General features: G+C 40.2%; 1 protein-coding gene and 1 pseudogene across 1 annotated transcript in view; both read left to right on the top strand.

The window, feature by feature from the left end:
• The window catches only part of LOC122056602 (pentatricopeptide repeat-containing protein At1g80270, mitochondrial-like), a 6150-nt gene extending 5384 nt beyond the window's left edge, over window positions 1–766 (top strand). The window contains exon 4 of the mRNA XM_042618619.1: window positions 1–766. This exon is cut by the window's left edge and continues 681 nt beyond it. Coding sequence (XP_042474553.1) covers window positions 1–564 — 564 coding nt within the window. The 3' untranslated portion in view covers window positions 565–766.
• Window positions 767–20608: 19842 nt separating this feature from the next.
• On the top strand, window positions 20609–69319 carry LOC122054953 (annotated as a pseudogene).
• The last annotated feature ends 2770 nt before the right edge of the window (window positions 69320–72089 follow it).

The raw sequence follows: 72089 nt of genomic DNA, 5'->3' as shown, positions 1-72089 counted from the left end.
GCATGGGGTAAGCTTGGGCAAATTGAGAAGGCGGAGGAAGTCTTTGAGCAGGTGGTCAAGACTTGGAATGTTTCTTCGAAGGCCTATGGCGCCATGTTACAGGTTTATGTGAACAACAAGCTAGTGGCCAAAGGAAAGGAATTGATAAATCGGATGTCTGAGAGCGGATGCCAAATCAGTCCTGTGACTTGGGATGCGCTAGTGAAACTCTACGCTGAATCAGGGGAGGTGGAGAAAGCAGACTCAATATTGCACAAGGCTTTTCAACAAAAGAGGCTTAGACCTCTCTACAGCTCTTTTATAACTGTGATGGATCAATATGCTAAAAGGGGTGATATCCATAATACCGAAAAGATTTTTCACCGGCTGGAGCAGATGGGATATGTCAGTGGACCCAAGCAATACCAGTCTCTGCTCCAGGCCTATGTGAATGCCAAGACACCTGCCTATGGCTTCGTGGCACGGATGAAAGCCGACAACCTATTTCCTAACAAGATTATGATCGCACAACTGAAGGGTATCGATGCATTCAGGAAGAGTCCGATCTCGGAGTTGCTTGATTGAAGGTAGATCACAATTGAATTTGTATCTGGTATTCTTGTGCAATGGCATTGAATATCGAATTGATCTCGGCAGTACATGTAGTCCATGCATATCGAATTGCATAATAACAAGACCTGTTTTGCCGTCTTAAGAGAATTCTGATTGGACAGTGTAGTAGTTATTTAAATGCATGAAAAATAGAAGAATATTTTGTTTGTTCTCATTTTTTGGATGCCTTTGTTCTATTGAATTAGGTATATGACATAATTGATATATTGTATTGATATTAAAAATTAAAGTTCATACTAAATTTATTAAAGTATGCAACAACAAAAAGATAGCAATTGAACAGGCGTTCCTAACTATTTATATCGTTGATAGATGATGTTGCTCGTAACTCATGACGCGGCACTAATGCATATTTGAAATTCAATCGCCGTAAGTGAACTTACTGGAATCGAACCCTTCCCACCCGTGAGAATTGTCCAGTCGCTTGCTATTTTTTTCTAAAAGGCGCGAGTAACTTCAACCAAGCAACACTATCAAAAACTGGAGCGGAGCTGCGATATATAAATAAAAGGCATCATTTTGATTTTTTATGTCAAATATAAATATTATTTATTAAATTTAGTATTAGATTTATGTGAATGGGGAAGAGGTGGAAAATGAAAGAAATTTTTTTATTATGAATGAGATTTTAGTCTCGTATTAGCTGATTTATATTGATTCATTTTAACAATGCATGGGGAGAGACTCTTCCTCATATATGGGTGCACAGATAGTGCAAATCCAGGATCCAGATTGTACTGAACCATGCGCGCGCCGAATGCCAGATCGATCGGGGTAAAATTTGTCCAAATTGAACAACTAACATTTTGCCACATCGTGAATTCTTTTTGTTGCTCAAGAAGATAACAGAAGTATTAACCATTATTTTCATAACCTCCTGGATAGTAATGGTCGTTGGCTCGTTAATCCTTAGATATTAAATGACCATTACTCACCATTTAATGTTGATAAGAGATGGTGCTCATACATAAAGGGAGATCATAGTCTTGAGCAAGACACACAGAAAAGAAGTAGTAGTTCTCCACCTCCGTTCCCCTCCTCTATCATGCAATTCTTGCTTGGTGGAGTGTCCGTGGTAGCAATCGGGTACCACTCAGTTCACCATGACCATTAGTGCTTTGTAAGGATAAAATTTGTCCAAGTGAAATAATCAATATTTTATTACGTCGTGAGTTCTTTTTGCTGCTCAAGAAGGTAACGGAAACATTAACCATTATTTTCGTAGCCTCCCGAATAGTAATGGTCGTTGGTTCATTAATCCTTGGGTATTAAATGACCATTACTTATCATTTAATGCTGATAAGAGATGGTGCTCCTACATAAAGGGAGACCATGGTCTTGAGCAAGACACATAAAAACGAAGCAGTAGTTTTCCACCTCTGTTCCTCTCCTCCTCTATCGTGCAACTCTTGTTCAACGGAGTGTCAGTGATAGCAGTCAGGTACCACTCAGTTCGTCGTGACCATTAGTACTTGGTGGGAATCACGGTTAACCGTTGTATCCTGAGAAACAGACGATCCGAGTAAACCTCAAAGTACAGTTGGAGGTGGGGCGAATATATTTCAAGGAAACTATGACTATCGTTGGCCTCGGTCGACTGCACCACCCAGTCGGCTTCTCTACTGAACCCGATCGGTCGCTTTGCCTGGTGGGATTCTCTATTTGATCTGCAAACCATTCACATTAACCACTTGGTCGCTCTGTCATTTGGCTGCTCAGCCTCATGACCCGCTCTGCCTCACTCGCCTGATCTACCACTTGATCGGCTTTGCCTGATCTGCTACATAGCTCGATCGGCTATACTGCTCGTTCGACCGATCTTCCCACTCGGCCTCTCTGTTTACTCAACCAGTTTGCATGTAACACTTGGTAGAAATCAACCTTCGCTGGCAGCTTGAGATTATCAGCTTATGTCATCTCGACAGATAAATTAAATTTAATTCAATGTAGTTTAAATTTGACTAATTCCTAAATATCTCCGACAGATTGTCTAACATGTATTTGTCATGGTCTATTATTTCTAAGTATTTGGTCGTCTGTGTAGTCAATTATCACTTAATGCATTTCTACATTTCTCGACTAAGTAGTTGAATACGTTATGATGGCAATGTAAAGCATTTCTATAGTTAATCAAGCATCGTGGATTAATTCTGGGGACAGATTGATCACTTTTAGAATTAGTCAGTTTAGACATATCATCTGCATGATTAGTCGGATCGGAACGGATAGATTATCTTTAAGATTAGTCAGTTCGGGTCGGATAGGTCACCTTCCGGATTCTAGTGGAATTAGTCAGATAGATTATTTTCAAGGTTAGTCGGATTATTTTCAAGATTAGTCGGCTCAAGTTAAATAGATCACCTTCCGGATTCTAGTGGGGCTAGATGGTCACTTTTAAAATTAGTTGATTCTGATCGGATAAATTACTTTCAAAATTAGTCAGGTCATTTTTAAAATTAGTCGGATCAAATCGGATAAGTCACCTTCTGAATTCCAGTAACACCGACAAGCCAGAAAACCCACCTTCTAGAACGTTTTCCTTATCACCTGAATTTGCTCTAGCCTGAGATGATAAATATTGAATTCTTATATAACACGTTTCAGAGAAATAGCAGCGGATTGATATTTTATTATAAAATCCTTTTTTTCAATTCGATTCATCGAATTAACATCCATCCCTGTCTAAATCCTTACTCGAGATGGCTCGTAAGCCACTATTTTCATATATAAATTATTATTAATAATATAAATAGTTTTAATAAAATTAAATAAAAAATAACTTTCAATATAATTCTTTTTTTTCTCTTATTTTTTTAATCAAACTGAGCTTGTAGGCTTATGGGCACGAGCAATACAGGCCCATGCTCGTGTTGGTCTGGATGCCGTATAATTATGTGATTTAACTGATAGTCTAAAGTCATGATCGTCTATTGGTGGCTTGTTTTAAGGGTCTTGCTGAGGAGATGAGATTCTCTGTCCCGAAAATATCGTGTCTCTGTGTCCCAGTGCCGATCGGACGGCTATAACATTTTCATGATGTATGCTGCATCCTTGAGATATGATTTAGTTCGTCCGATCGGCGTTGAGACACGGGGACACGGTATTTTCGGGACAGAGGATCTCATCTGCTTGTGAGATGAGATTCTCTATCCCGAAAATACCGTGTCCCCGTGCCGATCGGACGGTTATGACATTTTCATGATGTACACTGTATCCTTGAGATGTGATTTAGTTCGTCCGATCGACGTTGAGACACGAGGACACGGTATTTTCGAGACAGAGGATCTCATCTGCTTGCGAGATGAGATTTTCTGTCCCGAAAATACCATGTCCCCGTATCCCAGTGCCGATCGGACGACTATGACATTTTCATGATGTACACTGTATCCTTGAGATGTGATTTAGTTCGTCTGGATGTCGTATAGGCGATCAATAGGCTATCATGGGCCTGTACTGCTCGTGCCGATCGAGCGGGGCCTCAATCGCTTCGACAAACCCCTTTTGAGCCCCTGGCTTGTTGGTTTGTTCCCCCATTTCCAGCTCGAGCTGCCCCCAAAAAAGTGGTCTTTTGGCGTCGTACCAAGTCATCGCCGCTTCCAGGGGCGGATCCAGAGGGGGGGTGGCATCGGCGGCCATCCCCCCTTGCCGGTAATAGAACCCCTAGTAGTATGGGGTTCCATCAATGGAGATAGGAGATACCGTCCTTTCGCTGCATGTTATTAGGGAAGATACCATATGATCGCATTGGTATTGAGGGCTTGTTTAATTTATACATCCAAGGTCGAAATGAGTTATCTTGAGCAGGTCTTGATAAAGTACTTTTATTTGACTTGGATAATTTTGCCTTGAACTGTCATGCCCATAAGAAAGAATTTCTCTCCATGCATTTGTTCATATTCTCAATATAAACCAACCAACATACCATGAAACTGTCAATGTAGGACTAAAGTCTCATTCACAATGGATCCTCTTTCTTTTTTCACCTTTCTCCATTCACATCATTTATATCCAACAAATTATTCTAAGTGTGGTAGTATAATCTTCGGATATTGAAATTGATATATTTTTTTCCTGGTACTGCTGAATGTCATATCAGAGATTGTAAAATGGATGTTCACTTGATCTTTTGATGGTGGATTTGATTATTTTCTGATTGGGATCCTACCGACCATGCCATGATCTTCACAATCACAGCACTACATCTGAGGAATCTGGAAGGGATATAGAACAATATTAATTCATGATTTTCTTGTGACAGTGGATTTTATAACATTTTCTTCTACTTAAACATAATTACCTGATTAGTGACGTTTTGACAGTATGTTATCCAGTAATTAATGCCTGCACATTTGATATCCATTAGGCTGATGATTATTTTTTAACTCTGTTTTCCTCTGAGGAAACAAAAAGGAACAAGGTAACATGAAACTCGATTGTAAATTGCTTTTCTCTCCTCTCCTGACACGCGCACCTCCCTTCCCCCCCCTCTCTCCCCTTTAAATGTCTGTTCTGCCCCTCTATCTTTTTTGATTTTTTTTAGTTTTATTTTTAAATTTAATTTAATTTATTAATTTTTTCATTCCTACTTATATATTTTTAAATTTCTATTTAATTTTAATTTTTTAATCAATTTTATTTATTATTTTTCATTAATACTTATATATATTTATTAATTTATTTAGTTTTATTTTTTAATTAATTTTGTTTATTATTTTTCATTAATACTTATATTTTTTAAATTTTATTTAAGTTTTATTTATTATTTTTTAATATTTATTTAGTTTTATTTCTTTAATTAATTTTGTTTATTATTATTATTATCAAATTTTTTAAATTTTTTTTATTTTATATAATTTTTAAATTACTCTCTTCCGGTAAATTATCTTTCTAATTTGATACTTAAATTACCCCTCATCCAACTATTGACACATGTCATAATCTTCTCTCCCTTTAAATTATCCCTCCCTCCAACCATTGACACATAACACATGTCAGAATCTCTCATCCTCTTTAAATTACTCATCCTCCAACCATGTCAATGGTTGGAGGGAGGGATGATTTAAAGGGAGAGAAGATTATGACATGTATCAATAGTTGGATGAGGATAATTTAAGTGTCAAATTAGGAAGGTAATTTACAGGAAAGGAGTAATTTAAAAATTATATAAAATTAAAAAAATTAAAAAAATTTGATAACAATAATAATAAATAAAATTGATTAAAGAAATAAATATTAAAAAAATAATAAATAAAATTAATTAAAAATAAAACTTAAATAAAATTTAAAAAATATAAATATTAATGAAAAATAATAAACAAAATTAATTAAAAAATAAAACTAAATTAATTAATAAATTAAATTAATTAAAAAATAAAAACTAAATAAAATTTATATAAAACTGAAAAAATAAGTATTGATAAAAAATAATAAATTAAATTAATTAAAAAAGAAAATTTAAAATATACTGAGAGTTATTTTTAAACAAAATTAATTAAAAAATTAAAACTAAATAAAAATTAAATGAAATTAAAAAAAAGGAAAAAAACAAAAAAGAGGAGGGGGCTACATGCGTCATTTGGTAGGGAGAGAGGGAGAAGAAGAGGGGTATGTGTCAGATCGGGAGGGGGGAAAAGCAGCTCTCAACTCAATTTTGTTTTGAAGAGGCATCTATTATAGCTATCATATATGAAAGAGACATCAGCTAATTCAAATTAAAAATACAATGTCTGTCGGGTCAAAGCAGAAAAAAACTCCATTGGATTTTCATTGATGATAATCATAGTTTCAGTTTATTAATGTTTTTTTTGAAAAAAAAAAAATTACATCAAACCGTAATCATATGACTATGATTGAGTGGTACAATTTAGTCCACAAGTAATGAGACACTGGTAGGAATCATTTAAGTGATATCTAGTAAGCCTTCCTGGGAGTTTTGTGGATTACATTGTTGCATTCCTAGTGTTATGTTGAAATATTACAACTCAATAGTTGTGTCTTTTCTTTCGGTAATTTGTCTAAATTTCTGAGTGTTGTATATTTTACATTGTTCTGATGCTCTTTGTGCTGTGTTGAAATATTACAACTGCATAACTTTAACTTATTTTCAATCATTTTTTTTTGGGAATATGTCTGGGTTCCATGCACTTGAAAGCTAATCCGTCTAATTGAATTAAGATCTTTGCATGCAACTTGTGCATCTAAATTACTGCATTTGTTTTTATTTATTCGACCACTTGTCAATTAAGTGGCATCATGTTGATTCTCCATTGGCCACTTGAAGAACTTATCTCATCCTCATTTCATAAGAATTTGTTTCATGTTTTTTTCTTAACTATTAATTTACTCTGTGCTTGTTGCAAAAAAGTGAATAAAAACACGACCTGTGGGTTAATAGTCCCACATCAAACGAGTATAAATCTAAATCTAAGGTCTGGATTATATGAACCTAAAAATTCTTATGTGAAACTGTTGCACACATTGGACCGGTTAGGGTATGATATGCCCATGTACATCAGCCAATATTGGTCACACTTCTCTCATACGGGCATGCATAAGTGCCACAGAAAGTGCACACCGCATATCATGCCTTTGATTGCGCATGCACAATAACAGGCTTTTGATGCATGGGCTTTGTGTTATATGGGTTGTCTTTGTTGGGCTTGCATGTATATACAAGTGTTACATGCATGCACACTACATGGGTTGCTTTGCATGCACTCCGCGTGTGTTTGCTTACTAAGCATGCGTGGACATGCATGGTGCCACTTGCTTGCTAAAGGTTGATAGATGATCCTTATAAGAGGAGTCGTATCTTAAGCTTTTGAAGAAGCATAAGTAATTCGGTGAGCCACGTAACAAAGAGAGCAAGCTTTTGCAAGTGAGAGAGAAATTATTGAAGGAGAGATATCATAATCTTTTTTATTTTTTCTCCTTCATTTGGCCTGGCATTTTTTTCATTCAATAGATGCTCAGTTTGTTATGTCAATCTGTGTTAGGTTATTATGATTTCACCATTTTATCTTGGAAAATAGATGTCTAAATGTGACCTCTTAGCACCGTTGGTGGGGACAATTCTATTTTAAGAAAATTATCTCGCTATAGGACTCGACATTTTTGTTCCTCGACTTCCTCACACAACTTGGACTTAGATTCCGGGTTTATTCAACATCCGTCACGAGCCGTCGTCCAACTTCATCGTCTTGACACTGGAGCACTCGTCAATTGGACAACTTGATGAATCGATGTCTCCACAAAGTACTTCTCCGGAATGGACTTGTGCAGCTCTAGACGACATTGGCGATCAGCCTACTCAGCCAGGCCAATAACTTGAGATTATCAACTCAAGCCATCTTGATAGATAAGTAAATACTGTCCCTCCGGCAAATTATGGATAGTGATGAAACAATCTTAAAATAGATTTGTTCTGTTAAGATGGTGGCAAAAGATGTTGAGATGCAGCAGTCTCAACACGTGTCGACCTCCTCTGTCTCAATTGGAAATGATCCAATTACAAATGGAGAAAAGTTAGAGAAGTTCATTGGGTTAAACTTCAAGTGGCAGAGGAAGATGTTCTTCTATCTAACCATGTTGAACCTGACACCGATTTTGACTGAGGAACCTTCCAAGTTTGCTGAGGGTATAAATGATGTGAAAATCATCATTACAGTGGACAAATGAAACGAGTTTAAGTTTCTATGTCGAAACTACATCCTCAACAGTCTGGCAGACTCACTGTATGTTGTATATTATGAGAAGAAAATGACAAAGAAGTTGTGGGAGTTCCTGGACAAGAAATATAAATCGAAGGATGCTGGTCAAAAAGTTTATTGTTGGCTGCTTCCTAAACTACAAGATGGTTGACTTCAAGTTAGTGATCAACAAATCCAAGAGCTCTAGCTGATCTTGCAAGAGATTCACTCAAAAGGCATGACGCTGAGTGAAACCTTTTAGGTGGCAGCGATCATTGAGAAGTTGTCTTTTGAAGCATAAGCGGAAGGAGATGAATATCGAAGAACTCATTGTACGATTCTCTGCGGCTACTATAAAAGCCAACTTGGTCGAGCATGGTCAAAGCTCAAAACGAAAGAATCTCAAATCTTCCAAGATGACACTCAGAGGAGACTGTTTCAAGAAAAAAATCTTTGAAAAATGCTACAATTGTAATCGAGTTGGTCACAAAGCTTCGAGATGTAAAAAACCAAAGAAGAAATAGGAGGTCAACCTGAATGAGGAACCAAACATGGACCTCTGTGCCATGATCTTTAAAGTGGACCTAATAGAGTCCAACCCACAACAATGGTGGATCTATATAGGTGCCACATGTGTTATTAAAGGTGCGCCCAAGTCGTGAGACGCACAAGGCGCTAGAAAAGCGCCTTTTCCCACACGAGGCGGGCGTTGCTTGACAGGCGCACGCTTGGGCGTGCTTAGGGCACCTTTGCACCTCAACTGAGGTGCTATCGAGGCGCGCCTTGTGAACAATTTCTGAATTTTTAATCAAAAAAATATTTCATTTGGTTTGGAATTAGGTCACGGAGAAGAAAAAGATAGAAGGGAAGAAGAATATAACACAAGAAAAAGAAACCTAAACTCGAGCCTACTCGGAGCATGTCCTTTCACCGCCGTCGTTGCTTGAGCCGCGCTGCCGTACCTAGATATGTATTTTTTTTTCGTTTTTCCTGTTCTTCTTTTTCTCTTCTTTTTCTTCTGTTATCTTCTTCTTCTCTTCTTCTACTATCTTCCTTTCTTCTCTTTGTTATGGTATCTTCTTTTCTTCTTCTTCATTTTCTTCTTCTTCTTTTCTTCTTGTTGAGTTGCTAGTTTGTGTTCTTGTTGTTGTCCGATTTTGCTTTTTTGTCATGTTTTTCTAATTTTTTTGGTTCTATTTTTGTCCTGTTTTTCTATTGTACAGTGTTGATTTTATTTTATTTTTGATTTTTTAGGCTATTTTCTTGTTCAATTATCATGGAAGGTAGTAGTGAAGCTCCAACATATGCATTAAAAGATCCGGCATGAAATTATTTTCAAAGAGTTAATCCGGATAACAAAAATGATTTGATTTGTAACTTTTGTCAAAAAGTTACAAAAAGGGTATCTATCGTACAAAACATCTTGTCGGGGGGTTTCAAAATACTAAGACTTGCAAAAGATGTTCACTACGTAAAGAAATTACAAATTTTATCGAGAAAAAGATGGAGAAAAGTAATCTTTCTAAACTTGTGACATTGGACTTTGAGGATGTAGACCCTCTTGGTAATGATATTGATAAGGATGATATTTTGAAACTTCGTTAGTTTAGATTAGAAAGTTGAAATTTGAAAGTTTGAAACTTTTATTAATTTTATCATGGTGTTGTTTTGCTTGTCATATTATGTGTCTAATGGCTAGTGGTTTAATATTTTTGTGTGTGGAATATTAATAGTTATCATATTTGACATTATATGAGTGTGTTAGTAGTTTAGTAATCATCCTCACGCTCAAGAGGCGTGCGCCTCTAGCATGCCTCGCACCTCAGGCTCTAGGAGCCCTTTGTACCTCAGTGTGCTTCGTGTCTCTAACAACACTGAGTGCCACCAGACATATCTGCTGCAACAAGGAATTGTTCCACAACTTTGAAGAAGTCAAAGATGGGGACAAGCTGTTCATGGGCAATTCAGCAACTTCGGACATTAAGGGTCAAAGGAAAGTAGTGCTTAAGATGACCTCTGGTAAGGAGCTGACTCTGAACAAGGTGTTATATGTTTCAGAGATTCGAAATAATCTAGTTTTCGGATCGCTTCTCTACAAACATGGGTTCCGGATTGTGTTTGAGTCAGATAGGGTTGTGTTGTCTAAATATGTAATGTTTATAGGAAGAGGCTATGTAAATGATGGACTCTTTAATCTCAATGTAATGACCATTCGACCTAAGATAAATAAAGTCGAAAGCTCTTCTGTGCATATGTTTGAGTCTTCCAGTTTGTGACATGGTAGACTAGGACATGTGAGCTACGATGTGTTACGTAGATTAAGTAACTTACAAGTGTGAGATTTGTGTTGAAATAAAAATGACAAGGTTATCTTTTCAACACGTTAAAAGAAGTACTGAACCGCTTGACCTAATTCACATCGACATGTGCGATCTTAAAGGAACACCGACACGTGGTGGGAATAAGTACTTCATCACTTTTGTAAATGATCACACAAAATACGGTTATGTGTATCTTCTCCAAAGTAAGGATGAAACTATAGAGAAATTTATTCTCTATAAGAGTAAGGTTGAAAACCAACTTAATAGGAAAATTAAGATGGTTCGGAGTGACCAACGTGGTGAATATGTGTTACTATTCACTGAGTTGTGTGCTGACTACAGGATCAGACACTAAATAGCTTCCTATTCTCCTCAACAAAATGGTGTTGCTGAGCAAAAGAATCGTACTCTGAAAGAAATGATGAATGCTCTTCTATTGAGTTCTGGACTACCAAAGCAAATGTGGAGGGAAGCTGTGATCACGCCTAATTACCTTTTAAATAAAGTGTCCCGAAAGAAAATAGAAAAGAGCTCGTATGAGCTGTGGACTGGAAGACAACCATCTTACAAATACTTGCGAATATGGGGGTTTCTTGCCAAAGTGTTGGTTCCTTATCCGAAGAGGATTAAGATAGGGCCAAAGACTATTGATTGTATATTTCTTGGATATGCACATAACAACCATGCTTATAGGTTCTTTGTGTTTGAATCACAAATATTGGAGATACACAAGAAATTGATTATTAAATCGAGAAATGTTTCGTTCTTTAAACATGTGTTTCCATATAAAACCCAAGAGGAATCTAGCTCCTTAAAACGGATATATGAAACACAAAGAAAAGAAGCTGATGAACCTATTGAGGTTGAGCTCAGACGAAGCAAAAGAGTTTGGATGGAAAAATCTTTCGAAACAGATTTTATCATTTTTATGTTGGAAAGTAATCCCCAAAGTTATTCAAAAGTAGTATGGTGTTCTGAGGGACTTCAATGGAAAGAGGCAATTGCATCTGAAATTGACTCTATCTTGCAAAATCGCACTTAGGAACTTGTGGCTCTTCCTCCGGAAAATAAACCACTCGGTTGCAAGTAGATTTTCAAGAAGAAAAGGAAATCAGATGACACAATTGATAAGTATAAGGCTAGATTGGTAATTAAATGTTATCAACAATAAGAAGGTCTTGATTACTTTGATATGTATTCTCCGGTATTAAAAATAACCTCTATCAGAGTATTGTTGGCTACCATCGCTCTATGAAATTTGGAGATACATCAAATGGATATAAAGACCGTTTTTTTAAATGGAGATTTAGAAGAGGAAATCTTCATGGTGCAACTTGAAAGGTTTCTGTGTTAGGGCAAAAAACAAGGTTTGTAAATTAGTCAAGTCATTATACGACTTGAAACAAATTCCGAAGCAATGACATGAAAAGTTTGATAATGTCATGAAGGAAAGTGAATTTCAAATCAACAAATATGATAAATGCGTCTACATGAAAACTATAGGAAGGGACTATATTATGTTATGTCTATATGTATATGACATCCTTATCATTGGAAGTAATGATAAAATAATCAAATCTACTAGAATTGTGTTAAACTCAAGATTTGATATGAATGACATGAGCCAAACTGATGTGAGCCTAGGAATGAAAATTCGTAGAACAGCAGAACTCAGTCAGTCCTATTATGTGGACAAGATTCTTGAGAAATTCAATAAGAGTGATACTGCATTGCATGGACTCCGATAGATATAAGTCAATATCTATCGAAAAATCAAAATGACAGTAGCTCTCAGATAGAATACTTTAAGGTAATTGGAAGTTTGATATATTTAATGAGTTATACACGATTAGACTTAGCCTACACAATAAGTAAGCTGAGTAGATACACGAGTAATTTCGGTGTTGAGCACTGAAAAGGGATAACAAGAGTGCTGAGATACTTACGGTATACTCGTGATTATGGACTGCATAACACGAGATATCCCACCATGATCAAAAGATACAACGACGCAAATTGGATATCAGATATTAAAGACTCTAAGTTCACAAGTGGATATGCATTCATTTTGGGAAGTGGAGTCATTTCATGGAAATCTTCTAAGCAAACCATAATAACTAGATGCACAATGGAATATGAGTTTGTAACTCTAAACAAATGTGGTGAAGAGGCTAAATGATTATAACAATTCTTAAAAGATGTTCCTAGATGACCGAAACATATACTGACAATTTGTATATATTGCGATAGTTAATCGGCAATTGGCCGGACACTAAACCATCTGTATAATGGTAAGTTTCGATATATACATCAAAGATACAATATCATTAGACAACTACTCTCAACGGGAGTTATCACTATTGACTATGTACAGTCAAAGGATAACCTAGCGGATCTACAAACCAAAGGGTTAAACAGGGAGTTAATTGCTAGCTTATCGCGAGGAATGAACTTGATGGAAGTGCTGATGCCGACTGTAGGTGCAAAGGAAACCCAACCTATGTTGACTAGAGATCCCACAAACTATGTTCAAAGGGATAACTTAAAAGCAATCACCGTGGGGGAATGACCTGATGAATAAGTGAGTAGATGAAAGGTAAGCCTTCTTGCTTTTAGTGATCACAGTGGAGTAATGGAAAAATACTCTCGAAAAATTACCTATGTGAGAAAAAAGTGGGTCGTTTCTTAGAGAATTGGAGACACAATTCTTAGTACTTCTCACAGAATTAGGCATGTTTATGGCCAAGAACGAACATACTCATGAGACCTGAGCTATATCAGGAAGAGTCCTGGGTGAGATCTGTCCATGCTTACGCAACGGCAGAATAGTTCAAAGACCTCAAGCAGTGAGCAAATAGATTTTCACAAGGGAAGGTTCAAAAGGTAATACCTACCTATCATATATACAACTTAACTATCAAACGTTATCACATATCTTATTTTTATTTATGTGGAGGATTATTAAAAAAATATGAATAAAAATATGATTTATGGAATAGTAGTTTCACATCAAATGAGTGATAATACAACTGATTGATAGTATGCAAAGGGAGGGTAAATTTAAGGCCTAAATTATACTAATATGTGAATACTACTGCACATATGAGATCGATCAAGATATGATATGCCTCTACATCAGCCAATATATGTCACACTGATACAGACATGCATAAGTGTCACAGACAGACCGTCTCAAGGTTCCATGAGGCCCTAGGCCAAAAAAAAATTAGGTCTTTAATAATTTTTTTAAAAAAAATAAAATTTCCCCTCACCTTTTTCCATTCGGACTTGGGACCGACAATGACGGGTTTATTTTTTTTAAAAAAAAAATTAAATATTAATTTAAAAGTAAATTTTTATATAAAATTTAGTTTTCTAGCTTTTTGAGATGCAAAATTATTAATTAAATTTTTATAATCAAGTTTTGATAATAAATTTTTTTCAATTGATAAAATTTCTAGATTATTTAATCTTTCTTGAGACATTGTTGAACGTAAATAAAATTTTATTAATTTTAATTTTGAAAAACTTCTTTCTGTCGAAGCTACACTAACAGGTATAGTTAATAATATTCTATAAGCTATCCATGCATTAGGAAAAATAATAATTTTTTTATAAGGTTTAATACCTCAAGTGCGGTTTTTAATTCTAGATTTATTATTTTTTTTAAAACTTTTAATTCTAAAAATAAATCTAAACCATCAATATCAGATAACATGTCATGTGTTAAAAATATTTCAAGATTTAAACATTTTATTTTTAAAAACTTATCATCAAGCAATTTTAAATTTTCTACGTCATATAAAAAATTAAAATTATCTTCATATATTTTAAATTGTTCAAATCTATTTTGAAGTGAAGAAATAGCATGGTCAATAATATAATTAAAATAATTAATTTTAAAATATTCTTCAGGTGAAAGCTTCACCTCATTAATTTTATTCTCATCAAATCGTTTATTTCTTCTAATTACATGTTTTTCATGAAATTTTGGTTCTATATTTATTTCATTTGCAATATCTTTAGCAGAAATCACAGCAGATATGAATCCATTTTCTCTATAATCATTAAAAAAAGAAACAAGATCTTTTAACTGATCTAATGCAATAACAATATTCATATCTTTATACTGTAAAGATTTATTGACAGTATTAACTGCAAATAATATATCATACCAAATAACCATACCTAATAAAAATTCAAAATTTTCAAACTCATATGTTGCTAAAGAATTTACTTCACTTTTTGTTTTAGGACCATCACTAGTTTCTGCAAGTTTATATAAAGCTTCTCTTATCTGTGGAGCTTGATATTTTATTGCTTTAACATTTTCAAGATGACTTTGCCAACGTATTTGTGATAATGGTTTAAGAGTTAAATTAGAAACATGGTCTTGTAAAATTTTTCATCTTTTTGTAGAAGAAGAAAATAATGAGTAAATATGTTGTATCACACAAAAAAATGTTATAGCACTAGGACAAGAATTAGCCATATCACATAATACTAAATTAAGACTATGACAACCACATGGTGTATAAAAAGTTCTAGAATTTATATCTAACAATCTCTTTTGTACGCCTTGTTGTTTACCTTTCATATTAGCCCAATTATCATATCCTTGTCCTCTTATGTCATTTATATTTAATTCAATTTTTTTTATTATATTAATAAGCGTATCAAAAAGACCTTTTCCTGATGTATCATCTACTTTTAAAAATTTTATAAAATATTCTTCTATTTTGATTGGACTTGTTGAAATATCTACACATCTTAATATAAGAGACATTTGTTCTTGATGACTTACATTAGGAATACAATCAAGTATAACTAAAAAATATTTTGCTTCTTTTATTTTTTTAATTATAATATTGTTTACTTCTTTTCCTAATATATTTATTAACTCATTTTGTATATTATGCCCCAGATAATGATTATGAATTTTACCATTTTGAATACGTTTAAGGTTTTCTTGCATTATAGGATCAAATTATGCAATCATTTCAATTAAACCTAAAAAATTTTCATTGTTATCTTGATAAATTTTCTCATTTGTACCACGAAATGCCAAATTATTTTTTGCAAGATTTTTAACTATAGCAATAATTCTTATTAATACATTATTCCAATGTTCTTTTTCCTTATTTATTTTTTCTTGTAAATTTTGATCAATTGTTTTATTTTTAACCAATCTCATTTCAATATCAAACCAAATATTCATATTTATAATATGTTCACGGCTTGTTTCATGACTTTTAAGTTTGGCACTAAGATTTTTCCAATCTCGACACCCTTCATTTGCTAATTGAATTGTAATTGATTTTTGACTAAATAATTTACAACAAAAATAAAATACTTTATCTAATTCTCTTGAATATATTAACCATTTTCTATCATGTTTTTCTCCATTTGACAATTTTCGAATGTAATGAATTATAGAAAAATGTCTAGAATTTTCATCGTTTGGAAAAGAAATATTGATTTCTCTAATTGGACCTTTTTCAACTAATAAATCTATTAAATTGGTATTTATATTTTTCCATTGTGCTGGATCATATATATTTTGAATAATAGTTTCATCAATATTATTTTAAAAATTATCTTCATGGTCTATTAAATCATCTTTTTCTTCTCCTGAATTACAATGATTTTCTTCGTTAATATTAATATTTGATGAATTCGATTTGTGATCATTAGAAATTCTTGATAGATTTTTGTTTGTCCTAAAGTATTATCCTCCTGTGAAAATTCAATTAACTTTTCATTTAAATTTTCAATTGTATTATTTTATGAGTTTTGATTTTGATTATTAATAATAAATCTATCAAGTGCACCTTTTTGAGATGGGATAAATTCTTCTATTTTTTTTTTCATATGTTTCATATATCCAGAATCATACTTTTTACAGACATATTTATATTAAAATAATAATAATGAAAAAAATATAAGTCTCTACTATTTTATCAAAATAAAATTACATATAATTAAATTAACAATAAAACCTGATTTAAGCAGTGTAGTTTTAATTTAATAATATTCCAAACTTCAACTATTACCTGAACAAATATAATAAGAAAATAAAAAATATTAAATTTAATTTGCATTAATCAATTTAAATAGTATATAATAAACTGTACTTAACAACTAACAAGTATATAATAAATCAGATTATTACAGTTAAAAAGTATTAAAAATCTATGAATTATATTTTATGATTTTTTAATTGCATAAATCAGGTTAGTAAATAGTAATGCTAGTAATCTGCTTGCATCGAAAAATAAAATATAGAGAAAAAAATTTTATACAATTGCTAATGATCTATTTTTTCTAACGATATTTGGATTCATTCTATCTATAATTTATTATTTATACAAAACAATAAAGAATATTTCGATAAAGAAGAAAAGATCGGAAAAAATATTACCGGATGATCGAGAAAGACGAAGCCACGAAGGACGTCTTCGGAGATTGAGAGTCGAGAGAATCACTGACGAGGCGATGAGGGAGAAAAAAATTCAAAAAATGAAATTTGAGAGAATCAGTACTCAGTGAGAATATAAGATGAATGTGAAGAAAAGAAAATGAAATTTGGATGTGGAAGGCTTATAGCTTTAATAGAATTGTATATGAATATAATAATTATAATTAAGATATCATTAAAGTTTCATTGGAATTAATTAAAGTTTCATTGGAATTGATAATTGACGTGTGGAAATCGAAGGGTTATATGTGAAAAATAATGGTTTTATCATTTGATATAATTAAATTTTAATTATTAAGTATATTTTAAAAAAATTTAATATTAATAGACCCTAATTTTATTAAGGCCCTGGGCATATGCCTTTACCTATGCTGATCATAGAAAGTACACACCACATATCATGCCTCTGATTGCGCATGCACAATAACAGGCTTTTGGTGCACGAGCTTCTGTCAGGCTTGCACGCCACGTGCATTGTTGCATGTATATACAAGTGTTATATGCATGCACGCCACATGAGTTGCTTTGCATGCATGCTACGTGCGTTTACTTACTAAGAGCATCGTCAATATAAAATTTATGAGAGATTTTTAAAATAAAAAAATTGAATAAAAAAATTTAAACGTGTAAATATGAGGTTTAAGGTTTATAGTTCAAGAGCACAATAGTGAAAACTCAAACCTACTCTTTTATATTAAATTGATGTATATGTATAGAGCCATGCAACTATATGCTATGAATTATATTATAAAAAAATTTATTTAGAACTTTAACCATTAGGAATGTTTCAATGAGGTTTTATAATATTGACATGATATATTGAAATCATAAAAAAAATTCATTTAGAACTTTAACGATTAAAAATGTCTGCACATGCATGGTGCCATTTGCATGCTTAAGGTAGATAGACGATCCTTATAAGAGGTGACGTAAGCTTCCAGAAGTAGAAGTAATTCTGTGAGCCACATAACAAAGAGAGCAAGCATTTGTGAGAGAGGTGTTGAAAGAGAGAGATTATAATCTCTTTGTTTTTTTCTTCTTCCTTTTGTAGATTATTTTTTCGTTCGGTAGATATTCGTGATAGTATTTAAATATATGTTTAATTTGTCACGTCAATCTGTACTAGGTTGTGTTATGATTTTACCATTTTATCTTAGAAAACAGACGTATACTTACCTCTTAGCACCATCGGAGGGGACAAATCGATTTTAAGGAATCTATCTTGCTACAGGATTCAATATCTTTGTTCCTTGTGCGATGCTCTTCACACAACTTGGACTCAGGTTTCGGATTTGTTCAACGTCCATCATGCACCGTCGTCAACTTCATGGTCTCGGCACTTGGAGCACTTGCCAATTCGACAACTTACGAATCGGCGTCTCGACAAAGTACTTATCTAACATGGACTTGAACAGCTCCAGATGACATTGGCGATCGAGCTACTGAACAGTTTGAGATTATTAGCTCAAGTCATCTTAACAAATAAGTGAGTACTGTCCCTTCGACAGATTGTGGATAGAGATCTAATAGTGCTTTCGTCTGCGGTGTGATTTTGGAGTAGTGGTAAGTTTTGAGGTATGTGATAAAAATGGAAATCCTAATCCCGTGAAGAATGAATATGCTCTTCTTTTGTCAAAAGGGTCATGGGATTGAGCTAGGAGAAAAAAGGCATGGCAACCTTGTCATTTAATTTCCCAAGTAAAGTAAAACAAATGTAATGGTCTCTAAAAGTTGGTAAAGTAGTTTTTGTTTTTTAGTCGCTTTATGCATGATCAAACCTGCATCTCAAATGAGGTAGAGTTTAGGTAGCGTTGATGAGAGTCTTAGTAGTTATTTTCGAACAATTAAATGCCTTAATTCACCTAAGGCTTTGAACTAGCTTTTACAGAATAATTATATCATTGGAGCATCTACATCACTAGTGAAAAAAATAATGTACTATAAAATCTCGACTACTTTAAGGATTGGTGCATTGCTTTTTTGCTCCCTCCAGCAATGTAGCTTTCCTAGGGGCAATACATACTAAGAATGAAACTAAAACTAATGATAGAAGGAAGTATGACAATAACATTATAACTAATTTGATTCAAGTTGGTTTATTTTCATTTCCCCGTGGAAATTAAACATGCTGAAGGGAAATGTTATAGTATACTTGTAGCAGTACCTTGTAAATCACTAATAGTCATTGCTCATATACGAAATCAATATCAAGAATAAGGATTATAAATAAAATAAATCTAATGAGATCATTATAAGAATCATAGAGGCCATCTCAGAAAACAGTCAAAATAATAGTTTATTTTGATTCTCCATTAAATATTACTTCGACTATCCCCAACATAATCGCGAGAGCATTATATAGCTTATATCAAATTTTTTTGTTTTGTTTTCTATGTTATAGTGGTAGATGTAGGGGAGCCTTAATTGGTGCAATAATAAAGTTATCACCGTGTGACTTTATGGTCATGAATTTGAGTTGCGGAAACAACCTCTTATAATGCATGGTAAAACTGTGTACAATAAATCTAATATTGTCCGACCTTTCTCCAGGACCTGCATTACTAGGAGGAATTTCGTGCACCGGGCTCCTCGTATGTTATACTAGTAGATGACCCAATTGCTACTAATTTCTTTATACACAAAATATATCTTTTCACATAAGTTTCCATTGATGTGAGCAATATTAATCACTAGCCTGACTACCCTTTAATGGCTTCTACATGTACGGCCATTGAGCAACTTTGAAACATATTGGGTGAGCTAAATATTGTCGAAGAGTGACCTATTCACCTAGGCCAGAGTGTGGCTATCTTGGGAGAAAATCAATTCCCAATCCACTTTGAGCGAGTTATGTTCGCCTAATGCAAACTGAATCAAGCTTCAATTGGCATCAACCAAACTCAACACTTCTTGTACTCATTTGGTTATAATTCCCAAATTAAGGTCCTCGCCAACATAATATAATTGTCAGACTTTAATTTGTTTGAACTTAAAAGGAGTGCTTTTGTTGATGGATGACTTATATTTGGATGGAGGTCAATGCGATGGATGATATGAAAGAAAAATCTGTTAAGATTTTTCGTAATAAAATTCTGTTACGATTTTACCAGGTCTGGGGTTTATGTACTATTTATAGGGATCATTGTAAATTTATTGTACAACAACAATCACAAGAATCATTGAATGTGATTCTCTTGTGTAGAGAGAATTCTAATAAAGCTTCGGTCGTTTTTGTGGAGTAGACACATCGCCGAACCATAGTAACTCTTCTTCTTCCTCTTCTTTTTCTCCTTCCTCGTGTTTACTCTCCATTTGTGCATCTTTGTCTTGTTGCTCTGTGCGTTCTCTTGATCTGTTGCTCTTCTTTAAGAGGTTAAGAGGTATTGCCCTATTTTTTGTGCAACAATTGGTATTAGAGCTACAAGTTTTGGTGGATTTCTTTAACATATCGGGAATGACTTCTGCGAAGTTTGATATAGTGAAGTTGATAGAACCAGGAACTTCGGATTATGGTAGAAAAGGGTCAAGGACTTGTTGGTACAATAAGGCATGACGAAGACGCTAGGAGAGTGGAAATCGGAAAGCATAGAGAGATCGGATTGGGAAGAATTTTAGGCAAGCCAGTGGCAACAATTAGACTTTGCCTTACTGGTGATGTGATGTACCATGTCATCGACGAGGAGTCACCGATGGCAGTTTGGCAAAAGCTGGAAAGCTGGTACATGTCAAAGTCATTGACAAACAAACTGTATCCTAAACAGAAATTATTTGAGCTGAAGATGATAAAGGGAACCGATCTGAGCCAGCACATCAACGTATTCAATCAGATTGTGAGCAATCTGAAACGGGTTGATGTGAAGATCGAAGACGAAGACAAGACGCTAATGTAGAGCCGTTAATTTGGGTTGGGTCCGTCGGATTGGCCCGCCCCGCCAAACAATTTAAGCGGGTTGGGTTGGAATTTTATCAACCCAAGCTTGTCACGGGCCGACCCACCTAAGCCCGCAACCCGCACGAGTCGACCCGCGACGGGCTTGGGTTGGCCCGCGGGTTGAGCAACACATGTAAACTAAGTTATATGTGAATTTATTATCTTTCTTTATTATAATTTTGAAATAAAAATAGTACTTTTATTCCACATAAGTACTAGTTTGTGTTCATTTATATTTAAAATACATGTTTATGGATATATTTGATTAATAAAACTTTTTCGAAGTAAAATGTTGAAGATATGAAACATTTTTTTATTTTTATTTTTAAAATTTGATGGGCCCACGAGTTGGCCCGCCAAACCCGCAACTTGCCTTGAATTAGTTTGGGTTGGAAATTTTCCAATCCGTCAAGTTGACGGGTCGGCCTGCCACAGGCCGACCGGCCCCGCCATGGGTTGGCCCGTCTGACAGTTCTACACTAATGTTGTTGAATTCTCTACCTTTATCTCCTACGTACGAGAATTTGGTTACTACTTTGATGTGGGATAAGAAAACTCTTAAATTGGAGATCACAGGTGCATTATTAGGTTTTCACCAAAGGAAGAAAACAAGTGATGAAGTTTCTCAAGGAAAAGGACTTGTGATAAATAGTAACCAAGAGCGTGGTAGGAGCAAATCTCGACATGGATCTGATAACGACAACAAGTCTCATTTTAAGTCGAGAAGGAAGAAGGTGATCACGCGCTACAAGTGTGGAGGTAAAGGTCATATCAAGAGAGATTGTCTAGAGATAAAGAAACATGTTGCAGAGAACAAAGGTAGTTCGGCAAAGTCTGCAAAGAAGAAAATTCAGAGAGCAGCGATAGAGATATGCTATCAGTTATGTTGAGTTCGGAGCAGTTGACAAATGCATGGATCTTAGACTTTGCATGTTCATATCACATGACTCCAAACAAGGAGTGGTTAGACACCTATAGGGCAGTGAATAATTCTAGTTCAGTGTTGATGGGAAATGATATGTCATGCAGAGTTATCAGCATAGGGAATGCCAAAATCAAGATATTTGATGGTGCGTTCAGAAATCTTATGTGATGTCAGGTATATACCAGAGTTAAAGAAAAACTTGATCTCACTTGACACACTGGATGATATTGGTTGTAATTACAAATCAGTAAGCGGGGTGATGAAGGTCAACAAGGGAGCTCTGACGGTAATCAAAGGACAAAAGGTAGCAGGAAACATCTACAAGTTAATAGGGACTATAGTTGTAGGTGGAGTCGCCTCAATAGAGTCTAAATTGTGATATATGCAGCTAGGGCATATGAGTGAACGTGGGATGCTAAAATTTCACAAGAGAGATTTGTTGAAGGGTGTCAAGACGTGCAAGCTTGAATTCCGCAAATTCTGTGTTCTTTGGAAATAAAGCAAAGTGCAATTCAAGATGACAATAAACAAGACGGAGGGGATTCTGGACTACGTACATATGGATCTTTGGGACCAGCCAGTGTTGCATCACATGAAGGGCACTTGTATTTTGTGAGTTTTACTGATAATTTCTCACGAAAGGCCAGGTATACTTTATGTCACAAGTCAAAAACTTTTGCAAAGTTTAAACTGTGAAAAACTGAAGTGGAGAACCAGATCAAAAGGAAGATCAAATACCTTAGGTCAGACAATGAGACTGAGTACATAGATTCAAATTTTTAGGAATTTTGTGAGCAGCATGAGATAATGAGGCATTTCTCGGTGCACAGGACATCTCAGCAGAATGGAGTGACGGAAAGGTTGAATAGGACAATCATTGAGAAGGCAAGATGTCTCAGGCTGAATGCAAGGCTTGTAAAGAATTTCTGGGCGAAAGCGGTTAACATGACATGTTATCTTATTAATAGATCACCAAGGGTAACACTAGAAGGTAAAAGTATCAGAGGAAGTATGGATAGGGAATCAAGTAGATTACTCTCATCTTTGAGTTTTTAGATGTCCAACCTATATACACATATCTAGTCAGGAAAGATCAAAGCTGGATGCAAAGTCAAAACAGTGCATTTTTCTGGAGTATCAGAAAGGAATTAAAGGCTTCAAGCTTTGGGATCCTAAGACAAACAAGATGGTGATCAGAGATATGGTGTTTTACGTGAAAACTATGCTACAACGAACTCAGGAAGAAGGAAAGGAAATGCCATAGAGCAACATGGAGAAAGATGTTATGCAGGTGGAGCTAGAGACTCGTGACACTGATGATTCTAGCTCAGAGCACACGGAGCATCATACTATAGCTGGTGGTAGAACGAGACGAGTCGTAATACCACCCAACAGATACGAATTCGAAGACTTGGTATCTTATACGCTTATCACTAGTAGCGGAGATCCTATATCTTTTCAGGAGACTATACATAACTCTGAGAAGGACAGGTGGACGGGTGCTATGAACCAAATGTAAGATCTAGTGAAATTTCCTGAAGAAGAGAAAGCTATAGGGTGCAAGTGGATATTCAAGAAGAAAGAAGCAATGCTAGAGGGAGAAGAAGTGAAGTTCAAAGATCGGTTTGTAGCAAAGGGGTATTTACAGAGAAAGGGGATTGATTATGAAGAAATTCTCTCCGGTGGTAAGACATACATCAATTAGAGCGGTGTTGGCTTTGGTGGCATATCACGATTTGCAGTTGGAGCAAATGGATGTGAAGACGACATTTCTTCATGGAAATTTAGAGGAGTAGATTTTTATGTCATAACCTAAGGGATTTAGTCAGCCCAGACAAGAGTAGTTGGTTTACAAGTTGAAGAAAACACTTTATGAATTGAAACAATCTTCAAGGCAATGGTACAAACGTTTTGATTTATATATGATTCAAAACGGATATAGGAGATGTAAGTATGACTATTGCATATATGTGAAGAGCCTTGAAAGATGAATCACTAGTTTTCTTACTACTATACGTAGATGACATACTCATTGTTGCAAAGAAGATGAAAGAAGTTGATAAATTGAAAAGGCTACTGAGCAAGGAATTTGACATAAAAGATTTGGGAGAGGCCAAGAAGATTCTTGGGATAGAGATTCACAGGAATTGAGTTGCAGGGAGATTATGGTTGTCTCAACGTAGCTATGTGGAGAAGGTATTGGATAGGTTCAACATGAAGAATGCAAAGTCGGTGAGCATACCCTTAGGGCATCACTTCAAGTTATCTGGTACACAGTGTCTAAAGACGGATGATGAGATCCAAGAGATGTCAAAGATTCCTTATGCCAGTTTTGTTGGTTGTCTAATGTATGACATGGTTTGAACGAGACCAGATTTGGCGCAAGCAGTTAGTATGGTAAGCAAGTTTCTTTCAAATCCTAGTCGACCACATTGGGATGCAATGAAATGGATTTTTAGATACTTGCAAAATACAACTGATTATGACATCATGCTTAATAGACAATCGGAAGATCCTTCAGTTGCTGGGCACGTAGATGTGGACTATGTAGGAGATTTAGATAACAGGTCTACTACAGGATATGTGTTCACTGTGGCAGGAGGACCTATTTATTGAAATCTATGATATAATCTATTGTTGTATTGTTTACTACGGAGTCGGAGTACATGACAGCAACTGAAGCAGCGAAAGAATCTTTATGGCTTACAGAGTTGGTCAGAGAATTGGACGTTCAGTAAGGTGGAGTCAAGTTGTTATGTGATAGTCAGAGTGCTATTTATTTGGCGAAGAATCAGATGTATCATGTGAGAACCAAGCACATTGATGTGAGGTTTCACAATATTAGAGAGTTGATTGCTTCTGGAAAAATTCAACTTGAGAAGGTTCATACTGCATACAATGCTGTAGACATGCTGGCAAAGCCAGTGGCTACATAGAAGTTCAAGCATTGCTTGAATTTAATCCATATCTGCTAGAGGAAGGAAGTCCAAACCCAGAAATCCAGATGGAGCTTTATTCAAATACTCGTATTCTTCTAAGGGGTGAATATTCGCCAAGGTGGAGATTGTTGACGTGTAACTCATATTTGGATGAAGGTCAATGCGATGGATGCTATAGAAGAAAAATCTATTAAGATTTTTCGTAATAAAATTCTGTTATGATTTTATATAACAAAATTCTATTATGGTTTTTCATAAAAGAATTTTGTTGTGATTTTTATAACAAAATTCTGTTACGATTTTACCGGGTCTGAGGTTTATGCATTATTTATAGGGATTATTGTAAACCTATTGTACAACAATAATCACAAGAATCATTGAATGTGATTCTTTTGTGTAGAGAGAATTCTAATAAAGTTTTAGCCACTTTTGTGGAGTAGACACGTCGTCGAACCACGGTAACTATTCTTCTTCCTCTTCTTCTTCTCCTTTGTCTGCTCTCCTTTTGTACGTCTTTGTCTTGTTACTCCTCGCAATCTCTTTCTCTCTTCCTCTTCTTCTTTAAGAGATATTGCCCCCTTCTTTACACAACAGCTTTGTTTCTATTACTAATTATTTTCACGGTAGTTCTTTTTCATTCATCTTTTTTGTCTTTGCTTGCCTAAGGGCTAAGGGCGTCAACCCTTCCTCCAAAATATGCATATTTTCGTGGACATGTTTTTTCTAATATATTTTTTTCATTAAATTTTCTGTTACTTAGCATGTGATACTGAGAGTATTCTCAATCTATGAGTTAAAAGATTTAAGGTTAGAATATAATTCTGGTTTTCGCATTCAAATTTCAGGAGCAACTGCATTGGTTTGCCTCACAGTCAGGCGATAAGGAAGATGTTCTCGAAGATGGGTTTTCTGACCTGGAGGTACCACTGGAATCTGCTGATTCTCTGGATGGTGCAGGCAAAGAAGATGAAGAGCTCATTTCCGAAGGGGAATTATCCGAAGAAGCTGCAGATAGTTCACTTGACTTGGTAGATGTTGAAGCAAGTGAAGGTGGGGCAAAAAAGGAGCAGCTAAGGCTCTCACATTCACCTATTTTGAAGCTAATAATGGAAACTCGAAGAAATTGTTTAACAAGTACACTTGATAAGCATGTTGGGGAAGGGAAACCTCTTGGAAGGGATGAGATATCTATCTATTGCTATGCTTAATCTGAGGAAGCTGCAACTCTACTCAAGGGCACTCCTGGTGATTTTGTATCTTTACCCTAGTACTTATCTGAAATTTTGACGTTTCTAAAATGGATTTTGACCTCTGTTACACTAATGGAAGATAAAACTTGGCTTTTAGGAACATTTATTGTTAACAAAGTGGACCAGGGCTTTCCCTTTCGAGTTTTCTGACTTCATGGCTAAACCATACAAACAATCTCTGAGTTAGATTTTGATTGGGGCTTGCAATTCGTTGTTTTTATGATATTTGGTTCTCTTTGTAAGTTTTATGAGAGCTGTTTTTTCTATCCCTGTTGACATCCTCCCCGGGTCCATCATAAAATATAATGATATTTACCCTTTTATTTTTTTCCTTATTCCTGCTGACACCCTTCCCGGGTCCACCATAAAATATAATGATATTTATTCTTCTACTTTTTTCCTTATTCCTCATTCATGTTGTTTTATTCACGTTTTTTTTTAAGTTTTGTTTTTCTAACTAATTTTATTTTTTATCAATTTTATTTTTTGAATAATTTTTTTATTATATATTTTAATCTTTGTTTATTTTTTATTTTAGATTTTAAGAGTTATTATTTGTAGAAATTAAAATAGTATAAAAATATAGATCAAAATAAAAATTATATATATATATATATATAAAATTAATATATATTGAGGGGGCAGTGCCACGTTTTATTTTGTTTTGTTTTATTTTATTGAATTTTATTTTTTAATCAGATTTTTTATAATTTTAATTCTTTTTAATTTTTTTATTATATATTTATAATCTTTTATTTATTTTTTAGTCGTAGATTTTCGCACACACTTCTTTCCCAGTTCCATCATATTATTTATCTTTATATCATTTTTTTGTTTTTTAAAGTATTTTCTCGACAAAAATGTCATTCTTTTTTTATATTTGTAATATGAGATTGGATCTTTTGTCCTCAATTTTCTTTGTCCTCCTATCCCACTCATCGCCTCGAGCCCACTACCGGCGGCCTCTAGTCATCATCCCGACCAGAACAACCTAAGGGAAGGTGAACCCGGGGGTCGCTATCAAGGAGATCGACGTCGAAATTCGGCCGAATTTAAGCAGGGACTCAGATCGTCGACGAAGAAAAGTTTACTCAAATCTGACCGAATTTCAGGGTTGATCGCGTCGATGGCAACTGCATTCACCTTCCTCCTAGGATATAATTTTAATCACCGCCGACAATGGGTTGGGGCAATGAGTGGGACACGTGGACAGGTGATATTGAGATAGAGAATTCGATATCTTATGATCTTTATTTTTTTTAATAGTAGATTTTAGGGGTTATTATTTATAAAAAATTTAAAAGTAAAATATGGATAAAAAAATAAAAAAAAATTGATGAAAAAATAATAAATAAAATTTATTTTAAAAAAATAAAATTAAGGAAGTAAATAAAATTGAAAAGAATAAAACTAAGAAAATAAATAAAATAGGGAAAAAAATAAAATAACGGTTATTTTAAAGAAGAGGGGTAAAAAGATAATTTAACCAGGGAGAGAGAGGGGATGGGCTGTCAAAGGGATGGGAAAAGCAATTTACAAGTTTTATTCCTTGTACCGCATCACTATCTGCAAAATTCTCTTCCTCCTCTTTATTTGTCCTACTTTTGTAGTATCCATTGCTTAACTGTAATACACCGTCAACGCATTGGGGATGCTTGAGCAAAAGAATCAATTAAATGTTAAAATCTGCATTGTGTTAGAAGACTGAATGTAATCTCTATCGTGTTAAGTGTTAATCCATCAACTTCATCTTGCACAGTCAAATGCTGCCTTTTAAATTTATGTGCTGAATAAAATGATTCTTCATTTTCCATAAGGACTCTTGGTTGATTTATGTCGATGTTTATTCCTGCTCCGTAGTGACTTTTTTTTTTAAAAAAAAAAAATCTGGAGCTTGCATAAGCAGCTGAAATCACATAAATGTGTGTTTTCTAACACTAATTTGACATTTGTAAATCTTCAGGATATGAGTTTTAATTCTTTAGAATATTGGTTTTGTGCACTAAATGAAATAAATGAAAATCTTCATGCATACTGATCCCGTCCGAAAGCTGAGTCGGATGAAGGCGAGCCTCGATGTACTGGAGGTTGACGGAAAGTCGCTGCGGCGTCTGATCTATCTGGCACTCTCCGGAAGGGTTCACACGGGCGGATGACGGAGGGTGATGACCAGGATGATGACGCTAGGGCTCTGCGCACATTCAGACGAGCCCACGAGTCGTTAGAGACCAGAAACCAGGGAAAAGTCCCCGGGTCAGGCACTCCGACACTCAAGTCAGGTACTTTTTCCCCAGAAGCACAGAAAAAGGACGAAAAGTAAAAACGAGTCAGAAATGACGAGTAAGCGTACATGCGTAAGGGACAAAGCATCCCTTTTTATACCGCAACGGATTCTTCTGAAGTCTGATGGGTCTCAGGGAACGTCAGATGTTAGGTTTTGTCTGGCGGTGGGTGACACGTGGCGTCTTCTTATAAGTCTAGGAAGGAATCAGAGTGCTGTAAATACCCGACCATTAGCATATTCTTTGACAGACAGTGATTATTCTCTGACAGGTGGTTACGATTACTTAGACTGCTTGTCGCGTAGCGCCCGACCTCCTTCTCTTGTTATCCCTGCCCTGGCTCTTGGTATTTGCTGATCTCGACTTGTACACTGTCCTGTGCCAAAGGGCTAGACGTCCGACCTGTATCCTTGGTTGGCCAATCCCGACCTGTACGCTACATCCTGTGCCACAGGGCTAGAAGCCAGACCTATATCCTTGGTTTGCACATCCCGACCTGTACGCTATGCTTGTGCCGCAGGGCTGGAAGCCAGACCTATATCCTTGGTTTGCACCTCCCGACCTGTACGCTATGCTTGTGTCGCAGGGCTGGAAGCCCGACCTGTATCCTTGTCCATGTACCTTATATGACAAGGCTAGAATCCCCGACCTGTATCCTTGATCAGCCAGTCCCGACCTATACGCTACGTCCTGTGCCACAGGGCTAGAAACCATACCTGTATCTTTAGCTGGCACATCCCGACCTGCACGTTTCATCGATCCAAATTTCCTGAGCCATAAAGTTATAAATCCTGACCTGTATGCATCGATCTACTTCCGCTTATCTTGAGTTCCAATCTGTACTCTTTGATCTTTTTATCCAATGTCGTGAAGATATAAGTCCCGACCTGCATCCTAGGTAAGCACACTCCCGACCTACACGCTCGGTCTGCATACCGACCTGCTTCTGTCTGCTGTTATCCATAGCTTGTACGTTCTGACCTGTACGTCAGGTCCACATTCCGACCTGTTTCTGTCCTCTGTTATCCACAGCTCGTATGTCCCGACCTGTACGTCAGGTCCGTATTCCGACCTGCTTCTGTCCTCTGTTATCCACGACTCATATGTCCTGACTTGTACGCCAGGTCTGTATTCCGACCTGCTTCTGTCCTCTGTTATCCACGGCTCGTACGTTCCGACCTGTACGCCAGGTCTGTATTCTGACCTGCTTCTATCTGCTATTATCCACGGCTCGTATGTCCCAACCTGTACGTCAGGTCTGTATTCCGGCTTGCTTCTGTCCTCTGTTATCCACGGCTCATACGTTCTGACCTGTAAGCCAGGTCTGTATTCCGCCCGAGACCTTTCATTTCACGCCATTACTTGGCCTGTGGGCCCTGCCCTCAATTGCCATCGAGGCTGAATCTTGTTCAACTTGTAATCTTATCTTTAGACTGCCCCGTCAGCTGAGACTTTGACCATGCTCACGCAAACTTGACTTCTGACCTCCACTGGGGCTAGACTTCTGACCATCCCATGGGCTTGACCTTTAACCACGTCATCCGCCGGACCCACTTCTCATGCACCGTATCACAAGTCTCCCCCTCAAATCTAGTCGAAGGAGACTCTAGTCCGACTGACTAGACCCAAGTCCCTTTGTTACCTGACCTAGTTCTCGCATCTTCTGCTGATCTATTTTCCGTCTATCCTCTTTAGAATTTTTCGCCGTCCTATGTGATAAACGGGATTGTTCTGTGTGTATGTTGATTCTTCAATTTCTGAACATACTCTTTCCCTATAAATGTCACACTCTATCATCTTTTCTTCAAGCTATCCTCTTGTGAATAGAGCATCAAGCATCCATGGAACCTGCAACGGAATCCAACGAACTTGCTTCTTTGCTTCAACAAATTGCCGATTTGACGGAGTTATCGGCTCAAAAAGAGGAAGCCTTGCTGGAGATGACTAAAAGCAGAGATCTTCAAGTGCCCCTTACTCATGAAATGGAAAACCTCTGACTAGCCGCCAAATCCAGAACCCGGGCTGAGATTGTTCTCAAGCTTAAAGCTCAATCGGACTTCCAGGGCCAGGTTCACTATATTATCTACTTGAAGATGAAACATGAGGACGAGGTGGCCCTCCTGAAAGAGGAAGGACAGATCAAAGATGAGACCATTGGTCAACTGAAGCGCGCCATCGATCTCATTAAGGAAGATCTAACTAGAGCTCAAACTCATCTGGCTATGAAGGATCAAGCCTCTGGATCTGGTAGTCATGTAAACCCTTAAAATATGTTCACCTTGTTAACGAAATAAAACATGTTTCTTGGATTCCGTTCAGGGTGTAGCCCCCCTGTCCTCTTGCTCTGGTATCGTTGTGTTTCTATAAAGCACCTGTGTTCTTCTAACATTTCTAGTAAAAATAATAAGAATAACCTACTTACCCCACCTTCCTATTACCTCTCACCAGAAGATCCCAAGGCTTGAGGAGCTAAGATGCTTGAGAATATGCCTGTCAATTTTCATATTTAGCATAAACAAATGGAGATATGACTTACTGACCAATTATGCACGAGAACATGGCTTGTTGTATTTTGCCCTGGCGAATGTGAAGGATACCGACCAGGAGAGTCATTATACCGACCAGTAATGTCGTTGGGCGTGAGAGTGTAGCTCACTTATAACTCGCTCTGAGGTGAGAGTCTGGGACCTGACCTAGATGGTCGTTGGGCGTGAGAGCTTAGCTCACTTATAACTCGCTCTAAGGCGAGAGTCTGGAACCCGACCTGGACGGTCGTTGGGCGTGAGAGCTTAGCTCACTTATAACTTGCACCGAGGCGAGAGTCTGGGACCCGACCTGGACGATCGTTGAGCGTGAGAGCTTAGCTCACTTATAACTCGCACCGAGGCGAGAGTCTGAGACCCGACCTGGACGATCGTTGAGCGTGAGAGCTTAGCTCACTTATAACTCGCACCGAGGCGAGAGTTTGGGACCCGACCTGGACGGTCATTGAGCGTGAGAGCTTAGCTCACTTATAACTCGCACTGAGGCGAGAGTCTGGAACCCGACCGGGACGGTCGTTGGGCGTGAGAACTTAGCTCACTTATAACTCGCACTGAGGCGAGAGTCTGGGACCCGACTTGGACGGTCGTTGGGCGTGAGAGCTTAGCTCACTTATAACTCGCACTGAGGCGAGAGTCTGGAACCCGACCGGGACGGTCGTTGGGCGTGAGAGCTTAGCTCACTTATAACTCGCACTAAGGCGAGAGTCTGGGACCCGACCTGGACGGTCGTTGGGCGTGAGAGCTTAGCTCACTTATAACTCGCACTGAGGCGAGAGTCTGGAACCCAACCTGGACGGTCGTTGTGCGTAAGAGCTTAGCTCACTTATAACTCGCACTGAGGCGAGAGTCTGAAACCCGACTTGGACGGTCGTTGAGCGTGAGTGTTGGTTAGTCCTAGAAAAATCGTACCGGTTCTACTGTAAAATTTTTTTGTACAAGTGTCGAACCTTTCCTTAAATAACCTATTGTGTTCTTTAGAAGTTAAATTAGGAATCGCAGATGGAACTTAACATCATTGATTCCAAATTTAACTTATCTGTTCTTAATGGTTTAGATTTGAATCGCAAGCGAAACTTAACACTATTTATTCAAATCCGCCTATGTTATTAATTCCATTAAATATTAATTTTCAAAATTGGCTTCCAGGACTACATGGCGAGGCACATGACCTTCTTGGATATGGGAGCAACCACCACTGCCTAGACAAAGCCTTTTAAGGAAAGCTAATATTTAATTTCCTTAAATAACTCTAGATTAACCAAAAAGAACAATCGAATCACAAATTCAAAAACAAAGAAAACACAAATTCGAAACAAATCCGAAAACTCTAGAATCATATGTCTCTTGTGTTTGGTATTTCCAAAAATAACTATACAAAGAAAACTAGTATGATGCGAAAAACAATTACTAGTTATACCTTTCTTTGTAAGCAAATAACCTCTTGATCTTCTACCGTATTCCTCTTCTTATCCTGGACGTTGTGTGGGCAACGATCTACCGAGATGAGAATCCACCAAGCCACCTTCTTCTCCAAGTAAGATTCGGCCACCACAATAACTCCATGAAAGGATGAGGTTCGGTCACCACTAAGCTCCAAGGGATGCTAGGAAACAAAGCCTCCTTCTTCTTCCTCTTCCTCAAGTAAAATCCGGCCACCAACCAAGCTCCTAGAGAAGTTGCCGCCGACCACAAGAAGAAGAGAAGAGGGAGAAGCTAGGGCCGACCACCAAGGAGGAAAAGAGAGGAAGAATAGAATAGAGTTGTTAGCCATGAAGACACCTCTACCGCCTCTTTTATAATCCTTGGTCTTGACAAATAAGGAAATTTAAATAAAAACTTCCTTAATTCTTTTGCCATGATTAAGAAAAATTAATTAATTAAACAAAAACAATTTATTTCTTAAACATCATGGCCGACCACTTTAAGGCTATAAACAAGAAGAGTTTTAATTAATTAAAACTTCCTAATTTGTCTCCGAAAATTTATAAAAAATTTCTCCAATAATTTTTCCCTTCATGGTGGATTATAAAAAGAAATTTTATAAATTAAAATAATTCTTTTAAACATGTGGATAAAAAGAAAGTTGTCTCTAAAAATTAAAATCTCTTTTAATCTACAAATAAGGAAAGATATCAAATCTTTTATTAATCTTTTGTAGAAGCTTTATAAAAGAAATATTTAATTTTTAAACTCTCTTTTAAATCATGAACATGGTTAAAAAAGGAAAGTTTTCTCAAAATTAAAATCTACCTTTCAATCTACAAATAAGGAAAGATTTCAAATCTTTTCTTAATCTTTTGTAGAAAGCTATAAAAGGACAGATTTAAATTTTAAACTCTATTTTAAAATCATGATATCCACATAAGAAATAATTTTAACAAAAATCACATTTTAATATGATGTGGCCGGCCACCTAAGCTTGGGCTCCAAGCAATTGGCCGGCCACCTTAAGGCTCAACCTTTCGGCTTGGCCGACCCTACGCTTGAGCTTCAAGCTTGGCTTGGTCGACCCCTATAGGTTGGGTAAGAAGTGGGTATGGGGTGGGTATAAATCTCTAGATACAAGAGGCTATGATAGGGACCGAGAGGAGGAATTGGTTTTGGTCTCCTGATGAAATTAAGCTTCCCGTGTTCGCCCCGAACACACAACTTAATTTCATCAATAATAATTCATTCCACTAAAGAACTATTATTGAACTACCGCACCAATCCCAAATTACATTTTGGACTCCTTCTTATTATGAGTGTGTTAGTCTCCCTGTGTTTAAGATGTCAAATAACCACTAATTAAATGAGTTACTGACAACTCACTTAATTAATATCTTAGTCCAAGAGTAGTACCACTCAACCTTATCGTCATGTCGAACTAAGTCCACTTGCAGGATTTAACATGACAATCCTTATGAGCTCCTCTTGGGGTCATTCTCAACCTAGATTACTAGGACACAGTTTCCTTCTATAATCAACAACACACACTATAAGTAATATCATTTCCCAATTTATCGGGCTTATTGATTTATCGAACTAAATCTCACCCATTGATAAATTAAAGAAATAAATATCAAATATATGTGCTTGTTATTATATTAGGATTAAGAGCACGCACTTCCATAATAACTGAGGTCTTTGTTCCTTTATAAAGTCAGTATAAAAAGAAACGACATCTAATGGTCTTACTCAATACACTCTAAGTGTATTAGTGTAATTATATAGTTAAGATAAACTAATACCTAATTACACTATGACCTTCCAATGGTTTATTCCTTTCCATCTTGGTCGTGAGCTACTGTTTATAATTTATAAGGTATTGATAACATGATCCTCTGTGTGTGACTCCACACACCGTGTTATCTACAATATAAATTAATTGAACAACTACATTTATTATAAATGTAGACATTTGACCAATGTGATTCTTATTTCTAGATAAATGTTTATACCAAAAGCTAGACTTTTAGTATACATCATAACAGTGAGAGCTTAGCTCACTTATAACTCGCACCGAGGTGAGAGTCTGGGACCCGACCTGGACGGTCGTTGAGCGTGAGAGCTTAGCTCACTTATAACTCGCACCGAGGCGAGAGTCTAGGACCCGACCTGAACGGTCGTTGAGCGTGAGAGCTTAGCTCACTTATAACTCGCACTGAGGCGAGAGTCTGGAACCCGACCGAGAAGGTCATTGGGCGTGAGAGGTTAGCTGACTTATAACTCGTACTGAGGTGAGAGTCTGGAACCCGACCGGGACGGTTGTTGGGCGTGAGATCTTAGCTCACTTATAACTCGCACTGAGACGAGAGTCTGTGACCCGACTTGGACGGTCGTTGGGCGTGAGAGCTTAGCTCACTTATAACTCGCACTGAGGTGAGAGTCTGGAACCCGATCGGACTGTCGTTGGGCGTGAGAGCTTAGCTCACTTATAACTCGCACTGAGGCGAGAGTCTGGGACCCGACCAGGACGCCATGAAAAACTCTTTTTGGCTGGTCCAGGGATCGGGCCGACAATTGCTGACTGGCCAGTGAATCTTTCTTGAAGTTCCTGCCCGGGTGATATACTCTGGATGGCCGACCAGCAATGCTATGCGTGTGATGTCTCCTGCACATATCTCGAGTAATTCCAATTAGATAGGTATTTATTTACCTCTTATCTGAGAAGCGCCCAATTCAAATTCTTGTTTTTTCGTCTTCCTTCCTCTTTCCGAGGTAGCCTCCTACTCATGACGCATGGCCTTGCTTTTCCCAAGACAACCGCATGGCTACCTTTCTTGCTGACGCACGATCTACACGCGCCACAATGATGCCATACAAAAATCCCTTTTGATGATTTCCCTGTCTCATCCATCACTAAGACCTTTTTAATGCCTTTACTAGAAAAGTGACACGTGTCCCACGACCCTATAGCATTATTGTAGATGATGAGCGCCTTTTAGCACACTACCCTAAATCCGACGACTCAAGTTATCGTGTCCTATTCCCTTCTTTCGATGCTTCCGAGGGATCTCTCTTTATAAGCCCTAAAGGTCGTCCGCCGTTACCTTCTCATCCTCCTATCGTTCCCTGGCTCTGTCGCTTATTGTTGCCTCTCTCAAGCTCGTCCCTGATCGCTGTTCAATAACACTTCCCCTCCCCGTCTTCATCTTCTTCCCTACTCTAGTTTCCAATGGCGGAAGGTAACATAGCACCTTGGTATACGTATTATATTTCCGACATAGATAATAGTGATTTGATGATGATCCGGGAAAGCCTGCATCTTTCCCACGAGTATCGATTGTGTGCTCCCAGGCCGACAGAGCATCCTTCCTCCCCTCCTCAGGGCTTTGTAACATTTTTCAAGGATCAACTCCTGGGAGGTCTTCGCTTTCCCCTTCATCCTATTTTCTCTTCTTTGAGTCAGTACTTTCGGGTTCCTCTTTCCCAGTTCGCCCCGAACGCTATTCGCGCCATCTATGGCATGGTCATCCTGTGTAGGGTATATCGAATTCCTTTGACTCCGGAGCTCTTTCATCATTTTTATTCACTTAAAAGGTCCGAGCCTGGGGTATTTATGGTGCAATCCCAGGTGGGATGCAAGTTTTTCTCCGATATGCCTTCCTCCAACAAAGGTTGGAAATCCCGCTTTTTCTTTATCAGACTACCCGAATTGGTGACTTGGCCGACCCAATGACACCCTGCTCTCCCTACTCCTTTAGAACTACCAGAGCATCGCCATCAACCGGAGTGCCATACAGCTTCCTCGCAAATAAAAGGAGTCAGCCTTCTCTTGTCTATAATATTACAGGAAGGGTTTTTGTACTTCATTGGACTCAGCCCAATCCCTGCGGCTATAGGAGCTCCTCTTGGTAAGATGTTACTTTTCCTTCCACCGGTCTTTACTAACTGAAGTATTTCTTATTCACTTTGTAGAGGTTGCTATGTTTCGGGCCTACTCCAAAGGCTCAGCTCGGATACCCAGCAATCTCCTGCGGGCTATGGGTGCTGAGATTGCAAGGAGCCTAGCTGCTCCTTCTACTACTCTTTCCCACGAACCATCGGAGGAAGAGCCTTTAGAGCATTTTGTCCCCTTACCCCCGCCCGAAGGTCTTTCTGGGGTTGAACCCATATCTCTAGCGCCCGTCGCTGAGGAACGAGCCCCTTCTCCTCCCCCGGACAAACGCCTACGACTCCAGCGCAAACGCAAGAGAGTCGCTCCCTCAGTCCAGTCCTCTCCTTTGCTTCCACCCGAGTGGGCTTCTTCTTAGCCTCCCACAGTCCAAGTGGCCACATCCAGAATCCCTGCTCAGGTGTCTCCTCAAGCGGCGGAAGTCTCGGCCTCTTCCCCAGTCCCGGTCATGGCTCCTGAGCAGGTCGGTCCTTCTGCTAGGGATCAACATGGAAGCTCTGCCACCCCCTCCTATTTTTCGACCGCCCCTTCTTCTTCATCCGCACGTACCCGGGCACGACCTCCCAGAAGTGAAGATTTCCTGGCCGCTTGGCGCCTACCTTCTGTGAGCGGGAACTTCAGCGATAGACATCCCTCCGGTTCGTGGCAAGATCCATCTGTTAGGTGACCTAGCCACCTTTTGGCGATCAACCACTGATTAATTCTGCACCAGCTCCCAATGGGAAATTCTGGATTTAGCTTCTTGTCATATTGTATCGATGAGCGTTTTCTTTTTCTCGCCTTATTTCTGACCTTATTGTTGATTTCCTTCTTTTTATGGGACAGGCCTGCTCCAGTAGTCTGTGCTTGGTCCATTTTGTTGCTGACCTGCTTCGAGAAGTCGAGTCTTTGAAGGTTCATATTCAAGAATTGGAGCTGCCCCTGACTCTCCGCGACCCGTTTGATCATCTAGATTCCTATTTGCACTCGGCGGGGGAAGCAACTCAGTCTGCTCGGGATCTGAATCAAGAATCTACCGCGAAGTTAAAAGAGTTATAAGCGGCACTGCAGTTCAGCAACTCCCAATTAAACTCCGACGGGCAGCGCCGTCGTCAATTAGACGCTGAGCTGGCAGAGAGGAAATCAAAGCTGGCCGCCCTGCTCGCAGATCTACAGGCCCTTCAGGAATTTAATAAGGGTATTCAAAAAGACCTGGAAGTCGCCCGTGCAGACCTAGTAGCCAGTGCCGACCGGGAAAAGATTTTTAAAGCTCAACAGGAGAGAGATCAGACCATCATTAAATCTCTCCAAGCAGATCTTCTGACAACACGGGCGGAAGCTTCTTCTTTAAAATAGGAAGGCGCTCTAGCTCAGGCCACCACCAATAAAGTAAAAGCAGAGCTGGAGGAGTATCGAAAAGGTGAAAAGGATCGCCTTGAAGCCCATCGACTTGCCTATGTCAAGTCGCCGACCTTCCAGAAGAAGATTGACGATTTCTCTAACCTGATGCTTTGTTACAGGGGTGTGGGAGCAATGCGCCAGCTATTTGAGCACAAACTTCTTCGCTCTGCCCCCCCCCCCCCCCCGACTGACTTTCTAGATCGGGAGCGCCTGATGAATGCAGTGCCCTACGAAGCTTTCCCGTCCTTTGTTGCAGACAGCAACTTCTTGACCCTTCCAACCTCTCTTCCGAGCGATGCCCCTCCTTCGGACCTGCAACCCTAATGTAATCATTTGTGAAAATTTATAGTTTGACGGACCTGCTCATGTGCATAAACTTGAGGCATTCTTTAACGAGCTTATGTTTTGTGAACTCTTGATTGCGTATTTCCTGGTCGGCGTTATTTGTTTTTCGTTCCAGGATATATTTCCCAGACCTGCTGGTTCTACATCCTTAGATCTGTTTGTTCTCCTCCTTCCGGGATTTGTGTGTTTCCCAACCTGGGCTTAGTGTCTCGACCTGGGAATCCTTTATTCCTCGGCCTCCTATCAACTCCTTTCCCGACCTGCGCCGTCTGGTGCTCCTGCCATAGAGCTCAGCTGACTCTATACCTCAAACTGGTCCCCGATCAGGGTTTACCCTTACACTTAGCCATGGCAATAAATACCGACCGCCTAGAGAAGCCCCCTAGCATTTTGTAATGTGGCTCGCTTTTTTCCGAGGCAACTCATGATGACCCTCGGGATTTGTGCCCTTTATTGTTTCTTGCTTCATTTTCCGTGAAGATCCAACGGCTCCTCTTGCTTTGATACACTACCCCGCTTCTACTACGAGCCGTTGGATGACAATTTGACCATTTTGTCCTTATGGATTTCAACTATAAATAGATCCGCGCCGCCACTTCGTGGAACCATCTCTTATGCGCCTCCTCTATTCTCGCCTTCTACTCCTCTGCTTTGTTCTTGGCTTTCACTTAAGTTTTCCCCATGGCTTTCCCCAACATCACTTTTCCTCCTGGAGTTTCCCACTTTGAGAGTATGGATCTAGACGATCTTCGCTTTAACTATGAGATCTCCAGACACATGCACATCATTATTCCCACCATCCTGCACAAGGCTTCTTCACCTCCCATAGGTTACGTTACCTTTTACAAGGAACAATTTGTGGCAAGCCTCAGATTCCCCATCCACCCTTTCTTTTCTGAAGTGAGCCGCTACTTCCGCATCTCTTTGGGCCAACTGACTCCCAATTCGATAAGGATTTTGTGCGACATCGTGGTTCTGTACGAAACTTGTGAACTCTCTTGGTTCGCCCGCCTATTCCACTACTTCTTCACTCCTCGGCAGCACAGTGAAGGCTTATTCCGCTTCCAGAGCCGCACTCGGACTACCTTTTTTTGTCCCATTCCCTCATCTGATCCGACCTGGAAAGAGAAGTATTTTTTCCTCAAATTCCCTTTTGCTGTAGAATGGCCCACTCACTGGCAATGGATCCTCCTGTGATACCTGACCTAGGGGACTACAGCAATGACCCCCTTTTCACAGATTCTTTGGCTCAGTTGGGATGTTGGCAATTAGACTTAATGATACTAGTATTTGAAGAGGTACTGCCTTTCTTCAGGCTGAGTCGCATCTCATCCTCCGAGTTGCCTCGCTCCCTAGGTGAATTCCACACCCTTAAGATTATTTTGTCTTATTTTTTTTGGCTTACATATCCCGACCTTGATCTCCATATGCAGCTGCCACATTGCTCCGTGCCTCTGAAGTCCAACCTCTCCCTTTGAGTGAGCAGGAAATAATGCGGCGGGCCCGGATCATCCTGGATAGGAGACTCCTTCCCCATTCGGCTCCTGCTCGGCTGGGGGGGGCCTGTTGTTGCCATGCCCCGGTCAGATCCTCGACCAGTCTCTTAGTACCCTCCCTCTACATCTCGTACAGCTACGGGACCTTCCTTCTAACCAACCTCCCGACCTTCCTCCGGTTTAGCCGATATTCCCCCCGCCAGTCCATCTTTTCGAGCAGCTTCCAGGGTCGCCTGGCAAGCACGCCTGGCCAGGAATCCTCCTAGAACCGCTACACCCCCGTCACTGGGCGAGCGCAATCTTCTCCTGGAGGCTCAGACTCAGATGACCAGCTCTTAAGATTCCGGAGAAGACGCCTTCGACGAAATCCAGATCAGGGTGCTGAGGACGCTGGCTCACCATCTACCGATCCAGTTTCATGCTCTTCCATTCCCCGTGCATCTGCCACTCATCCTATGACCGAGGAAGCTCCTCCCACGTGTGCCCAAGAACAGGTTGTCCCTTCCTCTGAGCCTATCAATACTCCTTCCCAAGTACCGGGTATTTCAGCAGTGCCCTGGCTGGATGAATCACGACCAGGCTCCTCTCACCCTTCTCAAGTACCGGATGAAGCAGCTGGTCCTTCAGTAGTACCCCGACCGGATGAATCACGACCGGGCCCCTCTCGCTCTGCTTCTCATCCCCCCTACAGCCTCAACTTCACAACAGCAGGGCTTTTCTTACTGTCGATATTATTCTACCAAACCTTCTGAATCGGGCTTGAGGGGTCAACGAGATGCTCCCACCAGCCGCCTCACGCTGCGAGGCGACATGGCCACCTGCTGGGAGCAAAGCTTTCAATTGATGGAGAATCTGTCCGTGCCTGACCGGATGGATAGGTTTTCTGAGTTGTACGTCCAGATAAGTTTTACCTATTCATGCTACTAACCTTTCTTCTTTTGTCTGATACTCCTTTTCTTGGCTCAGGCTCATGCTGAGTCCATGATGATCAATCAAACGCTCCACCTTAATTATCATCGCAATAAGGTGTTATCTGAAAAGGTAGCTGAGCTGGAGTTACAATTGAATGATCCCTCCGCAGTCGACCGCACTCAAAGGGCCGAAATAGAAAATTTAAAGAGATCCAATGCCCAGCATTGCCAAGCTCTAAGGACGGCCAACCATGAGAACAAAACCCTTCATGATGAAAGGAGTCAGGCTGAGGGTCTTCATAAGCAAAATATAGATCAGCTGACTTAAGACCTTCAAGCTAAAGAGGCCCTCCTTAAGGAGCAGAGCCAAACTATAGAATCCCAGGCCGCTGAACTGATGGCTCTGAAGGCTGAACTGGTGGCTTTGAAGGCTGAGCTATCCCAGGCCCGCTCTGGACTTTCAGGAGTTTTTCAGCTCTGGAAATATATAAGGCTGGTGAAGAAGAGCGATGTAGGCAAAGCCGGGAAGTCTATCTTTATTCTCCAGAATTCGGGATTCAGGTAGGAGATTGCTTCGTGGTTGCCGTATCTGCTGCGCGGCTGGGGCTCTAAAGCAGTTATATGAACAGGGGTACCTCAAATCTGCTCCCCCCGCAGACTTTTTGGATCATCACCGCATTCTAGACGAGATACTCGATGAAGTTTTTTCTGCTTTCAAGTGGCTCGTATGTGTACTAAATATAAACCGCACTAATTGTTGTTTAATGTTTTATCCTATCTTGTCTTTCCTGAGTGTCAGCCTTTTTAGGAATGAACTTTTGCGTGTGTCAAGAATGGCTTTGATGTACAAAAAATAACCCTGGCCAGGCACACATTCATATAGGCCGGCCGGGTCGATACTCCTGCTCTGGTTTGGCCCACCCTTACTAGCCCTGTGCTTATGTTCGATAAAGCCTAAGGTAATTAGCGCTTCAAGGCCGCTCCAAATTCCTTCCTCGGTTATCTTGCAAGTAGTAAGCACCAGATGTCAACTTTTTAACGACTTTATAGGGCTCATCCCATTGAGGAGCTAACTTAGTCACATCCCCCACGGGTTTCACTCGCTTCCAGACCAAGTCTCCTTCTCCAAAGAAGCGAGGGAATACCTTTTTGTCATAATTTTGTCGCATCCTTTGTCGATAAGCGAATAGCCGAACTGCTGTTTGTTCGCAAGTTTCGGTAATGAGATCCAGTTCTGTCAATCGTAGCTCAGCGTTTTTTTCGTCATATAGCATTCTTCTGGTTGAGGGCACTACAATCTCTACAAGTACGACTGCTTCACTGCCATAGACTAGGTGAAAAGGCGTAAGGCCTGTGCTTTCCTGAGGCGTAGTGCGATATGTCCATAGAATGCTTTGCAACTCTTCTACTCAATCTCCTTCCACATGATCCAGCTTGATCTTCAAGCCCCACACGATTTCTCGATTGATAACCTCAGTCTGCCCATTGCTTTGTGGGTAAGCCACAGAAGTGAATGCCTAAGTAATGCCGAACCCTCGACACCAGGCTTGGATCTTCCGACCTTTGAATTGTCTCCCATTATCCGATACCAATTTATGGGGTATGCCAAATCGACATAGAATGTTCTTCCACAAAAATTGAATAATCGCCTGCTCGGTAATCTTGGCCAGAGCTTCGGCTTCCACCCACTTGGAGAAATAATCTACTGTCACCAATAAAAATCACCTTTGACCAGTTGCCATAGGGAAGGGTCCGACGATATCCATACCCCACTAATCAAAGGGGCAAGAGACTATAGAGGTCTTCAATGACGAGGTGGGCAGGCGCGTCAAGTTTTGATGCTTCTAGCAGGACAAGCAAGTGTTGACCAATTGCTGAGCGTCCTTCTGTAGAGTGGGTCAGAAATACCCGGCCAGCAGCACTTTCCGACCTAGCATTCGACCACCGACATGGTTGTCACAGCATCCTAAATGCATCTCTCTCAGGACTTGGGCTGCCTCTTCTATGCCTATGCACTTGAGTAATGGCATGGAAAATGCCCGCATATATAATTGGTCTCCTATCATGGTGTATGCATAGGCCTTTCTCCTGATCAACCGGGCTTGTTCTGGATCTGTGGGTAGGATGCCCTGTTGGAAATAATTAATCATTGGAGCTCTCCAGTCGATAATCTCGTCCTGGTTATTCTGCAGATCTATTTGAGTTATGAGAAATGTCTGAGCCATTGACCTGTCCAATACCCAATTAGTTAAGGAGCTAGCCATTCTTGCTAACTCGTCAGCACGACTATTTTCTACTCGAGGAATCTTGCCGACCGTGACTTCCTTGAAATCTTCTTTCATCTTCAAATAGGCCTCCTGATACATTCGCAGCTTATCAGTGTTGGTCTCAAAGTTGCCACTTATTTGCTGAGTCACTAGCTGGGAGTCTGAATAGATGATCACTCGGGAAGCTCCCACATGCCGGGCAGCCTGCAGGCCTGCTAATAAAGCTTCATACTCTGCCTCATTGTTGGTAGCTCGGAAGTGTAGTGCACCGCTAGCTGCAAAATGTCGTCTTGAGGGGATATTAGAAGAATTCCAACCCCACTCCCTTGTCGTGTAGCTGATCCATCTACATAAACTTTCCAAGTTTCGTCCGGGCTAGCTTAGCTTGATGAACCTCAGTCAACAAATCAGCCAAAGCATGTGCTTTGATAGCAGTGCGAGACTGATAAGTGATATTGTACTCTCCCAATTCAGTTGTTCACTTGATAAGGCGACCAGCCACGTCGACATTGGTAAGAGCTTTTCCCATAGTGTTGTTTGTTAGGACCGTAATAGGATGAGCCAGGAAGTAGGGCCTTAATCGCCAAGCCATCAACACCAATCCGTAAACCAACTTTTCCAGAGCTGTGTACCTAGACTCAGCTCCCTTTAATAAATGACTGAAAAAATACATTGGCCGCTGTACATTGTCTTTCTTTTTTACCAGCACTGCCCCCACGCCCTCAGGGGTAGCCGATAGGTAGACTCAGAGTCGTTCTCCTGTGATAGGCTTGAATAGAGAAGGCAGGGTCTCCAGATATGTCTTCAATTCTTCAAAAGCTCGGGTGCACTCTATATCCCACTGGAACTTGGAGGCCTTTCTGAGCACTTTGAAGAAGGGCGCCACTTTATATGCCGATCGGGAGATGAATCGGGACAGGGCTGTTATCCTACCGACCAGCTTATGAGCTTCCTTCAAGTTTTGGGGAGCCTTCATATTGCGGAGTGCTTGGACCTTCTCTGGGTTGGCTTCAATCCCCCGCTCAGTGACGAGATAGCCCAGGAACTTTCCTCCCTTGGCTCCGAATAAACACTTCAAAGGATTTAACTTTACCCCATACTGCCGAAGAGTGCTGCAATTCTCCTCTACGTCGGCTATCAGGTTTGCAACTAAGGGAGATTTGATAAGAATGTCATCTACATAAACTTCCACATTGCGCCCGGCCTACTCCCGGAATATCTTGTCTATCATCCTTTGATAGGTGGCTCCCGCATTTCTAAGCCCAAAAGGCATGACGGTGTAACAGAATGTACCATCAGCAGTAATAAAACTGACATTCTCCTGATCTTCTGGGGCTAAAGGGATCTGATGATATCCCTGATAGGCATCCAGCATACAGATTCTCTCACATCCGGCGGTTGAGTCCACTAGCTGATCGATCAGAGGCAAAGGATAACAGTCTTTGGGGATAGCTTTATTGAGATCTCTGAAGTCTATGCAGACCCTCCACTTATTATTGGGTTTTGCTACTAAGACCACATTGGAAAGTCAGGACGGGAATTGTACCTCTCAGACATGTCCTGCTTTCCTGAGCTGGTCTACTTCAGCTCTGATAATTTTATTTTGGTCGGCTGAAAAGTTCCTCTTCTTTTGCTTAACTGGTCTGGTGTCAGGAAGGAGATGCAACTTATGCTCCGCTACTTCTGGCTTGACTCCCAGTAGTTCTTCGGAGGACTAGGCAAAGACATCCTTATTGCGGATCAAGCACTGGATCAGGTCTTCTCTCAGCTCTGGCGGCAGATCCCCAACTATGCGAGTAAGAGTCTCCGGGCGCTCGGTATATAATTGGACCTCCTCGCAGGGGATGAGCTCTTCTGCTATAGGTATAGGCTCTTCCTGGATGGCATGAACAACCCCATCCTAAGTTCTTTGTGCTTTGCGAGCCTCGACCTTTATCATATCTATGTAGCATCTTCTAAAGACTTTCTGCTCTCCTTTGACTTCCCCTACCTGTTCGCCGATCGGGAATTTTATTTTCTGATGGAAGGTGGAAACGGCAGCCCTGAACTCGTGTAAGGCTGGCTGACCGAGAATAACGTTATAGGAGGAGGGTGAGTCCACCACAATAAAGGTGCTCCTCCTGGTCCTGACCAGTGGCTCACTCCCCAAAGATATAGCCAGCTTGATCTGGCCCATGGGCTTCACTTCATTACTAGTGAAGCCATATAGAGAAGTGACCACCGACTGCAGCTCACTGGCGTCGATTTACATCTCTTCGAAGGCAGATCTGAATAACACGTTGACCGAGCTTCCCGTATCAACAAAGACTCGGGCCACCCGACTGTTAGCAATAATAGCCTTGATGATGAGGGCATCATCATGGGGTAGCTCCAATCCCTCCAGGTCTTGCGGTCCAAAGCTGATGATCGGGCCGGCAGCTTGCTGCGGACTACATCCTACAGCATGAATTTCCAAGCGACGCTCATGAGATTTGCGCGCTCGGCCCAAATCTCCGTCCGTAGGTCTCCCTGAGATCATGTCGATATCCCGGATGGTCATGTTGCCCCGATTCTCTACTTCACGAGCTTCTCCTTGTTCTCCAGTATGCCCTTGTGGTGGCCGGCTGGGTCCTTCCTAATCGGCCCGTGGTCAGCCGGCCTGTCCTGCTGGTCCTGCTGGGTTGCGCCTTTCTTCCATCATTTGCTGTACCTGAGTGCCAGCTCGGGGGTGGCAGGCCCAGCTCAGCAGCACAGCGCGAATCTCGCGTAAATTGGTAGCAGTCACTAGTGGCATGTGAGTGAGAGTGATGATATGTGCAATAACGCGCTCCCCATGGTCTAGGTCGAGGGACCTGCACAGCAGCTACCGTGGAACCGGTCGGGCATCCTGAACAGGGTGGAAAGTTGGTCGGGCGTCTCGAGCACGTGGGAGAGGTTGAGCAAGAGGTGGAGGTGCTCTTCTCTCAGGCTTATTCATGGGAAGAGGTTTGTCTGTCTTCCTTCTTGCCGCTTGAGCTTCCTCTACGTTGATGTAGCTGGCAGCCTTCTCCAGCATCTCATCAAAATTCTTCACAGGATTTCGGATGAGATCCCTAAAGAATTCTCCCTCAGTCAAACCATGGGAGAAAGCACTCATAAGAATTTCAGATGTGGCCGAAGGAATGTCCTAGGCCACTTGGTTAAAGCGCTTGATGTAGCTCCTCAGTGGTTCAGCGGATCCTTGCTTGAGGGCGAACAAGCAGTGATATGTCTTTTGATACTTCCTGCTGCTGGCGAAGTGGCGCAGGAAGGCAATCTTGAAGTCGAAGAAGCAAGTGATGGACCCATGCGCAATCAAAATTCTTCACAGGATTTCGGATGAGATCCCTAAAGAATTCTCCCTCAGTCAAACCATGGGAGAAAGCACTCATAAGAATTTCAGATGTGGCCGAAGGAACGTCCTAGGCCACTTGGTTAAAGCGCTTGATGTAGCTCCTCAGTGGTTCAGCGGATCCTTGCTTGAGGGCGAACAAGCAGTGATATGTCTTTTGATACTTCCTGCTGCTGGCGAAGTGGCGCAGGAAGGCAATCTTGAAGTCGAAGAAGCAAGTGATGGACCCATGCGCAATCCATCAAACCATTTCTAGGCAGAGTCCGACAGAGTGTTTAGAAACACTTAACACTTAACAACATCGTTGTATTGATGCAGCAGAGCTGCGTTCCTGAATTTGCGCAGATGGTCTTCAGGATCTTTACTACCATCATATTCCCCGATAGCTGGGGGTCAGTACCCTTTTGGTAGTTTTTCTTCCAGGATTTTAGAGGAGAATGACACTTTCTCTTCTGGTTCTGACCATCGTTCGTCACGCGGGACGATAGCCTTTCCCTTCTTAGAATCTTTGGGTAACGAACTTTCAGCCATAGAAACCTGAGGTTGCTCCTTGTGGCTGTAATATCCAGGCTCAGGTTGATAGTAACCCTGGCCCGACTCCCTATAGAAAGTGGGTGGAAGCTCCAAAGGTTGCTTCCGTTTGGAGCCTCGATTAGAGGCGTGAGCAAGTTCTTTAGAAACCTCAGGTACCTTTTTTAGTCGAGAGGCGGTAGTCTGTTGTTTCTAAGAGGCTGCTCGCTTTTTTGGCTTCTTTGAAGAACTCATACTCTCCAGCGGACATGGTCACGTTGATTCTGCCCGAGTCCTCCATCTTCACGCACCGGAACAGGTGAAGGATGTTCCCACAGACGGCGCCAAATTTGATCCCGTCCGGAAGCTAAGTCGGATGAAGGCGAGCCTCGATGTACTGGAGGTTGGCGGAAAGTCGTTGCGGCGTTGATCTATCCGGCACTCTCCGGAAGGGTTCACACGGGCGAATGACAAAGGGTGATGACGCTAGGGCTCTGCGCACACTCAGATGAGCCCACGAGTCGTTAGAGACCAGAAACTAGGGAAAAAGTCCCCGGGTCATGCCCTCCGACACTCAAGTTAGGTACTTTTTTCCCAAAATCACAGAAAAAAGATGAAAAGTAAAGACGAGTCAGAAATGACGAATGAGGGTACCTGCGTAAGGGACAAAACATCCCTTTTTATACCACAATGAATTCTTCTGGAGTCTGATGGGTGTCAGGGAACGTCAGATGTCAGGCTTTGTCTGGCGGTGGGTGACACGTGGCGTCTTCTTATAGGTCTAGGAAGGAATCAGAGTGCTGTAAATACCCGACCATTAGCATATTCTTTGACAGATAGTGATTATTCTCTGACAGGTGGTTACGATTCCTTAAGCTGCTTGTCGCGTAGCGCCCGACCTCCTTCTCTTGTTATCCCTACTCTGGCTCTTGGTATTTGCTGATCTCAACCTGTACACTGTCCTGTGCCAAAGGGCTAGACGCCCGACCTATATCCTTGGTTGGTCAATCCCGACCTGTAAGCTACGTCCTATGCCACAGGGTTAGAAGCTAGACGTATATCCTTGGTTTGCACATCCCAACCTGTACGCTATGCTTGTGCCGTAGGGCTGGAAGCCAGACCTATATCTTTGGTTTGCACATCCCGACCTGTACGCTATGCTTGTGCCGCAGAGCTGGAAGTCCGACATGTATCCTTGTCCATGTACCTTATACGGCAAGGCTAGAATCCCCGACCTGTATCCTTGATCAGCCAGTCCTAGCCTGTACGCTACGTCCTGTGCCACAGGGCTAGAAGCCAGACCTGTATCTTTAGCTGGCACATCCCGACCTGCACGTTTCATCGATCCAAGTATCCTGAGCCATAAAATTATAAATCCTGACCTATATGCATCGGTTTGCTTCCACTTATCTTGAGTTCCAATCTGTACTCTTTGATCCTTTTATCCAATGTCGTGAAGATATAAGTCCCAACCTGTAAGATATCGCAAAATTTAATAATAAATATTATTGGACGAAAAATCTTATTGGATTTTTCAGAAATTTTTAGAAATTTTTCGGGATTTAAACGGAGTTCGTATGACTGGTTTCAAGAGGATGGATTCGGGGTACAGTGGAGGCACTAAGTATTATTTTAAGTGGAAGTTGATTAAGGAGTGAACTTAGAGTTTGATTAAGTTAACCCTAAGTATTAAATTATCCTTAAATCCCTAATTTCTTTCCTTTCTTTCCCGATCCGCTTCATTTTCCCCTTCGCACGCGACTCCCTTCCTCCCGAGCTCTCTCCGGCGATTCCTCCGTGCCCGATCGCCGACCACCGCGAGTTCACCGTCGGCAGTAGTCCTCCCCTCGTCCTTCCCTCTACGTGTTCCACCGACGCCCTCTCCTCCTTTCTTCTCTCTTGCGCTTCTGCCCTGGATCACCGACAGAGGGGGTCTCTTCCATCGCGATCTCGCCTTCACGTGCTGTCGGAGAGAAATTGGCGCTGGATCTCGAGGGTATCGCATATCTTTGATGGAGCGATCGCTCCCCCGGTTGTGCTTACGCGCGCGGCAGCGACTCAACGGCTAAGGCACGGCGGAGCTAGGGCACGGCAGGGGGAGGGGGAGTCGGTTCGCATCTCTCTTGGCGGATTGAGCTCTCTCAGTTCCCCTCCTTGATCTGTTCACTGGAGGGTATTGCGGATTGTCTCCAGTTGTAGGTGATCAATTGAGGTAAGGTTTGGTCTGGAAATTCTGTGAATTCAAGGTTTCTTGTGTAATTGGGTTTCGCTTGTGATGATCTTTCTGTTTTGGATTAGAGGAAGCATTGGAGCAGTATATTGTGGAGTTTCCTCTATGCTGATCACTGCTCTCTGCCTTTCTTGCGGCTGTTGCGATTTTGGTTGAAGAATTGGGGTTCCGATTGAGGTAAGAATCGACTGTTGATTAGGGTTTCAACAAACCCTTTTGCTGTATGATTGGTATTCTAGACTGATCTTGGAGAATTGGTGTAGGAGCTATTGGTGGCAGTGGGCAGTGTTTGAAGAGGCTGTGAGTTTTTGGATTTGTTGCTACCTTCCAAGGTATGGGATGCTCCAATGAAGTATTTCTGTTGGTTTTATTAGAATGCTACTCTATTAGGTTTTCTAAGGGATTTGGTGGTGATAAGTTGATTTGTTATGGTTATTGGGTGAATGAATTATGTAAATGGATACATGATCATTATTGGTGTGTGTTGGATTGATTGAGGTTTGTATTGAGTTGAAATTTGTGGATATGATGATAGGTTGATGTAGATTATTATGTGATCATTCTTAGGATCATTGGATTGATTATGTGGACGAATTATACATGTTGGATTCATGATGTTTAGTGGTTGATTTAATGGGTTAAACGATTGGATGATTCTCGTATTTGGAAGTATTGTGATATGTTGATTTAGGTGAGTTTTGAAGATTAATTTCATGTCTACATTGGTTTGGATTAGTAGTGATGGATTGTAGAAATTTAAATTAAGTTGTATTGGATTGATTAGTGGATTTAGAAGGATTAATGGATGGATTTGATTAGTTGTTGATGATGATGTCAGGTTGTTGTGGACTTATGATGGAGATTTGATTTTTATGATAGGTTATTGTGGTTTGATATCATTATGTGGAGATTTGTTATTGGATTAAATGATGTGTTGATTTGGAGGATTAGTCGGAGATCAGATTTGATTGGAGTGCTCCTATTGGGTTAGAGATTTTATTTAGCTATTTAATTCATATGAATTTAGCTAAATAAAATATAAATATATTGATTTCTGCAGGACTTGGATTCGGGACAAGCGTCTCGACGTGGGATTTCCGGATCACGATCGACAGATTTAAGGCGGGTATTTCTTCCTTGGCCTCTTTATAGTTTCTTTGAAACTTAGTGCATGGTTATTATTGGATGAATTAGGCTGCTTTATCTTATATCATGATCGGTTGTTGTTTTTCCTGCACGATACTTATGCTTGACCCTTGTGATGATCTATTTAATTCATATACAGTCTCCACTCTTAATATATAATCTGTTGTGATTACACGTGTAGGGTATGTCTTGTAGGGATTGTCGGGTTGTTGGTATTACCATGCTGATTGGGTATGTGATGTGGACTGTACATAGGTGGGTATGTGTTATAGGAGTCATCTTGTTGACCGTGCATTTACATGTGGTGTGTACATACGTATTTGTCATGTACTTTTGGAAGAGTTCTGTTGATTGTATGTTTGGGGTATATACACATGTCTGTTGTGTTTTTACTGGAGGATACATGTTGATTGTACTTATATTTTGTGTACATGTGTCTGGTGGGATTATTGGAGATTTTTGGTTGATTATACATGTGTAGTGTGTACATATGTTTGGTGGGATACGTGGAGGTATCATGACGATTATACTCTTGTCGGAGGTATTTATGAGGTTTGGGGTTGTTGCATGGATGATGATTACATATATATATATCATGTTAATCATTCATTGCATCTGATGACCGTTGTCTCCCTTGTGGTGAGAGAGTCATCAGTTGGTTTGGTTTAGCACCGCACACTCGGCCACTCATGGGTAGTGGTAGTTGGAGCAGTTGCTGCTAGTCCTGTCGTGCCACCCGGTCACGAGGTTTAGTGAGATCCGGCGTTGTGAGCAGTCAGGGACCCTGATGCTATGTAGTTAGATAGCTACTAGCGGACTGTCCGCCTCGACCACTATATAGTGGGCTGGAGGGTAGTACAGTCGTCACAGACCCAAGCCTCTCGGCCATACAGGGGTCGTGGTGTCTGGAGAGGTGGCGGGGTGACCATGGAGCATGCATACGCAGTTATTATTCTTGCATTTGATGCGCGGTGCATCTGCATTTGCATACATGCCTAGTAGTTACTAGTTGCATGTGATTGTCGTTGTTGCATTTGTTTGCGATATGATTGTTGCATTTGGTTGCCATGCTGCATACATGTCATTTATTTTACATGTATATGCAGTCGTACTTATATTGCACAGGTGTCACGGGTATATCTGTTGCAGATCCGGTGAGTTTACTGATCATTGTACCATGTGTCGATTCCAGATTGGGTATGTATCTGTCATTATGTTAGTTGTGGTTTGTACAGTTTATGTCAGGTTATTATGTCAGGTATGTTCAGATGCATTGATTATGATAGTATGATCATGTTCTTATTCCCTACTGAGACTGTATACTTGTGATCTCCATGTTGTTTATGGACCATGCACTATCTTTTCTATTACCCGCTGAGTTACCTATACTCACCACCGCATGTGTACATTTATGTTTTCAGGTAGCCTGTAGATGGTTGGTGTCGCTCGGAGTATCCTGTCTGCCGGGTCCTACGTCACATCCGAAGATCGTGATTGTTTTCTTTTGTATATTCTTTTCTTATTTTTGGCATTGTATTTGTGTTTAGCCATGTGGCTATCTTATTCTTTTGGTGTTGTATTTGTGTTTAAGCCGTGCCGGCATGCATTGTATCTATTTGTCTTGTGTGGGCTTTCCGTTTTCGTTTTTCCGCTGTGTTGGTTTTTGGTACAGCCGTGTGGGCTGTTTTATATATAACTGCGTGGTTGTGATTGTTTCATTCCAGCCGTGTGGGTTGTTATTATATCTGCGTGGTTGTGTATATAAATATTCCAGCCGCATGTGGCTGATGTATTTTGCTTGTAGTGATGCTTCATATTGTCACTAGTACAGGGGAGACTCTGTCGGATTTTTGTCTGGCAGAGACTCCTTTGGGGCGTGACAATTTAGTGGTATCAGAGCGAGGTACGATGCCTGCTTTGTTTTTGTTTTAGATTTTCGAGAATTATCTGATACCAATTTAGTGGTATCAGAGCAGGTATGCGATACTTGCTATGCGTTTTGGATTTTCGAGATTTATCTGATACCAATTTTTGGTATCAGAGCAGGTTCGATGCCTATTATTCGTGTTTTGGATTTCGTGATTCGATTTTCTTGATGTGACTTTTCGGGTTTTGGGACCAGGCAGCAGCAGGACATCTCCAGGCTATAGGAGGTATGTTTGCATATTGTTATCATACATTTCTGTTGGTGTATGTATTGTTGCCCATATAGTTATGATGTGTGTTAGTGTTTTCTTGTTAGTACTTGCCTAGTTGTTTGTAGCATGCATTGCATGTGTTGGGTCAATCACTGATCACGATTGACCTAATGGAGATCAAGGATTACAGTCTCAAGGGATTTTCTATATCATACTACCAGTAGTTTTAGTGTCTGTTAGTACTAGTTGGTTGAGAGTTAGAGTCGTATACCAGTATCGGTTATCATTAGTTATGTAGTGGATGATATCTGTATACCCATGTTGACTCTGTTAGTAGAGTACCGGTTTACTCTTGTTGAGGATTGACTTAGTTGGTTTTGTCAGTGGCGTACTGTTTTACTCTTGTTGGATTAGACAATAGTTGACCGATTTATTTTGTTGGTCCGACCAGTAGGGGACTAACTTACTCTATTTTTAGAGATTCCTATCTTTGGGATGTTTCATACTTGGTTAGATATTTTGCCTCGTACCGGGGTAGAAAGGACTGAATTGGCCGTATACCATTTTCGACTTAGTCAGTCTATAGAGGATCGATTTATCCTATTCCATGGGGACTTTGACTATGAATTGTCTGTACTTGGTTGATTGACTTAGAAGGTACATTCGGATAGGATACCTCCACTGATGTGGGACAGTGTAAAGCTACTTGCTTAACACTTATGAGATATAACCGTTATTAGGGTATACGAGTTGCAGAGTACATTTGGATATATGATTTGTACTGACATGAGAGAGTTGAAGTTGGCTGCTTAACCTTTACGTGACCCGGTACCACGTGAAGGAAAAAGGAGAGAATGTTTTTGGAGATCAGGTCATCACTTAGTGATTTCCTTGAGATGTTTTGGAGAGAGAGTAGTTCTTTACCTCTTTCGGTAGCATGGTGGTTTATAAGGCGATGACTAGTAGACTCACCTATCGTTGTTCCATTGGAGATCTTGACTCATGGATTGATCGGATATGATTAGATATCCTTGATGTACTTAGTGATATGTTGCCCGCAATGGTGCGGAGGAAATGATATTAGTTGAGTAACACCTAGGAGTTCGGATCATAACTAGGTATGATTTCAGATGATGATCTTTGAGGGGTAGAGCGCCGATTGTCGGATATTTTGACCAGCTATTCAGTTGTAGTGTTCCTCTATCTTTGTGTTCATTGCTCGATACTGGAGGTTGCTGAACCTCAGGGTGGGGCAATCACAGTATGATGGGGTACAAGACGATAGTTAGATGACTCAGCTAACATTGTCTCTATTAGGTGGTTCAAGACCTTAACCACGTGATCATTTTACTAGATCTTGTAGTCTATATCTCATATTAGAGGGTTTAACCTTTTATCGGTATTTGTCGAGGGACATATATAGGATGTTGATAAGGGTGGTGGAGATACTTTCTTGATGGGTAGACTCTTAGTCAGGAGATTGTGTGACCCTTTGATGTTGGATTGACAGTCATTTACTACGGATATTTGATTATTAGAAAGGATGAGATGATGAGATTTGCCAGACTTTTTGGGATACATTTAGTTCTTGGCAGTAGGTGTTGAAGGTTGGATGCTTTCCTTTTACTTTATCATTGTTTAGGAGACTATCTAGTATGATTGAGTGATGTTGAGGATGATTGGAGTTTGGTGGATACTGTGAGATTAGGTGTGATGATATATTATTTGTTGATGATCCATTGGCGGATATTTGGTTTGGTGATCTACTACTTGGTGTTTGAGGTTGATAGTAACATGGAGTGTGGTCTGTCAGTGATATGTATGGTTTTGTTGATTTATAGTTGGTGATCAGGTCACAGATTTGTCAAGGATCTTACGGTTGAGAATGTCTGTTCTATGGATATCCAGAACCCTTGGTTTTATCAATTAGGTGTACAGTGACCTGGATGTTTTATGGACTCGAGATACGTGGTATCATTAGGGTGTTTGGATCAGTTTACATTGTCTCCATTGACGATGTTGTGATCTATTCCCGACCTGAGGTGGATCACGTACACTAACTCGTATTGTTCTAAAGATGTTTCGACGGGAACATCTATATGTGAAGTTAGTAGTACGTATTGTGATTGTCTTTTACGACTTTTTGGGATACGTTGTGTTTAGTAGAGGGATATCGGTGGGTCCACAGGAGATAGAGGTTGTTATCAGTTGGGAGTAGGCGTGGTCTATACCGGAGACTCGCTGTTCCTTTGGTCTAGCTGGATATTACGGGAGATTGGTTGAGGGTTTATTCTGCATTATGCCGTTGACGGGACTATTCAGGATGAGTATGACATTTTCATGGATAAACGCGTATGAGATCAGTTTCAGGAGTTGAAACAAGAAGTGTTAACTGCACTGTCTTAGTTGTACTTTCTAGTGTAGACGGATTTGTACTCTACACAGATGTATCGTATTTGAGGTTTGGTGCAGTTCCGGTGTAGTATGAGCGGAGTAATCTCATACCAATAGCTAGAATTCTCATGGAATTAGAATTGGATTCTTTATTTTCGTGGGAGATCATGTGTGTTCCCGAGTCACTTCTTATCCGGGAGGAGTTACTGTAGGAAACACATTGATCTGGATTTGTGATACATTCGGTTGACACCTGATGTAGGGAGACTGAGAGCATTTTTATTGGTGGAACGATATGAGGAAGGACATCACGGATTTTATAGCTTGATGTCTAGTATGTCAGCCAATGGAAGTTGAACATCAGAGATCAGTAGGATTGTTTCAGTAGACTCGTAATTTGGAGTGGAGTTGGGAGCATGTTATGACGGACTTTGTGGTGAGATTACCCAGGATATGGAGAGGATATGGTGTGTCGGGTAATCATTGATTTGTTGAGGACTATGCTCCCTAGCTAGCGATTTGTAGGACGGATTCTTTTGGATTGGGTAGCAGGATTATGCTGTACAGAGATTACCAAGTCTTATGGTATATCTCTGAGTATTGTATTGGATGGAGATCCGCGATTTCACATCATGGTTCTGAGTGCGTTTTTAGCAGACTTTGGGTTCGGAGTTTTGCTTTAATATAGATTTTCATCCTCAGACTGATAGATAGTTTGAGTGCCCTATATAGATGTTGGAGGATCTGATGATAGTGAATTTTGGATTTCGGAGGTAGTTGATTAATCCACAGTCGGTTAGGTAACACTGTGGAAGTAGCAGATGCAGTGTGTGCTCATAGCCATAGGGTCATCGCTATTCACTTGGAGGTGGATTATCTTGCTTGGAGATATGTTTATGATACTAGGGTGGAGTAGTAGATGAGGATGTTGTTTGGTTATTATACTTGGAGTGAGTGGTATATATAAGTATATGATTTGGAAGTTACCCTTGGAGGAGGATCCCTGAGTTGACCAGTAAATTTGGGGACCAAATTTTTATTAATAGGGGAGAATGTAAGATATCGCAAAATTTAATAATAAATATTATTGGACGAAAAATCTTATTGGATTTTTCAGAAATTTTTAGAAATTTTTCGGGATTTAAACGGAGTTCGTATGACTGGTTTCAAGAGGATGGATTCGGGGTACAGTGGAGGCACTAAGTATTATTTTAAGTAGGAGTTGATTAAGGAGTGAACTTAGAGTTTGATTAAGTTAACCCTAAGTATTAAATTATCCTTAAATCCCTAATTTCTTTCCTTTCTTTCCCGATCCGCTTCATTTTCCCCTTCGCACGCGACTCCCTTCCTCCCGAGCTCTCTCCGGCGATTCCTCCGTGCCCGATCGCCGACCACCGCGAGTTCACCGTCGGCAGTAGTCCTCCCCTCGTCCTTCCCTCTACGTGTTCCACCGACGCCCTCTCCTCCTTTCTTCTCTCTTGCGCTTCTGCCCTGGATCGCCGACAGAGGGGGGGGGGGGGGTCTCTTCCATCGCGATCTCGCCTTCACATGCTGTCGGAGAGAAATTGGCGCTGGATCTCGAGGGTATCGCCTGTCTTTGATGGAGCGATCGCTCCCCCGGTTGTGCTTACGCGCGCGGCAGCGACTCAACGGCTAAGGCACGGCGGAGCTAGGGCACGGCAGGGGGAGGGGGAGTCGGTTCGCATCTCTCTTGGCGGATTGAGCTCTCTCAGTTCCCCTCCTTGATCTGTTCACTGGAGGGTATTGCGGATTGTCTCCAGTTGTAGGTGATCAATTGAGGTAAGGTTTGGTCTGGAAATTCTGTGAATTCAAGGTTTCTTGTGTAATTGGGTTTCGCTTGTGATGATCTTTCTGTTTTGGATTAGAGGAAGCATTGGAGCAGTATATTGTGGAGTTTCCTCTATGCTGATCACTGCTCTCTGCCTTTCTTGCGGCTGTTGCGATTTTGGTTGAAGAATTGGGGTTCCGATTGAGGTAAGAATCGACTGTTGATTAGGGTTTCAACAAACCCTTTTGCTGTATGATTGGTATTCTAGACTGATCTTGGAGAATTGGTGTAGGAGCTATTGGTGGCAGTGGGCAGTGTTTGAAGAGGCTGTGAGTTTTTGGATTTGTTGCTACCTTCCAAGGTATGGGATGCTCCAATGAAGTATTTCTGTTGGTTTTATTAGAATGCTACTCTATTAGGTTTTCTAAGGGATTTGGTGGTGATAAGTTGATTTGTTATGGTTATTGGGTGAATGAATTATGTAAATGGATACATGATCATTATTGGTGTGTGTTGGATTGATTGAGGTTTGTATTGAGTTGAAATTTGTGGATATGATGATAGGTTGATGTAGATTATTATGTGATCATTCTTAGGATCATTGGATTGATTATGTGGACGAATTATACATGTTGGATTCATGATGTTTAGTGGTTGATTTAATGGGTTAAACGATTGGATGATTCTCGTATTTGGAAGTATTGTGATATGTTGATTTAGGTGAGTTTTGAAGATTAATTTCATGTCTACATTGGTTTGGATTAGTAGTGATGGATTGTAGAAATTTAAATTAAGTTGTATTGGATTGATTAGTGGATTTAGAAGGATTAATGGATGGATTTGATTAGTTGTTGATGATGATGTCAGGTTGTTGTGGACTTATGATGGAGATTTGATTTTTATGATAGGTTATTGTGGTTTGATATCATTATGTGGAGATTTGTTATTGGATTAAATGATGTGTTGATTTGGAGGATTAGTCGGAGATCAGATTTGATTGGAGTGCTCCTATTGGGTTAGAGATTTTATTTAGCTATTTAATTCATATGAATTTAGCTAAATAAAATATAAATATATTGATTTCTGCAGGACTTGGATTCGGGACAAGCGTCTCGACGTGGGATTTCCGGATCACGATCGACAGATTTAAGGCGGGTATTTCTTCCTTGGCCTCTTTATAGTTTCTTTGAAACTTAGTGCATGGTTATTATTGGATGAATTAGGCTGCTTTATCTTCTATCATGATCGGTTGCTGTTTTTCCTGCATGATACTTATGCTTGACCCTTGTGATGATCTATTTAATTCATATACAGTCTCTACTCTTGATATCTACTCTGTTGTGATTACACGTGTAGAGTATGTCTTGTAGGGATTGTCGGGTTGTTGGTATTACCATGCTGATTGGGTATATGAGGTTGACTGTACATAGGTGGAGATGTGTTATAGGAGTCATCTTGTTGACCGTGCATTTACATGGGGTGTGTACATACGTATTTGTCATGTACTTTTGGAGGAGTTGTGTTGATTGTATGTTTGGGGTATATACACATGTCTGTTGTGTTTTTATTGGAGGATACATGTTGATTGTACTTATACTTTTGTGTACATGTGTCTGGTGGGATTATTGGAGATTTTTGGTTGATTATACATGTGTAGTGTGTACATATGTTTGGTGGGATACGTGGAGGTATCATGACGATTATACTCTTGTCGGAGGTATTTATGAGGTTTGGGGTTGTTGCATGGATGATGATTACATATATATATATCATGTTAATCATTCATTGCATCTGATGACTAGTCTCCCTGGTGAGAGAGTCATCAGTTGGTTTGGTTTAGCACCGCACCCCGGCCACTCATGGGTAGTGGTAGTTGGAGCGAGTCCTTGCTAGTTCTGTCGTGCCACCCGGTCACGAGGTTTAGTGAGATCCGGCGTTGTGTCAGGGACCCCGATGCTATGTAGTTAGATAGCTACTAGCGGATCGCCTCGACCACTATATAGTGGGTTGGAGGATAGTACAGGCCATACCGGGGTCGTGGTGTCCGGAGAGGTGGCGGGGTGACCATGGAGCATGCAGCTATTATTCTTGCATTTGATGCGCGGTGCATCTGCATTTGCATACATGCCTAGTAGTTACTAGTTGCATGTGATTGTCGTTGTTGCATTTGTTTGCGATATGATTGTTGCATTTGGTTGCCATGCTGCATACATGTATATGCAATCGTACTTATATTGCACAGTGTCACGGGTATATCTGTTGCAGATCCGGTGAGTCTACTGATCATTGTACCATGTGTCGATTCCAGATTGGGTATGTATCTGTCATCATGTTAGTTGTGGTTTGTACAGTTTATGTCAGGTTATTATGTCAGGTATGTTCAGATGCATTGATTATGATAGTATGATCATGTTCTTATTCCCTACTGAGACTGTATACTTGTGATCTCCATGTTGTTTATGGACCATGCACTATCTTTTCTATTACCCGCTGAGTTACCTATACTCACCACCGCATGTGTACATTTATGTTTTCAGGTAGCCTGTAGATGGTTGGTGTCGCTCGGAGTATCCTGTCTGCCGGGTCCTACGTCACATCCGAAGATCGTGATTGTTTTCTTTTGTATATTCTTTTCTTATTTTTGGCATTGTATTTGTGTTTAGCCATGTGGCTATCTTATTCTTTTGGTGTTGTATTTGTGTTTAAGCCGTGCCGGCATGCATTGTATCTATTTGTCTTGTGTGGGCTTTCCGTTTTCGTTTTTCCGCTGTGTTGGTTTTTGGTACAGCCGTGTGGGCTGTTTTATATATAACTGCGTGGTTGTGATTGTTTCATTCCAGCCGTGTGGGTTGTTATTATATCTGCGTGGTTGTGTATATAAATATTCCAGCCGCATGTGGCTGATGTATTTTGCTTGTAGTGATGCTTCATATTGTCACTAGTACAGGGGAGACTCTGTCGGATTTTTGTCTGGCAGAGACTCCTTTGGGGCGTGACACAACCTGTATCCTAGGTAAGCACACTCCCGACCTGTACGCTCGGTCTGCATACCGACTTGCTTCTGTCTACTGTTATCCATGGCTTGTACGTTCCGACCTGTACGCCAGGTCTACATTCTGACTTGTACGCCAGGTCTACATTCCGACCTGTACGCCAGGTCCACATTCCGACCTGCTTCTGTCTGCTATTATCCATGGCTTGTACGTTCCGACCTGTACGCCAGGTCCGTATTCCGACCTGCTTCTGTCCTCTGTTGTCCACAGCTCGTATGTCCCGACCTGTACGCCAGGTCCGTATTCCGACCTGCTTCTGTCCTCTGTTATCCACGACTCATATGTCCTGACTTGTACGTCAGGTCTGTATTCTGACCTTCTTCTGTCCTCTGTTATCCACGGCTCGTACGTTCCGACCTGTACGCCAGGTCTGTATTCTGACCTGCTTCTATCTGTTATTATCCACGGCTCGTATGTCCCAACCTGTACGTCAGGTCTGTATTCCGACCTGCTTCTGTCCTCTGTTATCCACGGCTCATACGTTTCGACCTGTAAGCCAGGTCTGTATTCCGCCCGAGACCTTTCCTTCCGCGCCATTACTTGGCCTGTGGGCCCTGCCCTCAATTGGCATCGAGGCTGAATCTTGTTCAACTTGTAATCTTATCTTTTGACTGCCCCGTCAGCTGAGACTTTGACCATGGCCACGCAAGCTTGACTTCTGACCTCCACAGGGGCTAGACTTCTGACTATCCCATGGGCTTGACCTTTGACCACGTCATCCGCCGGACCCACTTCTCATGCACCGTATCACATACCAACTTCATGGGATATGAATGGCGGCACTTGATTGTGTAGATGACTTTACTTAATTCTCTCAATTTTTTGGTTTCACATTCTTTTATCATGTTTTTACTTGTATTTTCCTTTTCGAGTTTTTTATGGTCTGAAACTTTGGAATTTTTTTGTTGACATTTGCAGTTTGTTGAATGGCTAGAAGCTAGTAAGAAAATTGAACTTGCCGAGAGGGACTACGTTTCTCATTTGGATTTGATTGCAAAGGTTAATGGTCTACTAAAGGCTGAAAAGTACATCGAGAAAATCCCCGAATCGTTCAGGAATGAGGTGGTTTACTTGTTGGCTAATTATGTTGCTGTTGTTAACGTCAAGAAAGCAGAAGAAGTGTTCGACGAAATTAGAGATCTCGGTCTTCCAATCACACCTTTTGCTTGTAACCGGTTGTTGCTGCTCTACAAACGGGTGGATGGAAAAAGTTTGCTGATGTGCTCTTGATGATGGAAAAGGAAAATATAAAACCTACTCTCCACTTATAAGATGCTGATATAAAAGGCCGAACCCATGACATATCCGGTATGGAGCAAATTCTGGAGATTATGAAATCTGAAGGTGTGGAACCTGATTTGCTGATCAAGTCCTTGGTTGCAAAAGCTTACATATTCTCTGGTTTGACTGAAAAAGTGGAAGCAACATTGAAAGAGATTGAAGACTATGACATCCTGGAGAATTGCTACCTTTGCAAAGTTCAGGAGAATCACAACGTTTTCAAAGTTCTTCTACCTCTGTATGCTGCCTTTGGCAAACCAGATGACGTTGCAAGAATATGGAAAGTGTGGAATAAGAAACCTTATCTGGATGAATGCTAGCTGCAATAGAGGCTTCGGGTAAGCTTGGGCAAATCGATAAGGTGGAGGAAGTCTTCGAGAAGATGGTCAAGGCTTAGAAATTTTCTTCGAAGTCCTATGACGCCATGTTACAAGTTTATGCGAACAACAAGCTGTTGGCCAAAGGAAAGGAACTGGTAAATCGGATGTCTGAGAGTGGATGCTGAATTGGTCCTTTGACTTGGGATTCCCTAGTGAAATAGTGAAATTCTACGTCGAAACAGGGGAGGTGGAGAAAGCGGATTTGATATTGCGCAAGGCTTTTCATCAAAGGAAGCTTAGACCTCTCTACGGCTCTTTTGTAGCTGTCATGCAATATTCTAAAATGGGCGATATCCATAACGCCGAAAATATTTTCCACATGCTGAAGCAGATGGGCTATGTCAGTGGACTCGAGCAATACCAGCCTCTGCTCTAGACCTATATGAATGCAAAGACACCTACCTACCTATGGCTTCTTGGCACGGATGAAAACCGACAACATGTTTCCTAACAAGGCTATGGCCACTCGACTGATGGCTAACGATGCGCTCAGGATGATTCCCATCTTGGATTTGCTTGATGGAAGGTAGATCACAATTAAGTTTTCGGTAAATTGCTGTTGCAATCTATCTTGTCTTCCGCATGGGCATTGCATATCTAATTGATCTAACAGTGCTATATATAGTTTTTGCATATCAAATTGCATAACAACTAGGGCGGTAAATAATCTTAACGTTCATGAACATGTTTGGTGTTTGATTTTGTAAGAGTTTGTTTATGTTCGTTTAATAAATATAAAAGATTAATTAAATAAATAAATTTAAATAATTTATTAAACAAAACGAACAAGTTTGAATACATATATATTTAGCTCGTTAATATTTATAAATATATTCACTTTTATTAATAAAATTTTTATTTCCATTCTAAATAAAAAAATAAACTTTTAAAATTAATAATTAAGTTATATGTTCAAATTTAATAATTGATTAAATAAGTTTAAAATGTAAAAATTTAAAACAATTAAATTAGGTTGAATTGAAAGCTTGATAATATCTAAACAAATTAAGTTCAAGTCAAATTTGAATTCAAGTTTATTAAAAAAACCCAAGTCAATTATAAATAATCATTTCAACAAATTTATTAATTTTATGCTTGATGTGACTTTATTAAACAAGTTTGAATATTTCGAAGTTTAATTTGGCAATGGTTTACTAGAGAACTTTAACTGCATACTGTAGCAGTTGTTTAAATGCATGAAAATAGAAGAATATATTGCATTTGCTCTATTGAAGAAGGTATATTACACAATTGATACTTTGTATTGATATATTAAAAAATAAAGTTCACACTAAATTTTTTAAAGTATACAACAATAAAAAGATAGAAAATCAAAAGGACATTGCTAAATATTCATATAGTTAAAAGAACATTTTGTCTATAATTGATATTCGAAATACTTCTTTGTGTTTCATCTTTACTCCATCTTGGAGATATTTTTCTAAAGTAATTTCGACCATGCCACACCACCCAAGCTACTGAATACATAGGGCTGTTGTTTTAATAAATTTTCATGGGCTGACTAGTCTGTCCCATGAAATTTTTTTATCTGTCACTAGAATAAATCGGGAAGTATTCATGGAAGCCTATTCAATTGGCCAATATTTTAGGTCTGTTTTCACTTGAGGAAAAATCTCTTACAGTGCAGTGCAGTTAAGATTCATCAAATCTTAGATCCCTTGATTATCCGTTGAAAGACCTAATCATTGCACCATTATCCCAGGGGCAAGAGGTACTCCCTTTGGACGATATGGATAAATCTTTTGATGAAGTTGGTTTTCTATCAACTATTTTTTAAAAAAAAAAATGAAGGGAACTTTTGTGTAACAGTAAAGTTGCTGCAATATAGTTTGATGTTACGATTCGAGTTGCAAAAATAAATTCTTGCAGAACGAAGATAAGATTGTGTACTATAGTCGTCTTTTCACTTGAACCCACACTAACGAGAGCATCATGACTCTTCCTAATTCCTATCTTATTTTTTCCCTCATCATTTACTTGTCCCTATCTTATCATAGGGTTGACGATATTGAACCATCTTGGATCTTTAATTATCTCGATAAGTGTTTGATTAGAAATGATGCTAAAAAAACTAGTAGTTGGGCCAAGCCCACATAAAAGCCCAACACATTTCTGCCCATCCGCCTCTACAACCCTAATTTCTGTGACCAAAGGCAGTGGTAGAAACGCCTCTCAAATTCCATTTTTACCTTTTCTCTTGATAACATAAATACCAAATAGATTGGAATACTGAGGGGATTTTAAGAATTTTAGGCTTCACTAGCTTCTGCTTTGTTGGTTTGCTCCCCATTTCTAGCTGGAGCTGCCTCCAAAAAAAAAAGTGGTCTTCTGACGTCATATCAAGTTGCAGCCACTTCTATTTCTCATCGACGTTAATGGCAAATCGTCAAATTCCTTTGCTCAATCGTGTTCTCTCGGAGAAGATCGTCCCTCAGGGTCCTTCTCCCAATGAAGACAACTAAGGTGTTCATCATTTAGCGTTGATTTTAATACAAACTCTTGCTTGCGATTTGGCAACGATGTGTGGTTGTTTGTGTCTATTGTTTCTATTGGGATTCAATCCAAGTCCCAAATTGGAAAGATTTGAAAAAGATCATGGGTTTAAAAGGATGTAAGATATCTCCATTGACATGAGGTTTATTGGATAGAGCCTAAGAGCAAAGTCATAAGGATTTAGGTCCAAAGTGGACAATATTATGTCATTATAGAGATATGTGAATATCCTTTGAATAGTCAGGTTGACCGGATGTTTGTAGGGAGGCTCTAGAGCAGGTCAGGGTGATCGGATGCTTGTTGGGAGAACCGGAGCAGGTCAGGATGACCGGATGTTTGCGAGGGTGACTGGATGTTTGCGAGAAGGTCCGAAGCATGTCAAGAGTGAGTAGACGCGGATGCTTACGAGAAGGCCTGAAGCAGGTCAGGATGACCAAATGCTTGCTGGGAGGCCTGGAGCAGACAGGGTGTATCGGGGAGACCCGAAGTAGCTCAGGGTGACCATATGCTCGCGGTGAGGCCCAGAGCAGGTGAAGGGTGATCGAATGTTTGCGAGGAGGTTCAGAGTAGGTCAGGATGACCGGATGCTGGCGGAGAGGCCTAGACCTAGTTAGGGTGACCAGATGCTCGTGGGGAGGTCCCGGAGAAGGTCAGAGTGACCGGATGCTCGTGGGGATGGTCCAGACCAGGTTAGGGTGACCGGATATTTGTGAGGAGGACCGAAGTAGGTCAAGAGTAACCTGATGCTCATGGGGAAGCCCAGACCATGAGAGTAATGGTGGTCCTTCGTTAGAGGGGAGGATTGTTGGGAATTCAATAAAAGTCCCACATTGGAAAGATTTGGAAAAGATTATGGGTTTAAAAGGATATATGATATCTCCATGGGTATGATGCCTTTTAGGTAGAGCTCAAGAGCAAAGCCATGTGGACTTAGGCCCAGAGTGAACAATATCATGTCATTGTGGAGATATGCGAACATCTTTCGGTCACAACAAATAGTATCAGAGTCATGGTCTAAACCAAATGTCATGTGGGGTGACCTTGAACGAAGTCGCGGGGAAGCTCGAAGCAGGTCAAGGTGACTGAATGTTCGCGGGGAGGCCTGCAGCAGATTAAAGAGACAGGATGCGGATTTGCGGGGAGGTCTGGTGACCGAATGCTCGTGGGGAAGTCCGGAGCAGGTTAAGGTGATCGAATGCTCGCGAGGAGACCCAGAGCAAGTTAAGGTGACGAATGCTCGATGGGAGGTCCAGAGCAGGTTAGGGCGACTGAATGCTTGCTGAGAGGCTCGAAACAGTTCGAGGTGACCGGATGCTCGTGGGAAGGTCCGGAGCATATCAGGGTGACTAGATGCTCGCGGGGAGACTCGGAGCAAGTCAAGAGTGACCGAATGCTCGCGGGGAGACCCGGAGCAGGTCAAGAGTGACCAGATGCTCGCGGGGAGACCCGAACCATAAGAGTAAGTGTGGCCCTTCGTTTGAGGGGAGGATTGTTGGGATTCAATTAAAGTCCCATATTAAAAAGATTTGGAAAAGGTCATGAGTTTAAAAGGATGTAAGATATCTCCATTGGCATGAAACCTTTTGGATAGAGCCTAAAAATAAAAGCATGAGGGCTTAGGCCCAATGTGGACAACATTATGTCATTGTAGAGATATGTAAATATCCTTCTTTGGATACAACAAATGGTATCAGAGTCAAGGTCCAGATCAGATGTCATGTGGGGTGGCCTTGAACGAACGCGGGGAGGTCCGGAGCAAGTCAAGGTGACCGGATGCTCGCTCCGGGGCTCCTCGGAAGCATTCGGTCACCCTAACATACTTCGAGTCTCCCTGTAAGCATCCGTATCCGATCTCCTTGACCTTCTCTGGGTCTCCCCGCGAATATCCAGTCACCTTGACATGCTCTGGGCCTCCCCACGACTTCGTTCAAGGCCATCCCATATGACATCTGGTTTGGATCGTGACTCTGATTCCATTTGTTGTGATCAAAGGATGTTCACATATCTCTACAAAGACATGATTGTCCACCTGGGTCTAAGCCCTCATGACTGCACACTTGGGCTCTACCCAAAATGTCTCTATGCTAATGAAAATATCATATATTCTTTTAAATCCATAATTTTTTTCAAATCCTTCCAATGTGGAACTTTGATTGAATCCCGAATAGTTTCTGATTCGCTGTGTCAATGAAATCTGCTTGCTATCGCTATCTCGTGATCAATTACTCCGAGTTAGCTGCCTCTTCCAAAGAGTGATTTTATCTGTCACCTATTGGCTATTGAGAATCATTAATTTTCAATTGTAAATATGCTATTAGGGAAGACCATATGGTCACGTTGGTATTGAGAGCTTGTATAATTTTTACATCCAAGGTCGAAATGAGTTTTCTGCAACGAATCATTTTACAACAAGTCCACTGAGAGAATTGCTCAAGTGTTGTAGTATAATCCTCGGATATTGAAATTGATATTTTTTTCCTGGTACTTTTGAATTTCATATCAGAGATTGTATTATGGATGTTCACTTGATCTTTTGATGATGGGTTTGATTATTTTCGACTGTGATCCTACTGACCATATCATGATCCTTACAGCACTACATCTGAGGAATCTGGAAGGAATTTATAACAATATTAATTCAGTCTTTTCTTGTGACAGTGGATTTTATAACATTTTCTTCTACTGGAACATTATTACCTCAGTAGTGACATTTTGATAGTATGCTATCCTAGTTATTAATGCTTGCACTTTTGATATCCATCATGCTGATGATTATTTTTTAACTCTGTTTTCCTCTGAGGAAACACAAAGGAACAAGGTAACATGAAACTCAATTTTGTTTTGAATAGGCATCTATTATAGCCATCATATATGAAAGAGCCGTCAACTAATTAAAATTAAAAACACAACGTACTGTCGGGTCAAAGCAGAAAAAACTCCATTGGATTTTGGGGATGAGACTTCTGGTCCGCAAAGGCTGGACTAGTCCCTAGTCTAGCCTTTGCATTGGTGGGAGGCAATGGTCCCCCACCTGTTAACAGGTGGGGGTCATTGCCTCCCACCAATCCCCTTGTCTTGGTCCAGGAGCGGATCAGGATAAGGAGACCAGAGGATCTCATCCCTGGATTTTGACCTCTGTGCTAATGGAAGATAAAACCTGGCTTTTGGGAACCTTTATTATTAACAAAGTGGACCAGGGCTTTCCGTTTCAAGTTATCTGAATGCATGCCCAAACCATACAAACAACTCCTGTGGTTAAATTTTGATTGGGGCCTGCAATTTGTAGTTTTTATGATATATGGTTCTCGTTGTAAGTTTTATTCCTCGTACTGCATCTCTATTTGCAAAATTCTCTTCCTCCTCTTTATTTGTCCTCCTTTTGTAGTATCCATTGCTTAACACATGGTTGATTATGCTACTGTCTAATTTAAATGCATTGGGCATGCTTGAGCAAAAGAATTAACTAAATGTTAAAATCTGCATTGTTTCAAAGGCAAATTGCCTTCTGTGCCAGGACAGAATGTAATCTTTATTGTGTCAAGTGTCAATCCATTAAATTCATCTTGCACAATCAAATGCTGTCTTTTAAAGATATGTGCTGAATCAAATTATTCTTCATTTTCCATAACTGCTCTTGGTTGATTTATGTCAATGTTTATTCATGCTGTGTGTGTTTTCTAACAGTAGTTTGACATTTGTAAATCTTCAGGATGTGAATTCATGAAATGAAATAAATAAAAATGTTTATGTATACGAACTTCATGGGATATGAATGACAGCACTTTATCGTGTAGATGACTTTGTGTTTTTGGTTTCACATTCTTTTATCAAGTTTTTACTTATATTTTCCTTTTCGAATTTTTTATGGTCTAAAATTTTGGACTAATTTTTTTGGTTGACATTTGCAGTTTGTTAAATGTCTGGAAGCTAGACAGAAAATTGAATTTGTGGAGTGGGACTACACATCTCATTTAGATTTGATTGCAAAGGTTAATGGTCTACTGAAGGTTGAAAAGTACATCGAAAAAAACCCAGAAGCTTTCAGGGGTGAGGTGGTTTACAGAACTTTGTTGGCTAATTGTGTTAAATGTTAATCCGTTAAATGCATTGAAGTCGTAGTAGGGATGTAGCTGGTCTTCACATCGAGGACCATTGCATTTTGCACAATCAAATCTGCTGAATCAAATTATCTTCCATTTTCTATAATGACTCTTGTTCGATTCATGCCTGTTTATTCCTGCACTGTAATGACATTTTTAAAAAACTGGAACTCGCATAAGCAGCTGGGGCGATATAAATGTGTGCTTTTCAATGGTAGTTCGATATTTATAGTGCTTTAGACTATTGGTTTTGTATATGAACTGAAATGAATGAAAATGTTGATGCATTCCTTTACTTAATTATTTGGTTTCACATTCTTATATCATGCTTTTACCTATATTTTCCTTTTCGAGTTTTTTATCGTCTAAAACTCTGAATGTTTATTTTTTGGGGTTGACATTTGCAGCTGGTTGAATGGCTTGAAGCTGGTAAGAAAATTGAACTTGTCGGAGGGACTACATTTCTCTTTTGGATTTCATTGCAAAGGTTAATGGTCTACTAAGGCTGAAAAGTCCATAGAGAAAATCCCAAACGTGGAAAAAGATTGCTGATGTACTCTTGATAATGAAAAAGATTGCTGATATAAAACCTACGTTCGCTTATACGGTCCTAGTTGGCGTCAAATGCCAAACCCATGACATTTCGGGTATGAAGCAAATTCGGTAGGAAGATGAATTCTGAAGGTGAGGAATCTGATTTGCTGATCACGTCCTATGTTGCAAAAGCTTACATATTCGCTGGTTTGAAGGAAAAAAGCAGAAGCAGCATTGAAAGAAGATCGAAGGAAATGGCGTCCTGGAGAATCGCTACGTTTTCAAAGTTCTCTCCCTCTATGCTGCTGCCTTGGGCAAAGCAGACGACGTTGAAAGAATGTGGAAAGTGTGGGATAAGAAACCTTATCTGGATGAGTGCCTGCTGCAATAGAGGCTTGGGGTAAGTTTGGACAAATCGAGAAGGCAGAGGAAGTCTCCGAGAAGATGATCAAGACTTGGAATTTTTCTTCGAAGTCCTACGGCGCCATGTTACAGGTTTATGTGAATAACAAGCTGTTGGCCAATGGAAAGGAACTGGTAAATCGGATGTCTTAGAGTGGATGCCAAATTGGTCCTTTGACTTTGACTTGGGATGCACTAATGAAACTCTACGCCGAATCAGGGGAGGTGGAGAAAGCGGACTCAATATTGCACAAGGCTCTTCAGCAAAGGAAGCTTAGATCTCTCTAAGGTTTAATATTGTGACAAAAGATGAATATGCTTGTCTCTAATATTTTCGTCAATCCATCCCAAGATCAATACGGAAGAGGTAAATCACGGACGACTACTAGCCTTTGGAATAGTGACTAGCACATAAGGGAGACATTTACCTCGACTTTATCGAGATTCGAACCTCAGACCTTATTATGACAATACTTCATACATTAGCCACTAGACTTATCCGAAAAGACTTTCTACGGCTCAATATGCTAAAAGGGGTGATATCCATAATGCCGAACACATTTTTCACAGGCTGCAACAGATGGACTATGTCAGTGGACCCAAGCAATACGAGTCTATGCTCCAGGCCTATGTGAATGCCAAGACACCTGCGAATGGCTTCGCAGCACAGATGAAGGCCGACAACTTGTTTCCTAATAAGGCTTTGGTCGCGCAACTGATGACTAACGATGCGTTCAGGGAGTTGCTTGTTTGAAGGTAGATTGCCCATCGGCATTGCATATCGAATTGATCTCGGCAGTACTATATGTAGTTCATACACATCGAATTGCATAATAAAAGGCCTTTTTTTTTGCCTTCTTAAGAGAACTCTGATTGAATACTGTAGTAGTTATTTAAATGCATGAAAATAGAAGAATATTGTGGTTGTTCTTCGTTTTTGGATGCATTTGTTCTATTGAATTAGGTTTTTATACATATTTTGTATTGATATTAAAAATTAAAGTTCATATTAAATTTACATCCAGGATCGATTCCTAGATAACACAGAATTAATTTCTTTCAATTGGGAGACATCTTAGGAATGCTAGTGGCGGAGTGATGAGTCGTTCGTAGCCGGTGGAACATGTATGATGCCGGATAGGAGAAAAAAAAAATAGCGCCAAAGAACTAGTAGTTGGGCCAAGCCCACATAAAAGCCCAACACATATTCTGCCACATCCATCTCTAAAACCGTAATGGCCTCACTTGCTTCGACAAACCCCTCTTGATTTGTAATTTGTGGGGTCCATCTAAATCAAGGGTCTAAAAAAGTGAATCATCCTCTGATCCGTAAGTTACGGACCAGAGGATTTGTTCTCCATCTTCTGGTCCAAAAAAACATGGATCAGAGAATCTGATTTGAACAAGGTAGGGGTTCAAGAGGGGGAGGACAGATCCTTTGGTCTGCAAATTATGAATCAGAGGATGATCTTCTTTTTTAGACCTTAATTTGGATGGACCCCACCTATTTAAAGGTGGAGTCTATCCAAATCAAAAGTCCTCATGCAAGGGACCATCCCCTGGTCCATAATTTGCGGACTAGAGGATCTCTATTGCAAGGAGGACGAATCCTCTGGTCTGTAAATTACAGATCAGAGGATGATCCACTTTTTTAGACCCTTGATTTGGATGAACCCCACCTATTTAAAGGTGGGGTCTATCCAAAACAAGAGTTCTCATACAAGAGACCATCCCCTGGTTCATAATTTGCAAACCAGAGGATCCCTACTGTAGGGAGGACGGATCCTCTGGTCCGCAAATTACGGATCAGAAGATGATCCATTTTTTAGATCCTTTGATTTGGGTGGACCCCACCTATTTAAAGGTGAGTCTATCCAAATCAAAAATCCTCATGCAATGGACCATCCCCTGGTCCACAATTTACGGATCAGAGGATCCCTACTGCAAGGAGGATAGATCCTCTGGTCCGCAAATTGCGGATCAGAGGATGATCCACTTTTTTAGACCCTTGATTTGGATGGACCCCACATATTTAAAAGGTGGAGCCTATCCAAATTAAGAGTCCTCATGCAAGAGACCATCCCTGGTCCACAATTTGCGGACCAGAGGATCCCTACTGCAGGGAGAACAACTCCTCTGGTTCGCAAATTACGGATCAAAGGATGATCCATTTTTTTAGACCCTTGATTTGGATGGACCCCACCTATTTAAAGGTGGAGTCTATCCAAATCAAGAGTCCTCATGCAAGAGACCATCCCCCGGTCCACAATTTATGGATCAGAGGATCCCTACTGCAATGAGAATGGATCCTCTGATCCGTAAATTATGGTTCAAATGATGATCCACTTTTTTAGACCTTTAATTTAGATGGACTCCACTTATTTAAAGGTACAGTCTATCCAAATCAAGAGTCCTCATGCAAGGGACCATCCCCTGGTCCACAATTTGCGGACTAGAGGATCCCTACTGCAAGGAGAACGAATCCTCTGGTCCGCAAATTATGGATCAAAGGATGATCCACTTTTTTAGACCCTTGATTTGGACTATTTAAAGGTGGAGTCTATTCAAATCAAGAGTCCTCATGCAAGAGATCATCCCCTGGTCCACAATTTGCGAACCAGAGGATTCCTACTGTAGGAAGGACGGATCCTCTGGTCTGCAAATTACGGATTAGAAGATGATCCACTTTCTAGATCCTTAATTTGAATGGACCCCACCTATTTAAAGGTGGAGTCTATCCAAATCAAGAGTTCCTGGTCCACAATTTACGGATCAGAGGATTCCTACTGCAGGGAGGATGGATCCTCTGATCCGCAAATTACGGATTAGAGGATGATCCACTTTTTTAGACCCTTGATTTGGATGGACCCCGTTTATTTAAAGGTGGAGTCTATCTAAATACAAAGGACCATTCCTTGATCTACAAACAAAAAGTGGTCTTCCGACGTCGTACCGAGTCGCCGTTCTGCTTCTCGTCGATGTCAATGGCGAAGCGTCCAATTCCTTTGCTCAACCGTGTTCTCGCGGAGAAGATCGTCCCTCCCCTCCAAGACCAGCGCCGGGGTCCTTCTCCCGGTGAAGACAACTAAGGTGATCGTCAATTAGCGTTGATTTTAATCGCCTTTGATTTGGATGACAAACCCTTGCTTCCGATTTGGCAACGATGTGTGGTTATTTGTGCCTATTGTTTCTGATTCGCTGCGTCGATGAAATCTGCTCAGTATCTTGTGATCAACTACTCCTAGTTGGTTGCCTCTTCCAAAGAGTGGTTTTAGCTGTGTCCCCTATTGAGAATCATTGATTTTCAATTGTAAATATGTTATTGGGGAAGATACCATATGGTCGCGTTGGTAGAAATGAGTTTTCTGCAACGAATCATTTGACAACAAGTGCACTGAGAAATTGCTCCAAGTGTGGTAGTATAATCCTCGGATATTGAATTTGATATTTTTTCGTGTACTTTTGAATTTCATATCAGAGATTGTATTATGGATGCTCACTTGATCTTTTGATGGCGGGTTTGA

This window comes from Zingiber officinale, chromosome 3B (genome assembly GCF_018446385.1).
Source record: "Zingiber officinale cultivar Zhangliang chromosome 3B, Zo_v1.1, whole genome shotgun sequence".
In the NCBI taxonomy this organism is placed as follows: domain Eukaryota; kingdom Viridiplantae; phylum Streptophyta; class Magnoliopsida; order Zingiberales; family Zingiberaceae; genus Zingiber; species Zingiber officinale.
This window is presented reverse-complemented; position numbering and strand designations above follow the sequence as displayed.